Here is a 72089-nt window from a genome sequence, read left to right on the forward strand (position 1 = left end):
AAACATTTCTTTGCATAACTTGACATATATTTTGTTGATTTGAAAAATTCAAAAAGCTGTGAATAGAGGAATCATTCGTCAACCCTCCCAAAGTTGTTTCAGGCACCCATGCAACCATCATTTAGTGCAAAACAAAGATTTGTTGGAGTTAATTTTGGCGTAACTTAGATTTTCTTTGAAGTTTTTAATCAGCAGTTGTTTCAAAATGATAAAATCACTAGGAAGGAGAAATGAGCTATCCAGGCATAAATGTGACCAAACGGGTGAACATTTACCTGTATTGGGTCAGTTGAAGATAGAGGTGTACACTCTTGATGTGGCCACAAGAGATTGGCTGCATGCAGTTAATTGGCTGGATGCTGATTTCAGACCTCCAATCTTTGTTGGTCATTTCTTCTTTGTCATGTACGCCTTTATTCAAGAGAGCCGTTGCTATAGATCTCTTCTAGCTAACGAAAGAAATAAGCATCACACTACACACCTTATTTCTACTCCTATAGTGATTTTACCATTTTTGAAACACCGACTGAAAACCCCATTCATGTCAAAATTCATGTCAATGAATCATTGTTTTATACTGAAAGATGATTGCATGGGTGACCAAGTAATCAGATACATAAAATTTAAGAAAATTATCTAACAATTAAATCAATCAAACCATTGATCATATTGATATCGAGAACATGTATATGATTTTGAAAAGTGCAACTTTTTCTGAAGCATCATTTTTGGAAAATGTGATAATTTTTGACCAACAAAAATGATTTTCAAAAAGAGGAAAATTGGGAGGGTAGCAAAAGATTCCTCTATTCACAGGTTTTTATTTTTTTAAATCAACCTAATCAAGTTATGCAAAGAAATGTTTTGTAATTTTAGGGGGGGGGGTATTTCTTTTGAACCCTGTATTATTATATTTGTTTTAAAAAAATCAATCAAACAAACAAACAAAGCGTTTGTCTTATATTATTATAAATTACATATTTCAAAGTAAACTTCATTACAAATGAGATTAAGTCATATGAATTGTAAAGCAAATAATTGCATGCAATTTAGCAACGCATGGCGCTTGGCTGTTTTTTACATTCTATATTCCCATTATCTTGTGTGTGTTATTTATTATGTTGTTAGATGACACTTTCCAACGCTTTCAGCCCCAGGATACGCCTAAGGTATATGTTTACAATCATCATGTAGATTGTTTTAATTAACTTTTTAAATACATTAATTTGTCGTAGATTATGTCTGCCGGCAAACCTGAAACGAATATGGAAAATGTAATTGACCCAGTTTAAATGTTTTATGAAATATAGCACAGTTCCTTTCTTGATATCAATATTGACCGCATTTTCTTTGGCCGTTAATTATAGCTATCGGTATACAAGCTAAACAAGCTACCAGTGATAGTGCATCTTTTATTTGTTTCATCACATTAGAGAAGAAAGCATTTCCCAATAGATTGCATTAAATAATTCAAGTATATAGGGACTGATTCATCAAGTCAAATGTGTCGACTTCGCCTTCCCGGGCGATAGGTTTGATTACGAGCAATTAGTTTCACATCACAAAGTAAATTGGTGTGACGACTACTGACGACAGAGGCCGGCCGAGTGTTGTTTTCATCATCTTCTACTTCTTCAACACTGGTTCAAAATAACGCCTTGACTCGAAGCGTTCTCAACTGTTTGCATAATTAAAACTCTTCTCACGATCACACTTTAGGAACGTGTCTTAGTCCAAGAATATGACGCACATACAGACATGTTCAGTGAGAAATACATGACTTTTCTAAGTTTTGCATCACGCTTCATGCTTGGAATCGTGAGGAGTCTGTAGGGTTTAGTTGTATGAATTGATTTACATTTTAATAACCCACTTCAGGCTAATTTTTCAGCGTGCTTTTTTTTTTTTTTAGATCGTATTTTTTTACGTTTTTTTTATTTGTTTGTACTAGTCATTAGTCATTGTATTATTCAATTTAACTTTGTGCTTTCTTTAATTTGTTAGGAGTCTTCTGTATGTGGTATACCACATTTTGTGTGCAAACAAACTGGAATATTCGAGAAATGAATGATGAAATCAAATATCTTATGATTTGATTTTCATTATTGCAGTTGTTTTTGTGACTAACATGGCTCAGAACGATCAACCCTGTAAACGTTTGGACTTTGTCTGGTAATAACCCTTGGAATATGTTATAAAAATTGAAAATTAATTAAGTGACATTAGATAGAAAATAGATGTGCTAATAATATTCCGCTTCTCGGCCCAACCATTTTGGACACTTAATGTATTTAATACATAAATCATGGGCACATGCATTATTCCATCTATAACGATTTGTGGTGATCAAAATGTCAGACCTTTTTGGCGCCTTTTTTCTTAACATCATAATCTCTAACAATTTGCTGGACGGAGCGTGCTATATTTTAATGAAAAATTGATATGCGATCTGATTGACCTATTTTGAAGAAATAGTGACCGTCCTTACTATATGAACACATAAGTGTTTATCAAATATATGATTATATCAGGATGGCGCTGACCAGTATTCAAATTTCACTTAATTTATTTTCAATTTTATATGATATTCCTGGTGTCCTTACCAGACAATGGCCAAACGTTTACATTGATTTTCTGTTTGATCAGTTTGAGCAATGTCAGTCAGAAAAGCTACTGCAATAATGACACTCAAAGCATAGGATATTTCATTTCATTATTCATTTCCCGAACATTTCAATTTGTTTGCATACAAAATGTGGCATCACACTAACAGAATACCCCTATCAAATTAAAGGAAATCACAGAATTAAATTGAATAGACTAATATAAGCAAATAAGAAAACCGTAACAAATCCGATCTCAATAGAAAAAAAAAGTATGCTGGAAAATTAGCCTGAAGTGCGTTATTAAAATGTTAATCAATACATATAACTAAACCCTACAGACTCCTCGCGATTCCAAGCACTACGTGACGCAAAACTAAGGAAAGTCATGTATTTCTCACTGAACATGTCTGTATGTGCGTCATATTCTTGGACTATAAAGACACGTTTCTAAAGTGTGTTCGTGAGAAGAGTTTTTAAATTTGCAAACAGTTGAGAACGCTTCGAGCCACGTCGTTATTTTGAATCAGTGTTGAAGAAGTAGAAGATGATGACAACAACACTCAGCTGGCCTCTGTCGTCAGTGGTCGTCACACCAATTTAATTTGTAATGTGAAACTAATTGCTCGTAATCAAACCGTATCGCCCTGGAAGGCGAAGTCGACACATTTGACTTGATGAATCAGTCCCAATATACATGAATTATTTAATGCAATCCATGGGGAATGCTTTCTTCTCTAATCTTATGAAACAAATAAAAGATGCACTATCACTGGTAGCTTGTTTAGCTTGTTTGCCGATAACTATAATTAACGGCCAAAGAAAATGCGGTTAATATTGATATCAAGAAAGATCTGTGCTATATTTGCTAAAGCATTGAAGCTATTAAGCCAATTACATTTTAACTATTCGTTTCAGTTTTGCCGGCAGACATAATATATGTACAAATGAATGTATTTAAAAGTTAATTAAAACAATCTACATGATGATTGTAAACATATACCTTAGACGTATCCTGAGGCTGAAATGTGGATGGCGGATACCTTCAAAATACGCCTAAGATAATACGCCTAACCTTGGACGTCGACGATGCAATCTTGGACGTCTAAGACTGAGGTGTTGAACGCGACATATCCTGCGGATAAAACGAATGCATTTTATGCTGCTGTTCAGGAAGCCATTGATCTTCACTTCCCCTCTAAGGTTATCAAACTACATTCCGAGGATAAACCTTGGATCACTCTTGAGATTAAGAACCTAATCAGGAAACGTCAGGTAGCTTTTGCAGAGAAGAAAATGTTTCTCTGGCGCTTTCTCCGCAATAAGGTTAGTCGTGCCATCGATCTAGCGAAGAAATTTTACTACAGATATCGCATTCAGAACCTCAAGTCAAGTGATCCACCAGGCTGGCATAAGGGAATCCAACTAATAACCAACAAATGCCAGAAAAGGCCAATTATCTCAGTCCCTGGTGTCCAGCAAAATGATGAAAAAGCAATTGCAAAGGCTATAAATGATAATTTTGCCTCAATCTCACAAATTAGACATCCAATCAACCCACAGGCGCTGCCTGCCTTCCTACCTGCAAGATTGCCACCTCAGATCCAGGTATGGGATATGTACAATGCTCTGAAAAAAACTGAATGTTAAAAAAGCAGCAGGACCTGACGGTCTTCCTGGGTGGTTGATTAGAGAGTTTGCCTGTGAGTTTAGCATCCCAGTAACAGATATACTCAATTGCCCCAATTCCAAAGGAAACCCCTGCTACAATTTCAAAACTAAGCCCAATCTCATTGACTTCACTTTTGGCAAAAGTATGTGAGGGGTTTGTTGCAAATTGGGTGCTTGATGATATTTCTAGTGCAATTGACCGCAACCAATATGGTAGTATCAAAGGGTCGTCTACTTCTCATTGTCTAATTGAAATTCTTGATGGTTTTTTTTCAAAGGTACAGACAAAGGAGGAACTGTAGGAACCCTAGTTGTGACGGGCTTCTCCGAGGCATTTGATTGCATCGACCATACTTTAGCTATCCAGAGACTCTACGAGCTTGGTGTCAGAAGCGATCTACTGCCGTGGATTATAAACTTCCCCACAGCTCGTCGTCAACGGGTGCAGTACCACTCTGCCCTGTCAGAATGGGAAACTCTCTCATGTGGTGTCCCACAGGGCACTAAACTGGGCCCCATCACATTTCTTGGTGTAATCAACAATGCTTCTGAGGAGTCTCTGACTAAAAGCTTTAAGTATGTCGATGATCTCACCCTTGGAGAGGTTCGTCCTCCTAAACAAGTCAGCCAGATTGGATCTGATGTTCAGGACTTGGATGCTTGGGCAAAAATTAAATTCGTCGGTCGCAACACATAGTGGCGTACGTGAAGGACAAAATACGTCTCCGAGCAAAACGTTTTTGAAGGATATGCTACTAGTAAGTGCGTCGATACTCGTCCATTATTATCTCTTAGTGGTCATATTCCATATGAAATTGAAGTTTAAGGTTCAAACTATTACACTGTATATTTAATATTAAATATAAATAACTATTATAAGATAATAGCTAGCTCTAAACCTGTACGCCACTATGTGAAACGGAAATTTTGAAAAATCACTCTACGCCACTATGTGTTGCGACCGACGAATTCTTTAGTGCATCTGTGGTGTGTGTGTGGGGTGTGTATGGAGGGCTGATAGTTTGGGTGTGGGTGTATGTAAGGTGTGTGTGGAGATGTAGGTGGTTGGGAGCTGTATGAGTGTGAGTGTGAGATTTTGCCTCAACAAGTGCAATTAAATTGGAATTAAATGTTACGGTAATCATGCGGGTAAGTCTAACTGGGTTTTTAATTTCATTTTCCCAATGAAAATGTGCATATTTAAGCGTTTCCGTACGGTTTTTCTAAGCCTTTTTAGAGCGTTTTATTTAAAAGGGGTCCCAAAAATGTGTGCCAAACTGCCAAAAATCACTTTCGGCTCGCCAAAAAAATATCTTGCCCCCCCCCCCATTTTACCCTCCCCCCAGGGCTCGAATTATTGCACAGCCCCTAATACGAGCTGCTAGTAGTCATCCAAGGTGCTTTGTGAGCTAGGCGAGCTATCACATTGGTGATACCGTCCGTCACTACAATATCAATCGTAGACGTGTAAGAAATCTTAGGCGTCTAAGATTTCATTGGTCAATAACTGAATACGCTTAAGATGATTGGCTGTTTGGGATTTCTGGTCCTGTGATTGCTTGATTTAAGTCTACCGCAAAATTCTTAGACGCCTAAGAATGCATCTCAGACGTCTAAGGTTAGGCGTATTATCGTAGGCGAAGGTATCCGCCATCTATACTGAAAGCGTAAGGACGTGTAATCTAACAACATAATAAATAACACACACACAAAATAATGGTAATATGAAATGTAGAAAAACAGCCATGCGCCATACCTCTGCATGTTGCCAAATTGCATGCAATTATTTGTTTTACAATTCATATGATTTAATCTCATTTGTAATGAAGTTAACATTGAACCATCTCATTTATAATGATAGAAGGCATTTTGGTTGTTTTTTGTGTGTTTGTTTTGTTTATTGCGTTTTCTGTCACCCACAGTTCGCATAAATGAGGAATTAAATGTTATGGTAATCATGCGGGTAAGTCTAACTGGGTTTTTAAAAGTTAACGTTTTTGCAGTTTGTTCATTAGTATCACTTATTTTAAAGGTTTTTGTTGTTTTTTTACTCGAAGATTTTAAATCTTCTTTTGGAATTGATAATGAATTGACTTCAAAGGAATTTATTTAAATGTCCACTCCTCTCTATAACCTTTGTAATTTTTCATTCTTACTGATAATACTGATGCATATATTTGGACAAGTTCATTAGGAATGTTGATTTCAACTGTGAATTTTGTTTGTTATGAAAAATTCAAACTAAAAACTAATGTGATTTACTCACTATTACTAGAGTTCTCTTAACAAATCCAGGTACTCACAATTAGTATAGTGACGTTTCGCAACTTTACTGGCTGGTTGCTTCTTCTTGACTGAGCTGTATCCAATACTAGCACTTGCTGTCTTAGCTGTAGTGTTGCCAGTTGATTTTTCTTGGATATGCTGATTGTATGCATGACTGAGAAAATAACCTGCGCCCCCTCATTGTTCATATCATAGCTTGCTCGTTGCGCCTCCTGATCCAGATTGACTCTCTTATCCATCTTGGGAACTTTTTACTATTTTGCCTCCTCCCAGTCTATGATGTGACTGTGCTCTGCGACGTGATCTGAAATGGCAGACTTGTGTTGTTCTGAAACCGATGATAACCGATCTGCTCTGTCCAAGAGGGTTCTGATGACTCCTAGCTTGTGATGAAGTGGGTGATGGGATTGTAAATTGAGATATTGATCGGTGTGTGTTTTCTTTCTGTACACCAACAGTTTGACCGATCAATCTGCTTTTCTTAAGATGAGATTATCTAAAAATGGAATCTTCCCCTCTTCCTCTGTTTCATAAGTGAACTTAATATTCCCTGTGCTATCGACCTGATTTAGATGGTCATGTTGGTATAATACCATCAGAAGCACCAGTATGCAATAAATTACATGTACATTAACATCTACCAGGATACTCAGTATATTTGACAAAAGGTAATATCTGACTGAGAATACAATACTGACGCCAGTTATGATCAGACACAGATCAAAACCTTGATTTGTTAGCTTTGAGGGTTACGTTCTTTATGTGTTCATTTGAGGATGTTGGTTAATTAAATACCAAGATATGGCTGATGTTTGACGATGACATTTTCCATTTTGTAATCATGAATTCGTCGGCCGTATCACATACTGACGTATTCGACACTTTTAACATTTTTGAGAAAATTAGTATATTAGTCTGTTATGTTCTACTCTATATATTCACCAAAAACCATGCCTCAAAGTGGCTTAATTAGTAAGATATTAATTAATCTAATTATGTCGTATTTACCTTGAAATGTCTGCATCACATAACGATTTGCCAATCACCTATACTGCGCAAGCCCAGTGTATCGTATTTGCAATTGGAAGAATTTGCCGTTTCACATACTGACGTATTTGCGCTACGTATTTGCGCGACTCTGTCATTGCACGGCAAAATTGCTGTTTTGTCTTTTTCACATACTGACGTATTTGCGCAACAGTTTCACATACTGACGTATTTGCGCGACGTATTTGTTATTTGAACGGCGAAATTTACATTATTCCTTTTCACATAGTGACATATTTTATTTAATATTTAATTTTTTGCAGAATAAGTTATGCTCTGATAGTGATAAGTGAATTATATTCAAAATATGGTATATTTGCATTACTGTTAACCTAGTTTTAATCGACAATAATATTTTAATCAAGATTATGCTGCAAATGAAAATCGCTAGATTTTCAAGTTCGATTTTCTCTAAATGCGTATTTTGCAAATACGTCAGTATGTGATACGACCGACGAATTATAGGGTTGCTTTTTTGTGGTGCCGCGGAGAATGTTGCATGTAGCCATGTTAGTGGACATTTGCCAAGTGGCAGCCCAGTCAGTGAGAGAGGTAAGATCTTTTTGCAGATGCAGCCTTGGTGTTAAAAATCGGTGAATTTTCGTTATCACTCATAAACCGTTTTACATTTTTGTTAATGAACAAAAATAATTTAACTCATTTATTACGTCAAAATTAGACGTAAACAAATTACCAAACTTGTGTTTGTCATTAACAATCGTCCGTTCAATTAATATTTTTAACTTGATTATCACAAGATAAATTACTTTTAAACTTAGTTAAGTTAAATGCAATATAGATGCAGGTTTGTAATTAATTTCAATTATTAGCACTTGAGGAATCCTACCAACAAACCGAGGTGTCAATGTGATCAATTATAGAGTAATGCGCAGGAAAGCTCAACTGGTAGAACATTTGTAGAAGAAAAGAGTTTGGCAGATGGAGAAAGAAGTGAAAAAATTTAATCATCGTCTAGCCGAGGAAGGCTTTGTAATAAATAAAGAAGGTAGTTGACCCCCTCTGGATTTTCCCTATACATGTTCGATGTCTGTGGTGTTGGTATCAATGGATATAAATTGCTCTCAAAGACAAGTACAAACATAATGACGTTATAATTGGCAAACAATTTGCCAACAATTACTAGAAATGAAATGAAACCACTGTTATAATATTTATGTTTTTTTTGCCCATAACGTTAAAATATTTTAACAATTTGAACAATGAATTTACTTGGGCCTCAACCCCATCCCTTCTTTGGTCAAAGTTAGACGATCTATCGTACCCCGTGTAAGATAGAGTACATTTTCAGATAGATGTCTTTTTACGGTGACAGAAAAAAAATCAGGAAAGGTGTAATTGACGCAATGGGAGTAAGATAAATTATACGAACAGGAAATATACCATTTTCGTAATTTGTTTGTCTACAAACCATTATAAAACACAGTACGTAAGGTTATCACTATCTGATCCATAAATTGCACGTAATTTTCAGCAACACTTGCTGCCTTTATCAACATTTTTACTGAGGAAGAACAGATGATTAATTGTGTCTTCAACCGATTAAATGTCCCATTTTAAAGAACAGCTTTACAACCGCTTTGGAACTCCTTCTAGCGTCGATTTGCCAATAGCAGTCATTACCCATCAAGTGTTGATAAAGTCAACAGGTGTTGCTAAAACGTACACAAGTAAGTGCATTTCTGGATCAGATACTAAGACCCTTGTCTACTGAGTTTACTAAACCATGTATACCGATGCTGATGAATCTCTGCAATCACATTAGCAAACTGTTCCTAATATTACAGAGTTCCAGAACTGTGTCTCCAACTTCTTTTATATTTGAAAAAGCTTCATCTATAGATAAAACGGTTTGAAAACTTTGGTATTTGTATTTGGAGAAGCTCTACTAAATACTGTAACGAACACATTCTCCGTGTTATATTAGTATTTATTTTATTGAAATAATAAAATGATTTCATGTACTAGTGAGCATGTTGCATATGGAAGGTCCATTTCAAACTTTATAGTGAAAACAGTTATGAAACTTCACCTTATTCTTCAATTAAAATAATCAAGCAAAATCAACCAATCAATCAAACAATCAATCAATCAATCAATCAATCAATCAATCAATCAATCAATCAATCAGTCAATCAATCAATCAATCAATCAATCAATCAATCACATAACCCTAACTCCTCCGCGATGGTTTGGTTGCGATTTCCCCGTCCCGTATATGGGTTTGTGATGGGTATGCTATGTCTGGTGTCACTATATTACATATTCTACATATAATTAAATTATGCCTGTGTGATCAACCATCGTGTAATTAAATAGGAAAGAAGGCTACATCGGCCTCCTGTATAAGAATATTTAACAAAAAAGCTTACTGAACGGTTTTTTTTTTAATTTTAGACGTCCGAGTGATACAATCTGCATTTTAATTCTAACATTACGCTTAGCAAGGTCTTTAAACTGTGTCAGAAGTCTGAGATTATTTAATATTTGATAGCGACTGATACGTTCGGGAAAACGCCTTCAAAACTTTATTTGTCAACTTATGTTTCATCATTTCCCATGATGAAAGTTTTACATCGGGGTGTAAGTTTCGATTTGATGAACGTTTCCTTTTGTTATAGACGACAGAGTGCTAAAATCCACACTATATTTATATTTAACATTACAACTTGATAAGGTTAACTGTGTCAGAAGACTGAGATTATTTGATATTTTATAGTGACTGATACTTTCGGGAAAACTTCGTGTTCACAACATGTGGAGCATTTAACACTTTATCAACCAAGTGTCATTTTGTTTGTACGCTTTATCTAAACACTTCTTTAATACGATATATGGGCCATATGTGGATTTTTACGTATTGCTGATATTACTTCAAGGAATTATACAATTTACTTGTTTAAACAGGATTTTTTAATCAATCAAATTCTCATTGTGTTCGATTCGTCGCCTTAAATACCCCTTGCTACTAAAGACTGCAGAGTAATTATAAACATTTAGATAAGTGAGCAGAGCAGGGCAAATGTATAAATAGAATCTGACATCTAACTTGTATGACCTAGTTCCCGCAGATTGTGTGTCATGTGTATCCTTACCAGGAAACTGCTGAAGCTATAATGTATTAAAAGGAATATACGAGGGTCATTCAATAAGTTCTTCCCCCTCTCTTAGAAAACCATATTATTCCAGGTTGGCCAGTAGGGCTACAAAGAAACAATAAACGCTCAGAAGCAAAAGCGACAAATAACGACACATTTTCTTCAGCTGTATTCCATAGTGGCGTATAGTGGGGCACAGCAAATAAACAACTTCTCGAGAAAATCGGGTTTGAAGAAATGCCAATTTAAAATCGAGTTGTGTAAATAAGACATTCAGTATATTTTGTAAATGATGTGAAATTTTTGTAGTAAACTAAATAGATTTTATTTATATATATTTTTCAAAAGTAATAAAGATATGATTTTGTTGGCAAAATGAAAACAAAAAGGACATAACTATACGTCACTATGGAAAACATGCAAAACGCAATGCCCGAACCCAACGTTAACCTTGCGCCACCTCGATCGCCGCGTAATCCCTATGGCGTTGCTTTTCGTCAGTTTCATTCCATAGTGGCGTATAGGTCCGAAGCGTCACTAATGAATGTAGCAAGGTGTACGCCACTATGACATGCAATGTTTTTTTTTTTTCGATATTTCTTAATAATAGAATGTGTATAAAAAGTAGCGTATGGTCGATATACTAATATGGGAAGCACAACATTTCACTTTGTAACGATACGATTGGCTAATGCGACTGAAAGAGAACATTATTAAAAACATAATTATATATGTGCCAATTTAAAAAAAAGTAGCGAAGATACAGACAATCAGATAATAGATGTGCTAATAATATACCACCTCTCGGCCCCTTTGGACACTAAATGTATTACATAAATCATGGGCACGTGCATTATTCCATCTATAAAGATTTGTGGTGATCAAGACGACAGTTATTACAGACGTCTTATAGAAAATGTCGGACGTATTTTGGCGCCTTTTTTCTTAACATCATATCTCTAACAATTTGCTGGACAGAGCGTGCTAGATTTTTAATGAAAAATTGATATGCGATCTGATTGACCTATTTTGAAGAAATGGTGACCGTCCTTACTATATGAACACATAAGTGTTTATCAAATATATGATTATATCAGGATGGCGCTGACCAGTATTCACCTTCTAATTTCACTTAATTTATTTTCAATTTTATATTATATTCCTGGGGTCCTTACCAGACAATGGCCAAACGTTTACAGTGGTTTTCTGTTTGATCAGTTTGAGCAATGTCAGTCAGAAAAACAACTGCAATAATGACACTCAAATCATATTTCGTTTCATTATTCATTTCACGAACATTTCAATTTGTGGCATCACACTAACAAATTAAAGGAAATCACATAATTAAATTGGATAGACTAATACAAGCAAATAAGAAAACCGTAAAAATACGATCTCAATAGAAAGAAAGCATGCTGGAAAATTAGCCTGAAGTGAGTTATTAAAAATGTAAATCAATACATATAACTCAACCCTACAGAGTCCTCACGATTCCAAGCACTACGTGATGCAAAACGTAGGAAAGTCATGCATTTCTCACTGAACATGTCTGTATGTGCGTCATATTCTTGGACTAAGACACGTTCCTAAAGTGTGTTCGTGAGAAGAGTTTTTAAATTTGCAAACAGTTGAGAACGCTTCGAGCCACGTCGTTATTTTGAATCAGTGTTGAAGAAGTAGAAGATGATGACAACAACACTCAGCCGGCCTCTGTCGTCAGTGGTCGTCACACCAATTTAATTTGTGATGTGAAACTAATTGCTCGTAATCAAACCGTATCGCCCTGGAAGGCGAAGTCGACACATTTGACTTGATGAATCAGTCCCAATATACTTGAATTATTTAATGCAGTCTATAGGGAAATCTTTCTTCTCTAATCTGATGAAAAAAAAAAAGATGCACTATCACCGGTAGCTTGTTTAGCTTGGATACCCATACCTATAATTAACGGCCAAAGACAATGCGGTTAATATTGATATCAAGAAAAGGAAATGTGTCGTATTTGTTAAAGTATTTGATTCGAGCCAATTACATTTTACATATTCGTTTCAGGTTTGCCGGCAGACATAATATACCTTCAAATGAATGTATTTAAAAAAGTTAATTAAAACAAACTTCATTTCGCAATGATGATTGTAAACAGTATACATTAGACGTTTCCTGGGGCTGAAAGCGTGTCATCTAACAATTGACGTATATTTAACACACAGAAAATAATGGGAATATAGAATGTAAAAAAAATCATCCGTGTGTCAGTCTGCATGCTACCAAATGCGTGTAATTATTTATTTTATGATCCATAAGATTTAATTTAATTTTTAATGGAGTTAACATCGAAACATCTCATTTATAGATAATTAAAATCAAATTGTAATAATAAACTGAGCTCAAAAAGAAACTTAACATTTTTCATAACTTGTGAATCACAAGGTCATATCTTAAAATCCTGTCCATCTACATGAAGCATAATATTATTACACACAGGATTACTTCAATAATCTACTCAAAACACATGTCAGTAAACCTAGCAGTTGTCCAACTGATACAACAGCAAAAAGCACTGACACGGTACAGCTTCCTGGACAACTTTTACAGCCCAATATTTGACACCCAGCACAACACATTTGTGAGAATGCATACAAGATCCTTGCACAATTGATAAAACGGTGCTGTTTTCTTCTTTTCATGCACTTTGTTCTGGAAACAGGTCTTGTTCCACACTATTCTACTTACTCTTTGGGAATTATCATGGGTGCAATGATCTTGTATTCATTGTCACAGATTTCTTGTGCTGGGTGCCAATGAATGGGCTGTGAATGTGGTCCAGGAAGCTGTTCCATGTCAGCGAATTTTGCCGTTGTGTCAGTTGGGTAACTGCTTGGTTATGACATGTTTTTACAGTAGAATATTGAAGTAAACATGTGCGTAATGTTGGCTCATTTTGATGTACAGGATGTTAAGATATGACCCTGTGAAAAATCATAAGTTTCTTTTTAAGCTCAGTTTAGAAGACAAAGACATCGGGTTTTTTTTTGGTGATCTAACAACCAAATACAATTAGCGCAAGTGTGAAATTAAATGTTATGGTAATCTGGGGTGTTTGAAAGTTGACGTTTTTGTTCATTGTTCATTTGGACCACTTTCCTGTTTTTGCTTGTTTTGCTGTTGTTGTTTTTGTAATGACTGAGGTCAAAATGTCATGCAGTATCAAAATCGAAGCCAGCGCCTGGATTTCGTAGCACCTGAGTCACAACACTTTTATAATTGTTGTTCATGTCTTTCGTTTTGGTGTATTCAAATATTTCATTGGTCATTTATGCTGCTGTCTGAGATTATTATTGGATATTCCCGATATTTAAATTTCAATTCCTCTCTATAACCTTTGCCATTTTTCATTCTTGCTGATATTGCCGATATAATTAACACCGAAATCGCTCCGGTGCGTGTAACAAATTTACTAGCGTTGAAGTTTATTTTTTGCTTAATTCTATCTTTTATGATATTAAAAACATCCGAATCCCAGACTCAAATCGTTGTCTGTTACTGGGTTTGTATGTTTTCGGTGTTTGTTCAGCTGCTACTGTTTGTTGTTTTGTTTTGTTTTTATTCATATAACCGTTGATAAATTACGAGAGGTAGTGAACATGTAAGTACCCCAGCACACACCAGACGTTTTTAAAACGTTTAAACGGGATATACTTTGGGTTTTTGGTTTGTCAATAACGTTTAATAATATTAAATGTAGGGCTATTTATAACGGTCGTTAAAACGTTTAATATGAAAACCCAATACAGCATTATTTCTAAATTGTTGTAAAATTGTTACTGTAATTTTTTTTGCCTGGTTTGCCATATATTTGGCAGCACTTAAATAACAATATGTTAGAATATTTAACAGTAAGTGTTTAAAAATGTTTTTTTATTTTATGAAAACTGTTATGCCCTTTATATAACCCGACATCTAATCATGTTCTAACATTTTGCAAATAATGTCAAGAATGTTTTGTGTTCGAACTTGATCAGTTCCCTCGGATTGTGATGTCCAACTGGTCCGCGACCACGTTAGTGCGAGTAAAGGCGCGTAGCGCCGATACCGAAGCGTGCAGCGCCGAGGTGAGAAGAGGCGCGCATTGCCCATCGAGTCCGAAGGCCTTTGTGCCTCAGTTTGTGGACATGGTAGTAGCACACCTCATAATATTTGCTTGTGTATTATGGGTAGTGGCAGAGGTTCCATACTAGAGCTTCTTTTGTGTTTGCCAGGACATTAGTATCATTACAGATAATTACAAAAGTCATTACCAAGTGCGATATCAAAATCGGAAAAAACAAACATTAATAATACATAATACCTTTGTGCTGTAAGTTAATTACAAACACAGACAACAAACTAATTGTCAAGCTAATCACGTAAGTAGAAGATCATTGAGCATCATTAAACTGTTATAAAAGTAATTAGGGCTTTATAAACTGCAATTATACGGTAACCGATATCATTTTATTTTGTTTGGTTAGATTAAACACCGCAATTAGTATAAAGATTTTTCATGGTTTGTTCATGTTTCATTGAAGGCTTCATATTATCTGTTTTATATGAAACTTTGATAAGCTTTTGTCTAGCTATGACATTGACATTTTGCAGTTGCTGTTGCTGTTTTTGCTTGTTTTGCTGTTGTTGTTTTTGTAATGACTGAGGTCAAAATGTCATGCAGTATCAAAATCGAAGCCAGCGCCTGGATTTCGTAGCACCTGAGTCACAACACTTTTATAATTGTTGTCCATGTCTTTCGTTTTGGTGTATTCAAATATTTCATTGGTCATTTATGCTGCTGTCTGAGATTATTATTGGATATTCCCGATATTTAAATTTCAATTCCTCTCTATAACCTTTGCCATTTTTTATTCTTGCTGATATTGCCGATATAATTAACACCGAAATCGCTCCGATGCGTGTAACAAATTTACTAGCGTTGAAGTTTATTTTTTGCTTAATTCTATCTTTTATGATATTAAAAACATCCGAATCCCAGACTCAAATCGTTGTCTGTTACTGGGTTTGTATGTTTTCGGTGTTTGTTCAGCTGCTACTGTTTGTTGTTTTGTTTTTGTTTTTATTCATATAACCGTTGATAAATTACGAGAGGTAGTGAACATGTAAGTACCCCAGCACACACCAGACGTTTTTAAAACGTTTAAACGGGATATACTTTGGGTTTTTGGTTTGTCAATAACGTTTAATAATATTAAATGTAGGGTTATTTATAACGGTCGTTAAAACGTTTAATATGAAAACCCAATACAGCATTATTTCTAAATTGTTGTAAAATTGTTACTGTAATTTTTTTTGCCTGGTTTGCCATATATTTGGCAGCACTTAAATAACAATATGTTAGAATATTTAACAGTAAGTGTTTAAAAATGTTTTTGAATGTTATGAAAACTGTTATGCCCTTTATATAACCCGACATCTAATCATGTTCTAACATTTTGCAAATAATGTCAAGAATGTTTTGTGTTCGAACTTGATCAGTTCCCTCGGATTGTGATGTCCAACTGGTCCGCGACCACGTTAGTGCGAGTAAAGGCGCGTAGCGCCGATACCGAAGCGTGCAGCGCCGAGGTGAGAAGAGGCGCGCAGTGCCCATCGAGTCCGAAGGCCTTTGTGCCTCAGTTTGTGGACATGGTAGTAGCACACCTCATAATATTTGCTTGTGTATTATGGGTAGTGGCAGAGGTTCCATACTAGAGCTTCTTTTGTGTTTGCCAGGACATTAGTATCATTACAGATAATTACAAAAGTCATTACCAAGTGCGATATCAAAATCGGAAAAAACAAACATTAATAATACATAATACCTTTGTGCTGTAAGTTAATTACAAACACAGACAACAAACTAATTGTCAAGCTAATCACGTAAGTAGAAGATCATTGAGCATCATTAAACTGTTATAAAAGTAATTAGGGCTTTATAAACTGCAATTATACGGTAACCGATATCATTTTATTTTGTTTGGTTAGATTAAACACCGCAATTAGTATAAAGATTTTTCATGGTTTGTTCATGTTTCATTGAAGGCTTCATATTATCTGTTTTATATGAAACTTTGATAAGCTTTTGTCTAGCTATGACATTGACATTTTGCAGTTGCTGTTGCACTCCTCCCCCTCAGAAAGGAAAATGTATTAGAGTGCCACATATCATTTAAGCTTTGTCTCTCCCTACTTCACTAGTCACCCGCACTCTCACTGACCCTGAACAATGGATATCACATACAAAGAAGTAAGATCAACTTGATGTTTATCGTCACGATCGTGTGGAAAATAAAAATCACTTTAATCGCAATTACATTGGGTACGCAAAGGTACGCTAAGACCACTCATTTGTGACCGTACAGCACGAATGAGCCGTAAATCAATCCTCAATTGTATTCTGAGTTACAGTGTAAAATGGGCATGAAGGTCATATTCATAGGTATTTCAATTTGGTGCTACGTGTATCTCATTAAATGAGGTACACGTAGCACCCAATTGAGGTACCTATGAATACGACCTTCATGCCCATTTTACACTGTAACTCAGAATACAATTGAGGACATTTACGGCTCATTCGTGCTGTACGGTCACATTTAAGAATTGAGAATTGACCATTAATGTTCGAATACGGTTGTCGGTAGGCAAGGTCAAGGTTCGGTCATATAGGTCGCGAAATATGACGATCTCAAGATCGAGAATTGGATACTTTGCCTATAGTTTGATTATCACAAGATGAATTACTTTTAAACTGAGTAAAGTTAAATGCAGTATAGGTGCAGGTTGGCAATCCATTCATTCTAATTGTTTACCGACATCCCATCGCTGTGCTTTGCATTCCCTTACTCCAACTCATTGCTAGGGAGAGCTACTGATAAACTAAGGTGTAAAATGAGATAAATTATAGAGTAATACGCAGGAAAGAAATCAACTAGTAGATGATTTGTAAAAGAAAAGAGTTTGGCAGATTGAGAAAGAAGAGGGAAAATGTAGTAATCGTCGTCTATTTGAGGCACGTTTTGTAACACGTCTAAACAAAGGGGCCAGTTGACCCCCTATGGATTTTCGACTGTGATGATAGTATCAGTGGATATAAATTATATTGGTCTCGTCTTTCTTTATATTGATACCAAGACAGATACAAACAATCCCATAATGTGGTCATAATCGGTCAAAATTGTGCCAACATTATTACTGGAAATGATACGAAACCATTATAACATACACAAGAATTGCCATGCCCAAAATCTTTTCTCAAGATGACACTTTCAACCGTCGGGTGTATTTTTCGATTTGTTTGAACTTTTTAGTTGTTGTTGCAGACGACGGGGTGCTAAAATCCACTTATAAATATAAACTTATTATATTTGACTTTAAGCTTAATGAGTTCTTTGAACTGTGTTATAGGTCTGAGATTGTCTGATAGTGAATGATACAGGAAATGTGGAGCATTCAAAACATTCACACAACTATGTGACATTAGGTTTATTCATTTCCCAGGATGACAGTTTTCGATTTAATGATCGTTCTCGTTACGTTTGTTACAGACGTCAGAGTGTTAAAATCCACACGGCATTTATATTAAAATTGCAACTTAATAATGTTAACTGTATCAAAAGAGTAAGATTGTTTAATATTTGACAGTGACTGATACTTTCGGGAACACTTCATAAAATGTGGAGCATTCTTCATTTGGTTAACCACGTTATCGTTTTGTTTTGACGCTTTATTTATCTAAACACATGTTCAATACGATATATGGGCTATTATATAGTGTGGTTCTGCGTGTTGCTGATCACACAATGTACGTGTCAAAAACAGGATTTTTGACTCTTTAAAAGTCTCATTTTTTGTTTAAGTCGTCACCTGAAAGATATATATACTAAAGACTGTTAACTAATTCTGAAGATTTAGATAAGTAATCAGAGTGCGGCAAATTTATAAATAGAATCTGACTTCTAACTAGTATGACCTAGTTCTCGCAGATAGTGTGTCATTCATTTCCTTGCCATCAAACTACGGATGCGTTTAGTGCATTAAAGGAATATTAAAAAAATATTCAGGATAATTTTAGATTATACTATTTTATTAATTTTTATTTAGTGCAGATAGAGATTCTAACCTTAAATTATATTGTATGTGACACGATCTGGTCCGTGGGGGCCAAAGAAGGCATTTTCGAAAATTGTGTTACTGTAATAATTACATTACACTTACAATATAGGCTACCATTTACTGAAAACACCAAAGGTCTAGAATACTTTATGACGTTTTTTGATGTCTATTTTCTTATGTTTTTTACTGTTTTTTACTCCATATTTTTACCTTTATCTCAGTTTCAAATTTGCCGCCTTTGGCCCCATAGACCAGATCATTTCACATATTATTATTAAAATATACATACTGCTATCAAGTAAAATGGTTGTCTGGGGCTAATAATGGAAATTTTGAGCTAAAATTGGGATTTTTTTGTCAAAAATGTTATTGTTTACTTAATATACACAAGTTTTTTTTTATATCAACTAATATTATTCATCCGAAGTTACAGGTTGGTCAGTTACCATATCAACCACATTTCTAGCCATTGTCAGTCGATTTTGATGATAAACCTGCCAAAAAAAACCTTTTATGTTCGCCTTCGTCAAAAACCTTTCGCTTCTGGGAGTTGCCATTATTAACTTTTTTGATGTACACATTTATATCAATGCATTGGTATAATATTTATTTCAAATAATTTGAATCTCTTTTTAAAATTCCATTTTTCATCATGTATTTTTTTTGGGGGGAGGGGTTCAAAACTGAACCAAATCATCAAAATAATGCATTTCACCCAAAAAAGTGCATTCTTCACAAAAAATATATTTGATAATAGTTGATATTTTTGGTGAAAAAGGGGGACATTTTTCAACCCAAATATTTCAGCTTTTTTCTGAAATGCCAGTCCGGTTAAACATTCAAAATCATATTTGCCACAAAATGTAAAATGTCTTTCAATTTTTAAAAATAATTGGATTTAGTATAGTCCAGAATAAAAGTCCACAGTGTTTGTCATGAAAACTAAGGTCTGACGCAGAGTCTGATGATAATACAACTAACATTGCACTCATAAATAAGAACTGTCTTTAAAAAAGACAACGTCATAGATGAAGATAATACATAATTGAATAAATTAATAAATAATATAATAAAATAATTCGATCTATTTATTTATTTATCAGGTCAAATAAGTTACATTGTTCAATACTCTACATGTATAAATTATGCCCGTAACATAGCACGGCCCTGCAAGGTGCTAACGCTTCAAAGGGTTCACAGTTCTGGTCGCTATGGTTCAAATCCCCGCACAGGCATGGAATCCTACGTAATATGTATCATGTTCGCTTCCATCTAGCGATCAATAACCTGAATAACCATTGTGTAATTCAATTCAATGCACACGCTCATACACATGTGGTTCTTTGATGTCAATCGCACACAATATAACCCGTGATCAATAATGAACGTTGGTCAAAAGACGAGCTTACTGAAGTGAAAAATTATGTAACCATCACAAGAAGTAATGCGTACGCAATTTAATGCAAATGAGGGAAATACGTATTGCCAACTTGGTAATATTGTACACTCATAGCCCAAATTAATCACATCTTAGTGCCCAGTTTGGGTTTGTGGTCTTCATTAATATCGCAATTAAAAATATTTCTTTAAGAAAAAACCCAATTGTAGTAGAAACAATCTTTGAATTTATAAAGCTATACCGGTGTGGGCGAATTTTCCATGGAAAAGATTACACCCAAGATACAGTGCACCAAATTAAGTGCATATTGTACCGCTAAAGTGGAAACAAAATTTTTTATACATCTCCTTGAATAAGTTCATCAGGATGTTAGATATCAAATAATGGTAAATTGTGCTTTGGAATTTGGAATTGTAAAGCACAATATACCAATATTTGTTATATATCCAAATGAGTCGAGTTATGTATTGGGCTATTCCAGTTAAAATCCATACACCCCCTACATAAATGGAAAACATGACCTTTATCTCCCACACGGGGAGTGTAGATTTCAAACGGAGTTACCCATTCAGATAATCCCATTTGAAATTGTGCAATATTAAGGTCATAGGGGGTGTATGGATACAACTGGAATAGCCCATTGTTTGTGATTTGAATGCGTGGCTGACTGTGCATTTCATATGCCTAAACTTGTTGGTTGAATTGCCTTGACCTTCAACCCAAATTTATATTATTATTACTCACTCAAGTATGTCTCTTCAAGCAATACACTTCACCTGCCACCGAATAAGCGAATGCCACAAGTACATGTAACTATTTGTATATTGTGCCGCCATTTTCTTAAGGGAATAGTTTACATTATACTTATACTTCATCATAGTATACTTCAGCATCTATTCTGTCAAGTAAGTATTGTAGTGTGATTTGCATGATCTCCTCTTGGTATTCTAAATATTTATGATAAATACAGTATAAAACTTTACTTGATTTAATTAATTGCGCGTACCAATTTGAAATATATCAACGCAATGAATTTCATTCACATTTATAATCCTATTTATAGATATAGGGTATATCCCTTGTCAACGATATTCCCAAACTATGATGCTCGAGCAAGAGCCCTATACAAATTATTTGCTCAAAATATGGAGTAAGGTGGGCAGAAAATAATGTGCACGCTAAGAAAATGTGAGAAGGGTGATGGCAGGTCGGGATGTGAGGGCGGAAACATGGGGGAACATTACATTATTGCTGTATGAAAAGGCGCAGGAAAAACATCATTTGATTTTTTTTTGATTTGCAAATCTGAGATTTCCACATTTTTTGATATGTATAAAGGGGGTGAAGAGGGTGGTTGTTGAAATACCGTTAAAACTCTATAATTAGCATATGTATGTGCTTACTATCGAGCGCTTTGAAAACATAAAACTGTACCAAAGTCCGGCGCTTTACCAACTGAGCTAATGGGGTTAAGACATATATTTGCAGGTTTACTTGTTCGTAAACAGTTCAACGAAAAAAAGCCCCCCTAAGAAATGTTGGTATAATCCAAAAACGGCTTGATCAATTCTGTTGTTTTAAAGTTAGGAACATAGGCTGATTAGTTATGCATCATCGGGGGTTTGTTGTTATCTTTTTTCATCTTCACTAAGAAATACAGCCATTTATAAAATTGTTGGCCGAAAAAAAAGTTGCACTTTCCTCCATAGGCCTTTTATGCATGACTTTTGGTTTCAGACCTCTTTCACCTGAAGAACATTAATCAAAAAGGAATGTTTATTTTTTATGTATTTTTTTATTAAAATTGTTGAAAAAAAGTTGCGATGTTCATGAATTAATTTTGACACATTTCAAACATGTTTTATGGTTCAGTGACTAATCATAAGCCATTTATGAAATTTTATTCATCAAACAAATTGCCCTTTTCTAAATTGGATTTTTGTATGCATTAAAATGCGTACATTTAATAAGTTTTTCATTCTCTTTAAATTTATTAGGAAGGAACAACTTTAACCAATGGACCAACAGATTCATTCTGGTTAGATCTTTTATGCTGGATACACTTGTTTCATTAGTCATTCCTTGAATGGTTCAAAAACATTTATATGGGTGGCCATTATCAAGACTCAACTTGTTACAAGCGGACAAGTGAGGGACAACACCACCTTAAAGGGCTCTGCAGCAAATCCTGTAGCATGCAGGAAACCAACTTGACCAACAGCAGAGAAGAACGATGCTAGGAAGCCACACATGAAGGAAGGCCTATTCATTATTGAAAGACATGATTAAGCTTCAGCATTCATTTTAATTTATTCACTGAACCATAAAAAATACTCATTTAAAGGGAAAAACATGTCAAACACAAATTGAAGCATAAAAACCTATGTAGCAAATGCAACTTTATTTTGGTCGAAAATTTCATAAATGGTTGCATTTTGCAATGAAGATGATAATAAAAATTCCTTTCAAAGGAATAGGGCGAGCAAATGAATTGTCAAGATAAAGGTGTTGTTCCATATTGACAATGCAGTATTACTTCGATTTTCACTTGTCATCATTAACAGAGGAGTGAAATTTTGATTGAAAGAATAAAAGGTTGGTGTTGGAATTTATCTAAATGACGAAGAGACCAAGGAGAGCAATCACAATAGGACAACAAAATAAAAAATAAAAATCCCTACACCATAGGACTGTACGGTAAAACATGTACCAGGCTACTTTTTAGTCACCCCACCTTTGTATGACTACACAACAAAAAAGCCCTCCACCATAGGACTTTACGGTAAAATATTTAGAGTAGTAGGCCAATTAAACATTGAATAACCACTCATGACTTGAGGTCAAAACCATTATGTAAATATGACAATAGCCACTAAAATGGGCTCACAGACATGAGTTCATTATTATGTAAATGAGATGTTCAATGATTGCATGCGATCTCAAAAAAGGACATGTTGACATAAATTAATTGACTATGAGGTTGAAAAATAAATCCGGTGTGTGAATAGTTGATTCGGTGACCGACTATCAGTGAGCACGGTTAATTAAAGTTGTAAAAGAGGTTGTAAAGTGATGTAATGGGATTTCCCCTCAGGAAGTGATGTAATGGGATTTCCCCTCAGGAAGTGATGTAATGAGAAAGGTTAATGTTATAATTAAGGCTTGGGAATTCCCAAGCTCTCATCATGTGTATTAATACTTGGGATTTCCCAGGGCCTGATATATAGGAAAAGGTAAACATATTTCTTCACAGTTGATAGTGTTGATCTGGGCTAGCTAGCTAATATGCTAACAGTCCAATTCCTTCAAAGAAAGGAAATTGCAAACCAGAAATATTTTATGTAGTCAAAGTACTACTATTTGCCAGTGTTGTCGGAGAAGATCTAGAATACGTCCAAGAACGTACTTCTTCCAAGAAAGGAATATATATTCTTCTGCCGATTTGCTGAAGTCTGGTTAAAGGAGCAACACAACGGTCAAAATAAGTGGGGACAACTGCATCGCAGTCCTGCTTCCTGAAGATAGTGTGTGAAAGGTGGAAAGAGCACCAAGTTTGGAGAAAGCAGCGCAAGGAGTTAAATTTGGAGAACTGCGCAAGGAGTTTAGTGTTGGAGAACGGCGCAAGGAGTTTAGTATAGGAGAACTGCGCAAGGAGTTATAAACGTGTTTGGAGAACACCATTTTCGTATAAGGATTTTATACGCAAGGATTTATAAATGCAAGTGCACAATGGACGTCGCTGATTTTCGCAGGACAAGTGAATAAGGATATATTACATCAGTCGTCCAGAACATTGCAAGAACTTTATGATCACCAAGAAGAAGAATGCTGGCTAAGTACTAAATAAGCAAAGTGTGATTATATTTGATTATTGTGTATGTGCATTGTTGTCGTATATATTGTACCAATAATAACGTGCTTTCAATTAAAGACTTAGGTTTTGTTAGCTTAATCAAACAGTGTATTTGTGGTGTGCATTCGTGTGAGTTCGGGTAAAAGGCGATTTTGGCCTTGAGTCAAGTACGACTCGTAACAAGATATCAAGATGAAATAATTACAAATTTTCAGAACGTTTCTCGCCCAAAAACGCAGAGCGTTTCTCGCCCAAAAAGTAGCAACAAAAATCCGCTCCCTTGATGCATAACTAATCAGTTTATGTTCAAAATATTCAAACAAGATAATTGATCAAGCCGTTTTTGGATTATACTAAAATGTCTAGGGGGGAGACTTTTTTAAAACCGTTTATATACCTATGTATATGAGTTATCAACCAATCAGAAATACTGCTAGTAGTGTCCAGGGGGCTAACACTTCCCGGCTTTATGATTTTATATCTCACAAATTATTGAAAATATCAATGTCGTTTTAATCCAGGTTAACACGGGCTACTTGATCCACGTTCCGAGTTCGAATCGGTCCTGGCTGTTCTCGTCAATCATTCCCTTTCGGCCCCTGTTTCCTGTTCAACCGGGACAGGTTTCTTCTCAATCACACTGGGCTTTAATTCTTGCACCCCCCGGAATGACATGCAAGCTTGTAAATTTAAACGCTTGTTTATTCGTGTAAATTCCTGTTACTCCTATCCTACATCATTGAAAAAATGGCGCTAATATGCGTTCCTTTTGTTAAAATGCTATGGCAATTCGTTGTCGTTATTATATGACATCTTCCTTTTGCAGGAATGGGCAGTACCTTATTGAAAAACATATCACAAGTGAAGGAGGATGAGGGACCTATTAATATGCTTAATATTGACACATTATTGGTTATATTCAACTACTTGTATCTACACGACAAATTAGTGGCAATGAGGTAAGAAGTAATTATTAAAAGTATTTTCAAATGACAATAAGAAACAATGCAAGTTTGTAAAATAAATGTTCACTATATTACCATCGGAAGAAAACATCATCCGTGTGATTATAATGAAATTACATCATTATTATGTAAATGTATCCCTTCAGTAATCAGAAATTTTGATTTAATTGTGATTATGATTTTTAGGGTAAACAAGGAATGGCACCATATTATCCAAAACCATACCTGGACTGTAATCGACTTCAGAGACAAAAGTCCCGACAAACAGGTTGGAGATTTAGAGCTGTATACAAGACGATATAGGCGGTTTGTATCAAAAAAGGCCGACAATTTTTTGAGTACCGAGACTGTGGCAAAGCAAGGCGATTTCCAGTGTACAAAGGGTTGAAGTTCTTGGGCCTTTATGCCGGTACAAGTTTGAAAGCGATTTATTTAACTCTAGGCCAACTCAGCGAAGAGATTGTGAGCCTTCTACGCGTTAACTGTCCTAATATAGAGACATTGGGATTAATACGTTCATATGAACGTTATCCCAAAACACTGTATTTCCCACCGAAACTGCAACGGTTGGACCTGACAGACATTGTTTACTATGGTCACCCTGACCGTATTATACCATGGTTAGAAAAGTGTCCTCATTTGGACAAAATAACCCTTCGTTGTACGAGACAAATATCTTCCGCAGATATGAACAGATTGTCAGAAATGACAAGATTGCGTCAGATAGAATTAATATCATGTAATTTTATAGATGATATTGATACCCTTTTCCGATCCATGGCTCTCTGGACACATCTAAAAGTATTGACATTGCGAGATATGGCATATAATATTAATTCCCTTTTACGATCAATGGCTCACTGGACTCATCTAAAAGTTTTGACATTGCGAGGCGTGATATTCACCGACGAAGCATTCGAAGTGGCGATACCTGGAATATTGAATCTAGAAATACTTGAATTAGGAGGAACATCCGTGACGTCATTAGTGGTTATTCTTATTGGAATTCATCTTAGGAAACTAAAATCATTGACATTGACATCATCACCTAGATTGATCAACTCACGTCCATGGCCACGGTATTCATGTGATAGTTTACGAGCATTATCATACCATCACGAGCTTGAATACTTGGAGATACATCAACCAAACAATACTATAGAAGAAGAGAAAGATGAGAGAGAACGTTGGGTTAGGCAAATATATGACGTTTTAGTCACACTTCCTAAGATAACTAACGTAAAAATGCTAGGAGTCGAGATCCATTTTTGTTTTAGGAAAGAAACATATCCTGTCATCAAATATGTGGACATTGAAGTGGTCGATCTGAAGAAATACTACCCAGATCTTGTCGACATCGACATTGAATCAGAATGGAGAATAGGACAAGAGGAAAAACCTAGAAATGAATCGTCGAAGATTTTTAACAGATTCTTCAAAACGACATAAAAAAACGTTTAAATGACTTTAGATATCCGGCTATTAAAACATTAGACTTGGGGTCATTTTTTGACATGGAAAAAGCTAGCTTCTCATTTGATGTTTACTGAGGTATGGAGAGTGTGGCCTTCAACACGTAAAATTTGGAAGACTTTTTAGCATAACAAAGGGCTAGTTTCCGATACACGGTGCAGCAAGGAAAGTGGTTATTTGCATAGTAAATACACCATTAAATCACGGCGAGGTGTAAATTGGGTGATGCATTAGAGTTTGTCACTCGGTCTATTGCAACTGGTTGTAATGAGATGTTGGTAAACACAATACAAAACGCCAGCTATTAAGAACTAGACACCTGTTAATGAACTAAACATCTATAGTGTTTAAAGATAGGCACTATATATATATATCTAGATCATAAAAAAGCGTGTTTCATCTGAAAAGCAAAAGTGTTTCATTTTGTGTTTTAGGGGAATGTCATTTTCTTCATGTTTATGACCCTCCCCCTACACAGACTTAAGACAAATTATTCATTGTCGGAACAAAGGCGAGGAGCACAGCAAAATTTTATAACAGAGAGAGTGCGCGGGGTGCGTTAACATTTTGATTGTGTGTAAAAGAACGCGCTCCGCGCGCAAAAAATTTGCATTACATAACGAAAGATTGTGCGCACATTTTGATTGTTAGATTAAAAGAATGTGCACGCAGGGTGCGAAAATGTTGAATCACCAGCCCTTAATAATTCTATTACCCCCCTATTTTGGATGTTAAAAATCATAACCCCCTTATATTTGGTCTAAAAAATTCTATGACCCCCGCCAGTACATTCATGACAACGCCCCCTTCCGAAGAAAATGACAGTCCCCTTAATGCATATACCTTAACTGTGTTAACACTACACTCTGATGTCGTACTATTCATTGCTTTAAAAAGAATCTCTACTCATTTATTTTGATCCCGTAAATATTCGTTTTTGGCTGGGTTCCAATTATTCGCCTATGAATGTGATCCCGGAAGCTGTTCCGTGTCATTGCATTTTACTGTTGTGTCAGTTGGACAACTGCTTGGTTACTGACATGTGTTTAGAGTAGAGTATTGACGTAATCCTGTGTGTAATTTTTGTTCATGTACAGGCGAATAATTGGAACCCAGCCAAAGAAATCTGTTGCGCTGTGAATGTGGTCCAGGAAGGTGTTGCATGTCAGTGCATTTTGCTGTTGTGTCAGTTGGACAACTGTTTAGTTACTGACCAGTGTTTAGAGTAGAGTATTGAAGTAATCCTGTGTGCAATTTTTGTTCATTTTTATGGAGAGGTTGTAATAAAAACAAACGTCGATTAAATGAATGTCAATCAATATGAAAAACAGTAATTAATATTAGAACAAAAAAAAAATTGAAATGAAATGAAAGTGACTAGCTTCATTCGTCATGCGAAATATTGCAAGTAACTAAATGTGTAAAAAGAAGAGTGTAAAATAAGAACGACTATGTGGCAAATACTTGATTTCTTCATATTGAACACACACACACACTCGATCTGCCATATAATACAGTCATGTTCAAACAAAATCCAGACTAGATACAAAATCACAATACCGATAGACATAAACTTTATACTGTGACGCGCGTAATATAATATTAATGTTTGTCTGTTCATTTATTTCTTTATCTATTCATTTATAAAGAATAGTTACTACTGATTTTGCTATTACTATCTTAATATTTATTTATACAACACAATCATCTCTCTTTTTGGGAGTTTTGGTGGCTCTGAAAAGAGCCGTTTGTTTATGGGGAAATGACAGAAGTCTATTTCGCCTTGGTGGTCTTCTTGGGTAGAAGTACAGCCTGGATGTTCGGGAGGACACCACCTTGTGCGATGGTGACACCGCTGAGTAGCTTGTTCAACTCTTCGTCGTTGCGGATGGCAAGTTGTAAGTGACGCGGGTTGATTCTTGTCTTCTTGTTGTCTCGCACAGCATTACCGGCCAACTCCAGGATCTCAGCAGCCAGATACTCCATCACGGCAGCCAAATAAACTGGGGCACCAGCTCCCACACGCTCAGCATAGTTGCCTTTGCGCAAGAAACGGTGTACACGACCGACTGGAAACTGCAGTCCGGCCCTTGAAGATCGGCTCTTGGCCTTAGATCTTGATTTTCCTCCTTTACCACGTCCAGACATGTTTAACAGATTTGTGTAGCTTGCTAGGTCAGATCAAACTGAATGGCGAAACACATCCGCCGATCTGCTTATATACCACTTCGGGCGGATCCTGCCACATTGCACTCGCCCGGAAATCGACCATTCAGCTTGCGCCGTGCATTCGGCGCAGTGTTGTGTCCGCAAATTTCAACACTTGGGGTTTTTGTCTTTATGTGCCTGCATTCTCAAATCCTTCGATTAAACCTTGCAAACACCAATTGAAGACCGTAGTGGATAATGTACTCAAGAGCCATTTTGGCGAAAATGAGTTATTGACTGTTTTGAAGTCTTTGGGGTTTAGCAATTTTTTTCTCAAAATGTTGACCAATATGACCCCTCAGAAATAGGGGTCACGTGAGGGGTCAACTGGGGTCAAATTTTCAAATTGGTCTGATCACTATCAAATTAGTGTCAAATTGCTCGTTGGGTCACAAGGATTACAAAAATATATGGTTTGTCATATCTACAACATTTAGTTAAGGAGTTATAAGCTCAAGATCAACCAAAGGTCAAACGAGGTCAAATTTTAAGCAATATCCGGTTTACACAAATGATACATCAAATTGTTCCTCTCTATATGGGCATTCCAAAAATATATACTTCTAACTTATATTGCCATTCAATTTTGAGAAAAATCCATTTGTTTACAGCTAACCACTGATTGTAGTGGAAAAAAGACTCAAGTGCAAGATATCGATTATTGATTATAGAAAATCAATAAGTAACAAAGTATTAATTTATAGCTGTAAAAGAATAATAGTGAATATAAAATTACTCCTGCAAGTTTTAGTACAAAATAATAAAGTTTGTGATCAGCAGATAAATTTCAAAACTTTAGACCCCATTTTCTCAGAACTAGTATTTTGGCACGTGAGCACTTCTTCCACTACAGTCTTCAATTTATGTAAACGCCATTACTTCGCATCCTTGATCTTTGCTCCTACGTCCTTGATCTTTGCTCCTACGTCCTTGATCCTTGATTTTTGACTTCAAATCTACAGTCAATTCACACCAAATCACTCTTTTTCACTATGGGAACTACAACGGGTTTAAAATAAAAGAGAGAGAAAACATATCTCTTTTCTTTCTTTTTTTTATTGCAGCAACTTTGTTAATACATTTGCATGCATTCAGTTTTCTTCTTTTCTTTTCTTGTTTGATCTTCTTCAAAATAGATTCGTGTTATATTAATTCAATGATAATGATAACTTGGGAAATGTTTGAAAGCGTTCTATATAAATCAGCCCCACACAGGCAAGCAGGCGGGAAATTAACAGCCCGCCCTTTACGCAGGATCCGTTTTTGGATCCCTAATTTGCATACGAGTCGACATAAATACGACCGCGCGGCAACTTCCGCAATCACTCTAGTGCGTAAACATGTCTCCCAAAGCAAGTGGTAAAGGTGCGAAGAAAGCAGGAAAGGCTCGGGGTCGCCCAGCCGGGGTTGCTGGTAAAAGACGTAGGCGCAGAAAGGAAAGCTACGGTATCTACATCTACAAGGTGTTGAAGCAGGTTCATCCAGACACTGGTATATCAAGCCGTGCCATGAGCATCATGAACAGTTTCGTCAACGACATCTTCGATCGCATCGCCGGGGAAGCTTCTCGCCTAGCTAATTACAACAAGAAGTCCACGATCAGCAGCCGAGAGGTACAGACTGCTGTCCGTCTTCTTCTACCTGGAGAGCTGGCCAAACACGCTGTCAGCGAAGGCACAAAGGCTGTCACCAAATATACAACGTCCTAGTAAATGTGCTTTGCATAAAAACAAACGGCTCTTTTCAGAGCCACCACAAGTTCCAAAAAGAGATATGATTATTGTGTTGTAAATTTGTTAAGAATTTCATTGCTTCAAATTCAATAAAACTATATAAAATATTAAATAAAACTATATAAAATCAGTAGACCAATACGAATATATTAATGTTATAGATATTGTATAACGTTTAATCACTGGAAGATGAATAGAGTGAACTATATGAAAGAATTAAGTGCACATCGACACAAAATCTGACATTAAGATGGGTATGAAACACATCAGTTTGGGTAGGTGCTGTTTTTTTACCAATTGTTATTATCTCTTCAGTTCGCGATAATTACTAGTCGTGTTAGTAAGTGTTAATATCATTCAATGTAGAGCATTTAAAAGTGCGTACTATTATAAGACGCAAGTAAGTCCAACAACAAGCCAAACCAAATGTCATAATTTAATTTATCTGCGACGATTGTTATCATTAGCATTACTTGTATTACTGTTAGTATTATTTCTCGTTTCGTTAATAATTCAGTGGACATTTTACGAAGACACACTTGACAACGGAAGTTCATTCTGTTCTTGATCAGCAAACAAGCACAAACAACCGATAACAATGTCTGGCCGTGGTAAAGGAGGAAAGAGACTTGGAAAAGGTGGCGCCAAACGTCATCGCAAGGTCTTGCGTGATAACATCCAGGGTATCACCAAACCAGCTATCCGCCGTCTGGCCCGTCGTGGTGGTTTGAAACGTATCTCCGGTCTTATCTATGAAGAGACCCGTGGTGTGTTGAAGGTCTTCCTCGAGAATGTCATCCGTGATGCAGTTACATATTGCGAGCATGCCAAGAGAAAGACGGTCACAGCAATGGACGTCGTCTACGCTCTGAAACGCCAAGGGCGTACCTTGTACGGATTCGGCGGTTAAAATACTGCAGCTTCTTTTTTTGGCTTAGTGTATTTAGAAGGGCAACGATTTGATGAATCCAACTGTATGTAACATCAAGTTTATGAGAATATATTCATTATTAGGACCCACATTTATTTGGACAACAAAATATTTTTGCTGAACCATATAAAATGGTATCAGCATATTATAAGTGTATCTTTCTTACTTTTTACTTATTATAACTAAATTCTTTCATTTTGGATGTAATTATATCCACTTTTTTGTGTGGCAAATAATGATTTTGAATTTCCAAATCATTATCCAAATAGATACAATGTTTTAGGACAGACTTGTTGCAGTCTAAAATGTTTTTTTATTGTTATTATCAGTATTATAACATGGTAGACTTGGAACACATCTTTAATTAGCATACGGGCGTATCACACCAAACTAAATTAATTTTTATCTCAGAAAAAAAAAAAAAAAAAACTTGGATGGCTTAAAGTAAGCATTAAAATGAGCAGAAATTTGCATAATTTTGGCTAAATTTGAATTGGTTATGATAAGTAATAGTAAATCCTGCAAGTACATCACTGATGGGAGATCGAGATTGTTTTAATGATTTTAAGCAGCATTTTCTATAGAAAAACACTGGCATCACTTTCAAGCCGATTTGGTGATCTGCGCCCTTATAGTGCCAATTATAGTTTTCAGCAGAGGACCTCAGCGGTCTGCCAATTCGGCGCAGTTTATGGCGTATACGCAAGTGTGCTTCTGAATGGCTAATTGAAACACGTCATCATCACATCTGCACCTCATTCGCTGGTCAAGCTGTAGATCTATGATACATCGGTATGCATAATTTGCATAAAAGCAATGACATTGAAAAAATTTGTCCTTGTACTATACAGACCACATTCTTCATCACAGACTTAAGGTCCGTTCATACTACCACCGCATTTGCGATGCATTGCTTTGCGATGCGGTGCGTTGTCGCACTACATCGTAAACTACTGCATTGCGATATCGCAATTAAGTTAAATACATTTTAACTTGGAAATGCGACGAGTTGCGTTGAGTTGCGGCAAAAAGTACTCGATAAATCGGTATCGCAAAGCAACGCATCGCATCGCATATGCGGTGGTAGTATGAACGGATCTTTATATTCACATAGCCATATTAACAGGTACAGGTACCTGTACAGAGACTCCGACCCCGGGCCCCGGGCCCCGGCCCCAACACACCCCCACTCCCACCCACACACACAATGACAACAATGTTCTTCAAAAAACAACTGTATTTTATCAAGGTAATTAAAGACCCCAGTCCTCCCATACGGTAACCTATAACCCTAAACCCTAGTATAGTGTGTAAAAAAGGTCATGTGGTAGGGCTAACATAGGAAGGGAGTTGCTTCGTCGGGATTTTAATATGAAGACCTGAGTTTAAAAAAACCGTAAGTCAACTTGGCTCCTCAACATGTATACACTAAAGTTGTTTCGTATAGTTTGGTAATGTTTTATACATGTTCAGGGGTCAAAACAAACCTTTCACAACCTTCACAATGTATTAAACATTATAAAACCCTAAGAAATTATACGTAACTTTAGTGTATACATGTTGAGGGCCAGATGGACTTACGGTCTACTTGTGCTCAGGTCTTCTTATGTTTCGATGATTCGCGACGTACGGTGTTTCGCATTGAACGTTTATCCGATTTAAATTTTATCTTTAAATGTCAAGGCTAGAAACATTGCACTTCTCACCTCCCACCCCACCTAGGACACTAATTCAACCCATAACAATTTTCTAGGATTATTACACACGTCTTATAGAAAATGTCATACCCTTTTCAGTGCCTTTTTCTTAATATCTTATCTCTAACAATTCGCTATGGGGACAGAGCGTGCACAATGTTTAATGAAAAATTGATATGCGATCAGTTTGACCTATTTTCAGAAATAGCGACCGTTATCAGTACGGCTAGGTGTTTGTCAGTGCAGATTATATCGGAAACTTGCTGACCAGTATGTACCTTCTAAATGTCCACATAATCATTTTCAGTGAATCATATGAAGTGTTCTAGGGCTAGAGGGTCTTTACCAAACTTAAAGCCAAACGTTTCCACTTTACATAAATTTGTTTAATGATTGTTCGCAGCCATTTTTGTCACGTAAACAACTACAAAAAAATAAACAAACAAAAACAAAACCAAAACAAGAACAATCGCTGCTAATTCTTAATCAATCTTAATCATTCCGACTTGTTTGCAAGCAGATGTGGTATCAGATTGCAGCTTAAAATGATTTCATTGTCTTTACTTTCAATTAATTTAGTTCAAAGCAAGAACAACTCAAACTAGTATTAAGGACTTCTATTATGTCGGTTTTTATAAGGACAATATCAGAATTTCATAAAGGCGCTGGAACTGACAATAGCGATATTAACACAGAATAGCAACACTGACTGCTAATATGCAATTATCAATGTGAGGCTTTGAAATTAGCGCAATTATGATAAGAATTTGTTGAAATTAGCGCAATTATCAACCATCTTTTGAAATTAGCGCAATTATGAATTAAACGTTGCAATTATGAAACTTTCAAAATGCTCCATGAAAATAGCGCAATTATGATAATAACTTTTCCAAATTAGCGCAATTATCAACCCCATTTTGAAATTAGCGCAATTTTGAACTAAACATTGCAATTATGAATCTTTCACAATGCTCAATGAAAATAGCGCAATTATGACAATAACTTGTTGAAATTAGCGCAATTATCAACTGCATTTTGAAATTAGCGCAATTATGAACTCAACGTTGCAATTATGATGAAAATAGTGCAATTATGATAATAACTTGTTCAAATTAGCGCAATTATCAACCCCATTTTGAAATTAGCGCAATTATGAAGTCAACATTGCAATTATGAAACTTTCACAAAATGCAAGTGATAATTGCGCTATTCCGCTATTTTCATCAAAATTGCGCAATTTTGCGCTAAATTGCGCAATTTTCAGATTTTCACTTTACCTCTTCATTGAAGTGATAATTGCGCTATTCCGCTATTTTCAACCAAATTACGCAATTGTGCGCTAAATTGCGCAATTTTCAGATGTTCACTCGCAATTTTGAACTAAACATTGCAATTATGAATCTTTCACAATGCTCAATGAAAATAGCGCAATTATGACAATAACTTGTTGAAATTAGCGCAATTATTTGCGCAAAATTTTGCGCTAAATTGCGCAATTAAATTGCGCAATTTTCAGATTTTCACTTTACCTCTTCATTGAAGTGATAATTGCGCTATTCCGCTATTTTCAACAAAATTGCGCAATTTTGCGCTAAATTGCGCAATTTTCAAATTTCCAGATGTTCACTTTACCTCTTCATTCAAGTGATAATTGCGCTATTCCGCTATTTTCAAAAAATTGCGCAATTTTGCGCTAAATTGCGCAATTTTCAAATTTTCACTTTACCTCTTTATTGAAGTGATAATTGCGCTATTCCGCTATTTTCAAAAAATTGCGCAATTTTGCGCTAAATGACACAATTTTCAGATTTTCACTTTACCTCCTCATTCAAGTGATAATTGCGCTATTCCGCTATTTCCACAAAATGGCGCAATTTTGCCCTACATTTTGCAATTTCCAGATTCTAATTTCCTTAATAACATACACCCAGCAGCCCAAACGTTTCGGGAACATGCTCCAAGTGGGACCAGAACGGAAGGGCCCGCAGAGCAAGAAATAAACTGTGAACTGCTAATTTTTTCATAACATACACGCAGCAGCCCAAACGTTTCGAGAACATGCTCCAAGTGGGACCAGAACGGAAGAACCCCGCAGGGCAAGAAAGAAACTGTGAACTGCTAATTTTTTAATAACATGCACGCAGCAGCCCAAACGTTTCGAGAACATGCTCCCAGTGGGACCACAACGGAAGAGCCCCGCAGGGCAAGTAAGGAAGTGTGAACTGTTAGGTCTGATGTGTTAGGTCTTTCTTAAGAAATTGATGTTTATGCAGTTTAAGTGCGAACTGTTATTGAGAAATTTTGAGAATTTCACTTTACCTCTTCATTCTACTGTTCAACGTTTACGCATACACGCAGCAGCCCAAACGTTTCGAGAACATACTCCCAGTGGGACCAGAACGGAAGAGCCCCGCAGGGTAAGAAAGAAACTGAACTGCTCATTTCTTTAATAACATACACGCAGCAGCGGAAACGTTTCGAGAACGTGCTCGAAGTGGGACCAAAACGGAAGAGCCCCGCAGGGCAAGTAAGAAAGTGTGAAGTCTTAGGTCTGACGTGTTAGGTCTGATGGTTACGCATTTCCTTCACATCTGGGGATTTACGGCCAAAATGTGTTTCTATTTTTCTTAATAACATACATGCAGCAGCCGAACGGGTTTTTCCATCTATTGCATTTACCCATCTCTTTGTAACACTTTTCCACTTCCGAGAAATAAAATTCTTATGATGCAATAACTGTAACGATGTCGTTTCCTTTCTGTATCTTTCAACTACTTTAACTTCTCATTGACGACTCTTCTTATTCATGTAACACGATCTGCTCCATGGAAGCCAAAGTCGAGTCGACAGATTTGCATTGTAAATCATAATAAAAATTTGGAGTACGGCAAAAAAAATTCCGGGGGGGGGGCACTCAACTTTATAAGTGACGGGTATGTGCCGGCGCGGCGTCGCAAGTAGGAGCCTATCGGGTAGAAAGCGTCATTTTAAAAAAGGGGTCATTGGCTACAAACAAAATGAATAGCGAAATAGCGCTATTATCACTTGAGTGGTGGGGTAAAGTGAAAATTGCAAAATTGCGCAATTTTGTCTAAAGGCCATTTTGAAAATAGCGAAATAGCGCTATTATCACTTGAGTGGTGGGGTAAAGTGAAAATTGAATAATTGCGCAATTTTGTCTAAAGGCCATTTTGAAAATAGCGAAATAGCGCTATTATCACTTGAGTGGTGGGGTAAAGTGAAAATTGCATAATTGCGCAATTTTGTTTTTAAGGCCATTTTGAAAATAGCGAAATAGCGCTATTATCACTTGAGTGGTGGGGTAAAGTGAAAATTGCAAAATTGCGCAATTTTGTCTAAAGGCCATTTTGGAAAATAGCGAAATAGCGCTATTATCACTTGAGTGGTGGGGTAAAGTGAAAATTGCAAAATTGCGCAATTTTGTCTAAAGGCCATTTTGAAAATAGCGAAATAGCGCTATTATCACTTGAGTGGTGGGGTAAAGTGAAAATTGCATAATTGCGCAATTTTGTCTAAAGGCCATTTTTGAAAATAGCGAAATAGCGCTATTATCACTGGAGTGGTGGGGTAAAGTGAAAATTGCAAAATTGCGCAATTTTGTCTAAAGGCCATTTTGAAAATAGCGAAATAGCGCTATTATCACTTGAGTGGTGGGGTAAAGTGAAAATTGCAAAATTGCGCAATTTTGTCTAAAGGCCATTTTGAAAATAGCGAAATAGCGCTATTATCACTTGAGTGGTGGGGTAAAGTGAAAATTGCATAATTGCGCAATTTTGTCTAAAGGCCATTTTGAAAATAGCGAAATAGCGCTATTATCACTTGAGTGGTGGGGTAAAGTGAAAATTGCAAAATTGCGCAATTTTGTCTAAAGGCCATTTTTGAAAATAGCGAAATAGCGCTATTATCACTTGAGTGGTGGGGTAAAGTGAAAATTGCAAAATTGCGCAATTTTGTCTAAAGGCCATTTTTGAAAATAGCGAAATAGCGCTATTATCACTTGAGTGGTGGGGTAAAGTGAAAATTGCATAATTGCGCAATTTTGTCTAAAGGCCATTTTTGACAATAGCGAAATAGCGCTATTATCACTGGAGTGGTGGGGTAAAGTGAAAATTGCAAAATTGCGCAATTTTGTCTAAAGGCCATTTTTGAAAATAGCGAAATAGCGCTATTATCACTTGAGTGGTGGGGTAAAGTGAAAATTGCAAAATTGCGCAATTTTGTCTAAAGGCCATTTTGAAAATAGCGAAATAGCGCTATTATCACTTGAGTGGTGGGGTAAAGTGAAAATTGCATAATTGCGCAATTTTGTCTAAAGGCCATTTTGAAAATAGCGAAATAGCGCTATTATCACTTGAGTGGTGGGGTAAAGTGAAAATTGCAAAATTGCGCAATTTTGTCTAAAGGCCATTTTTGAAAATAGCGAAATAGCGCTATTATCACTTGAGTGGTGGGGTAAAGTGAAAATTGCAAAATTGCGCAATTTTGTCTAAAGGCCATTTTGAAAATAGCGAAATAGCGCTATTATCACTTGAGTGGTGGGGTAAAGTGAAAATTGCATAATTGCGCAATTTTGTTTAAAGGCCATTTTGAAAATAGCGAAATAGCGCTATTATCACTTGAGTGGTGGGGTAAAGTGAAAATTGCAAAATTGCCAATTTTGTCTAAAGGCCATTTTGGAAAATAGCGAAATAGCGCTATTATCACTTGAGTGGTGGGGTAAAGTGAAAATTGCAAAATTGCGCAATTTTGTCTAAAGGCCATTTTGAAAATAGCGAAATAGCGCTATTATCACTTGAGTGGTGGGGTAAAGTGAAAATTTCATAATTGCGCAATTTTGTCTAAAGGCCATTTTTGAAAATAGCGAAATAGCGCTATTATCACTGGAGTGGTGGGGTAAAGTGAAAATTGCAAAATTGCGCAATTTTGTCTAAAGGCCATTTTGAAAATAGCGAAATAGCGCTATTATCACTTGAGTGGTGGGGTAAAGTGAAAATTGCAAAATTGCGCAATTTTGTCTAAAGGCCAGTTTTGAAAATAGCGAAATAGCGCTATTATCACTTGAGTGGTGGGGTAAAGTGAAAATTGCAAAATTGCGCAATTTTGTCTAAAGGCCATTTTGAAAATAGCGAAATAGCGCTATTATCACTTGAGTGGTGGGGTAAAGTGAAAATTGCATAATTGCGCAATTTTGTCTAAGAGCCATTTTCACCAAACTGATTTTCTTCTAAGTCTAAAAAGTACACTGATAATAGCGAAATTAGCACTTTTTGATAATAGCAGTGCTATTATCGCAATTATGTGTAGAAACGAATGACAAAATAGCGCAATTGCGTCTAGTATAAAAAAGAGCGCTAATTTCGCTATTATCAGTTATAGCGCCTTTCTCCAGAATTTTGACAAATGGGATAATCCTTAATGATAAGGGGATGAACTTCGCAGTGTATGTGACGGTAATCCATGTATTAGTAAAGCGTTGGTTTGATGAATATTTTTGTAAACACAGCGTTATCATAGCGTGTCAAAGGGCAAATTTAATAACAAAAGTGAAAATTCTCGAGTGAAAATTACAAATTTAGTCAATGGAATGATTTATATCCAAAATATTATCTTTATTTTTCATTGATGTGACCCCATGTGGTGACCCCTTAATAACCTTCGAACATAATGTCAATGCGTGTGTTCACGTGGCATCACTCTGCCATGGTATACACGTGCATCGTTTTTGATTTGCAACGTTTGAAAATCCACCAACATTCATATACTGGTATCAATCTTTGTCAAATTAGAGTGTTTGGTAGCAAATTTGGTATCGAATTGGAGCTAACAAGATTTTCCACACGACCTTATCAAACAAATTGTCATAATTGACACCACTGCGGGCTTTCTTTATTTGAGCAGTTTATTTGGTTAACAGTTAAAAACATCAACGTTCAGATAAACAATATGCATTGATTATTTTATTCCATTCTACTTCTTTATATCTTGTGCTAATGTCATAACGCAGCAGAACATTAATACCCCGTAAATATATTGCAGTTTTCTGAATGTAAAACATTGATCACGCACTACAAATAGATATTTATGTTTGCATTATGTTTTATGCCCCATGTTTTCCTCCAATTAATAATAAGATGAACTGTTTGTAATACGATTTATTAAAGTTATCATTGCACTTATAAGGTTTCTTATATGCTGAGAAGTATCTGAATTGTTTCCCAATTAAAAGTTGATTGAAATTTGGGGGAAATCTTGTCGTACAAAATCCACTTTATGTTACTATTTTTGTTATTATTTAAGTCCGTTAAATGACCAAATGAAATAAAATGCTTCAACGCTTGTTTGCGGTATAGGTATAGTCCAACAAAAGTGAACCCAACAACAAGAACAATGTAGTCAATATAGCTTGTATGAGCAGTTTTCATGCTTTAATTAGATGCCCTGAATAAACAGCAACGGAAATTACACAGGAAAAATACAGATAATCAGTGTTAACAATATCCTTGAAACATGAGTGTAGATAAGGAAAAGAAAAATCTCCCTCATGCCAATTCAAAGCTTAAACTCGATTAAAATTCCTAGGATAAGTTCCAATTCATAAATACTTATGTTTTACGCGCATATATCGTTAAGGCACCAGTAACGTAATTGATGTCAAAGCGGCTTTTGGTGAAATGTTTTTTGTTATGTTCTTGTAAAAGCTGTAAATGCTATTAACATACACTTTGGAAATGTTCCTTGAATTTCTTAACCAATTGCATTTTTAAACATTGAGGATAAGCTATTTCGTGCATTCTCTGTGCCATATATCATTGTAAAGGAAATAAAAATTACCTTCAAGCGGATGACTCACGACAATTTTTAGAGGAACATTCACAATAAGAGTCAAAAGGTCATAATTTATAAGGTCATTAAAGGTCATTTTGGAAACAACAAGGGATTCATTAACTATTGAAATAGTCAATATTTCTAATTGCATTGCATATGCGCACTGTCACGTATAACTACACTTAGGAATAGAAAGTGAACTAAACCTATCTTAGGATGATATTGATATATGCAATGTTTAATTAAATTGTTTGACTCAAGAGCAATCACGATTTTGCATTGATACATATTTTTGATTAAATTTCGTGAAAATGCGAGTTCCATCTAGTTCACGCATATACTACCCTCCCATTGCAAAATGGCCTAGCGAATTTTTGTTTTACTACTACGCGACTCTTATCTGCAATATTTTTAAAGATCTTTTGTCCCATTGAAATAATAGGTTATCAATGAATTTCGATGTAACCTCTCAAGGAACTGTGGAATTTACATTAACTCAATAACGAGTGCTTTTTTAGCTTTTACTACATTCATGTTTGAGAGTGCACAGCTACCGTAAGTTGTTTGGGGGTAAACACCCTTAGGTGTAATCCCTCCTCCGTTGTACTAGGACCTTTCTTTAGTCCATTCCAACACTAATATGGTGTGACACAGTGAACCCCATATGGTATGTTAAGGTATAGGAGGACATACAGTCGAGTTGGAATAAACTGTCTCAGCAGTGTATTTCTACTTAGACTGGTCCTGGAACATCATTTACCGTCTATTATAAACTTTTGCGACTATCATTATTGAAATGTAGTACCAAATAACCTAAAAATATCAAGCATTAGTGAATAGATGGAAGAATGAACCACTTAATAGTATATTTTGATGACTCTACATATAGTAGTAATTGCAAATCACGGTAGGGTACTGCGAGATACTTCAATTTGTAAAATAGTATCGGCCTCACAGTTCCTAAAGTGCAAAACTCTGTCTGAATGCTTCCCTTTTATATATAATTAGTCGATACTAACGGCAAGCACGAGTTGTGTGGTTTAACGACCGTGCCACATACTATACCCCGTGTCATTTCTGGTGATGCTCATTTATTGAAGAAAGCACGTTGCAGGTTATCATAAAGTTGTGTTTATTATGGGGCGTTTCGTCACTTGTAAGCCATGTATTGATATAATACAGTATGACACTAGGTGCTTGAGCACCCATACTGACTGCGTACTGGTGGGTAATACTACTTTAATTTTCCCTCGCAGTAGTGAACCACTTTTGTAGCACTAACTAGTGTCAATACCTACTATTGCCGTCATTTTAGTTCAACGGTAAAGAAACATTTTCAAAGCATTTTGTCATTCTTTGAAGGTGGAGATGAGATAAAAGGTAAATATAAGATATGAGAGTGTCAACTTAGCGCGGGTCTCGCGTAATGAGTTCAATCACGTTACAATTAGGAGAAATACCAACGAACCAGTATCAGAAAATATTTGGTGTAATTTTCAAACAAAACTAGTGTCAAAATGCTTCCTTAGGTGGGCACGCACATAAAGGTGTCAAACATAAGTTTATATTAAAACTAGTGTATATTAAACAAGATATGATTAGATATTTTTGTAGTAAAATCATTGTAAATCACGTTCATCATCATCAGCTATTGTCGGTCCACTGCTAACGCCGGGTCGCTCTGCCTCTAACCTTGCTGAACCAGTACTGGTCTATCTCATCCCTCCATCACGTGTTATCTTCCCTTCTACGGTTCCTGTTACCTATATACCATTGTTCTTTTAACTATTAGAGTAATTATACTAGTCGAGCAAACTGGTCGATCATGACTGACTAGGGAAAAGCTAGACGAGCCCAGATGGACTAGCTTTTACCCAGTCATAAAATAGTCAAGCGACTAGTACAAACTAGTCGAGCTGGATTGAATGGCCAGCCGAGAAAAACAAATCAGGCAAGACCGGCCAGAGAAATGTCGAGTGACTAGGCTTAACTAGTCGATCGACTCGCTTGACTGGGTAAAATCTAGTCAAAATAGGCACAACATTGACTAAGTTTTACCTAGTTAAACTTCCCAGTTTTTAGGTTTTTAGTGCATAGACAAGATTCCGTTTGATTATGGGAAAATTGTCTTTAGTATGTGTTTGGTTTCTTCACCAAAAGAGTCATGTCATACTATCACTGAAACTTACTGCTTGTGAGTATATCCTAAATAAACAAAAACATTTAGTTCTGATTTAAGACCTTATTTGTTGAAATTGGTTGAGAATTAAATCCTAGTAAGCGATGATCTAAAAACGAAGGAAGTAACGAAATCAAAAGTTTTACTTTTATGTTCTAATAGGCGCTTGTTTTTATGTTCTAATCAATGGAAGCACGTCGCTAGTTCTCTTGTTCAAACACGCTTTGTGCATGCTGTATGCAAATTTATAGGGCGTGTAATGAAGCACACTGCACACCGCCTGGTTAATAATTACTTGGTACAGCAGAGACACTAAAATCAATACCCGGGATAGATACACGTGAATGTGCTATGCACGATTTGATATTCAGACTATAAATGTTTGGATACCGGGGTAGAAAATGATGAATATCTCCCGTAATTTTTTTATTCTAGAGAAGCCATATTTTTTGCTTGCACTTGAATATATGTGTTGAAAGGATATGATTTTTAGCGTGCGTATTGAGCTCAAAAACTGACAAAAAATTTATATATGCCGAACTATAGCGCATGAGGCCACTCGTGGAGGCAGTCTAAAAGCAGATCTAAACGCGCCTCAAAACTATTAAACAGGTCGGAACAAAATGGCCATGCGTTGCGGTGGATTCAACCTACCATGGCGATTTCTGTCATGAAGATATCGGGGCCATGACACTGTGCACTGCAACCTTTAAATTTGCATCCTCCATTTGTTTTTGGATCGTCTTGAACGATTTTAATAAATGAGGTCTTAAATGCGAGGTAAAGGAAACAGCTATTGGCTGCTGGTTCTAATTTTGACATATCTGTCTTTATTTGGGATAAACGGCGACTTAGTCCGAAGGTTCACAAGTCCGAACACGTAATTTACCATTCGCTAGTCCGAATTCTGAAACAAGTTCTCTAGTCCGAATATAAGGTTCTCTAGTCCGAGGGTTTGGTAGTCCAAATAATAAATAAGGTTCTCTAGTCCGAATATAGAATAAGGCTCAAACCCTAACCCTATACCCTAACCCTAACCCTAAACCCTAACCCTAAACCCTAACCCTTATTCTATATTAGGACTAGAGAACCTTCGAATTAGCGAACTTAATTTGGTTTTCGGACTAGCGACCCTTTGGACTAGAGAACCTTCGGACTAGCGACCCTTCGGAATAGAGAGAAGTCACGGGATGAACAGGGGTAAAAGTAACTTCATTGTTTTGTGGCCTGTAGTTGACTGTCTCCTGATGGACAATTTCTCTAAACCAATAGTCACATTACCTAATCATGAAGAATTACTTACATTTTTGGTTGTATTTATAATATACAACCTGTATTTAGCATTTATTACTCTTTAAAAATCATTTATATAACAGGTTGAATGTTTATTAAGATTTGATTTAAATCTGGTCAACCAGATATACCCATTTGTGACGGACGAATCAACGTTGAGACTGAAACCTTCAGTTTTCAGCAATACTGTGATACAAATGACCTTGAGTACCGTTACACATGACAATCGTCGAGGAACGTCCTTTATGATTCTGTCCCAGCCGTGAGAAAGGTTTGCCCGCGCGGTTGAGGGATCAGCCCTCGTCAATCATTTTTCTGCTCACACAGTGTACTTAAAAGTACATTGTGTGCGCAGATTCTTTACATAGCAGACGCCTAGCTCAAGTGTAATTTATGGACACATTTTACAGTAATGCTGCTTTAACTCTCTCCGGTAATTTTATTTTAAACTTAACACTTTCAGAGTTGTAAATTATGTGACCATAAATGGAATCCGCATGAAAACATGCATTGCGATGAGTACAAACAAGCGTATTATTGGTTCAGTGGTTTTTAATAAATCACTTGATATTATAAGAAAATATATGTTTTATGTTGAAGCCTATATGGCTAGTACGCAGAGCATGTACCTCTAGTGACAAGAGGAAAAAGGTGTAATGTTTAGTATATGCAATATGATTTTTTAAAAATCAATGTCACACACTAATCACATTCTAATTCTTATTCTAATTCTACTAGTTTTGACAACAAAGAAATACCACCACGGGCTCTGCAAGTCCTATTTATTAGTGTTATTTCCTCGAGTTTAAAAGGCTACAATAAGAACGAACTTTACAAAACAATCTATATAAGGTTCATTCATCCATCAGAAAGGATGCTCATTTGTCCTATTTTTTAGCAAACACATCGTATAATTTGAAAACTTATAAGTTATAACACAAGTTTTATTAAAGTAAGAGTGCCCAGATTATACAATATCTTCAATCGCCACACTTTTCCAAGCTTGTCATCTCGTATTTAGCTCTAAATAAAGCAGAAATGAAGATTCACGTCTTATTATATGTAATGCATATTTTCCCAGTCAGAATGGGCCCTAAGCGGCCCTGCACAAAGGCAGTACATTGGCTTGGCATGTAGTTACATGATAAAACAAATGTTACGTTAAATGATGCATGATTATAATGACTTCATATATACTTGTCAATGAGTTTTAGCAAGTGCAAGATATTGACTATAACGCCATCTCTTATGCAAATAAAATAATCGCTTGTTGGATAATTTTATTGTATCTTGATACCTCGTTTGGCACGAATCGACTAAAAAAACTCTATTTTCTTTATTAACTTATATAATGTTAATAAAAATAATAAATCATTTTAAATACTGACAAAGAAATACCAAAATTATGAGGAGAGCGAGCGAGGGTATATCTGTCATGTCATGATGCGCCCGTTACCAACACATGTGGGAATCGCCCTGAAGGAAGAAATACCTCAAATGTATTACTTTTGATATGCTCTTTTTGAGCATTTACGCCGTGAATTGGTATAATACGCAAAAGAGAAGCATCCCTCTATTGATCACTTTAGTTGGTAATTTAGGTTAAGTGATCTTAATCCGTGGTCTTAAATCTAGAATTATGGACATTTTTGAGCCTCATAACTGCTCAATTGTTGGTCTAAAGTACGAGGGGGTATCAAAAAGTTTTAGAAATCGCCCAGAAGTGAAAGAGCTATATCAATGAAATTTTGTCAGTGTAATTACTAATCCTTATGTATACTATGGTGCAAAAATGGTCTCATAAATATGTTTACTTTTTTACAGTTGAAGGGTTGCAGTGCCTAGAAAATCGATGATGAATTGAAAGTTACCTTGGGTGGTGATTGTGATTATTTTTTGAATTTTGATCAACTTCACCAAGACTATTTGAAATTTGGGCATAAATATCATGCTTTTTTATGATTTTTGAGCACATTTTAGCGTTTTTGAAATATTTTTTTAAGTTATCATTCAACTATCATCACTCAATACCAATGATATCGTTGTTGTCAAGCTTATTATTCTTCCAATGATATATGGCTTACTAAGTTTAATGATCAAGGTTTCTAAAGGATACCTTAATAACATAAGCATTAGGGAACTTAGCGAAAAATCAACCAGAGCATAAGAAGAAAATGAAACATAAATAAACTCCTGGTGTTATGAGAAAACACAATATCGATATATAATTACTTTCAGAATCAGGTATAAACCCATAGGATCTTTCTTTATTATCCTTGTCTACGCACCAGACGCTTTGCTACCATGCATCGAAATATCAGCTGGCAAAGTCACATAAATGAACCCAAAACCTGTTTATATAGAGTGCTTTGACCATTATTACTTCATAATTTCAGAAGTATATATTAAAGCAAGATCTATTTACTTTTGATTTAACCTAGGCAACAACGCTTTTGTTGGCAAAATAGTTTGATGATTGCCTACCAGCAATTCCATTTGATTACTTATGCACTTCAGCAGAAACTATATGTGAAACGATGTGATGCCTGTAGCTAATATGAAGACCTGAGCACAAGAATAAGTCCATATTTGGCATTTTGAGATATGATCGTCAAAACATTTTAAAATAAGATAATTTGGAAACCAAAAAAAAAAACCCATAATATTGATACTTCTCAGGTATAGGGGAATAGGTAAGAAGCATCATTTTGTATATCAACCAAGTGAATATCTGTAATATTGATCGATATTGATCGATTTAACATTTTTGGACTTTGGACGGTTTTCTTGTGCTCGGTTTGAAACAAAAGCTTAGAACTCAAAACTGAATGCAGATGTTTGAAATATTTAACCATATTGGTAATCTATGTGCAAAGCCGAGCAATGTGACACCTTGTTTTAAAATTTGATCTCAGTTGACCTTTAATTGAAAGTGTTCCCTCTAACCCATTAACCGAGCTCAAAATGTATGATAAATTATATAATTTCGTATTCGTTGTGATGAGACGATTAATTTTACATGTCTCTTGATGACATTGGTTAATTTTTAATTTTGACCCCTCTTGACCCCTCTTGACCCCTCACGTGACCCATCGGGGTCAAATGTAAAACAAAATCAAAATTATTGTCTTCATCCAATAACTTCAAAACCACCTGTAACCCAATTTCGTCAAAAGTGGACTTACATTCTTTTTGCGCTCAAGTCTTCATATATACATGTAGAACAATATATGTGATGCGATCAAGCAAAATCAGTCGGAACTCGGAAATATTAAATTTTTAGTTTCTTATAGGATAGTCAAAACATTTACGCTGCATTTTGCAGAAATCCCCATTAGAATTAAACAACCAGTTCCAAAGATATGAGCAATTAAAGAATTTCCAAAACAAAAGGAAACAAAAGGAAATATTTCCTTTGTTTGGCTATATCTCAAGATCAATATTTCCAAGTTCCGACTGATTTTGCTTGATCGCATCACATATATGTTTTATAATCTGTGTTTTCAGTGGTCAATGTGGTGCCTCCCTTCCTTAATTTCTCTCTCACTCTCCCTGTTTCTAATTCTATTTTTCTCCTCCTTATTAATTAGAGATTACAGATAAGGTGAGTATTATATTCCAACAGCTGCCTTTAAAAATCTATTTTATTTTGTAGATAGAGAACGACGTGATGCCTGTGGCTAATATATAGAACAATATATATGTTTTATAGAACAATATATATATTTTATAATCTGTGTTTTCAGTGGTCAATGTAGCACAGGTGTTGGCCCTGATCATTTGTTCGCATATCCGCCATTTTGGATTTTTGTCTTTTGGGCATTTTGAAACCAAAGACCAATTTTTTTTTCATTTTTTAAAGTCCCCAATTAATCTGTATGCAATTACCTATCATGTGAGACATGTTAATGGCTTGGCTTCGATTTAGTTTTCTTCTTCTGACAATTTTCACTTTACGGCCGCCATCTTGGATTTTGAGCTGAATTTTCATACATTTTCAAGTTTTTCCGGATTTTTAAGCCGAAGGCCAATTTTTTCTTCAAATTTTGAAGTCGTCAAGTAATCCTTGTACAATTATCTTTCATATAGTACATGCAAATTGGTTGGCTTCGACTTAGTTATCTTTTTTTGAACTTTTTTGAACAAGTGATCGAGCGGTCTATGTACATCAACCCCTGTGGTAGAGCCTCCATCTCCCTGTTCTAATTCTATTTTCTACTCCGTATTAATTAAAGATTACAGATTAGGTGAGCATTATATTCGAGCAGCTGCCTTTAAAAATCTATTTTTTGTAGATGGATTACAAGGTGATGCCTATAATAGCACATATATAGAACAATTATATGTTTTATAGAACAATATAGATGTTTTATAATCTGTGTTTTCAGTGGTCAATGTGGTATCTCCCTCTACCTGTTCTAATTTAATTTAATTTTTCTCCTCCGTATTGATTAGAGATTACTGATAAGGTGAGCATTGTATTTGAACAGCTGCCTTTAAAAATCTATTTTATTTTGTAGATGAAGAACGATGAGAGAGAATGCACTAACGGGGACAATCAACTCATTTATCATGCAATAATTAGACGTAAACAAATTAACAATTTGGTTTTGTCATTACCAATCACCCGCTCAATATATCCATTTTAATTTTATTAAAACCAGATTAATTACTTTTCAATTGAGTAAAGCTTAATATTAGAGCAGAGCAGGTTGATAACGCATTAAACCAAATTGATTGCACCGACATCGCTTTTTGTCTCCAACTAGAGTTATTGTGATCGATTAAACACAGGTGGGACTAAATCTAGAGATGACGAAAGCAGAGAAATGTGTATCAACAGAGGAAATAAAAACCACAAAATGAATACAAATAAAAATTCCTTTAAAAAAGGAATGGGGCGCCCAAATTATGTGAGCTTGGACGTGATATGGTGAATTCCATGGCATGGTGTTTAGATTTGGTCCCGGGATTTGGTATCATAATGATTTTTTCTAGGGAAGAGTAGAAGATGATCAAATGCAAGACAAATGTGTTTGATTGGGGAAGGTGTATCACAGGACCGTTTTGGATGAAATTAATTGAATTGGAATGAAGCTGTCGTGTCAATTTGCGATTATGTGGGGTGGGGGAGTTCAATTTTGGGGCATATTGTAGTGATGATATTGCTTTGGATATTGAATATTGTTGAATTTCGTTATGCAGGGGGTATATGATGGATAGTATAGAAGAGGATCTACCCTATGTTGACCAAAAGAAAAGTTTTTATGAATGTATAACGTCTGTGATCCATATACATCATAACGTCTGTGATACATATACATCATCTACTTGCTAATACACTGAAAATCTAATAGAGATGAAGGATAAAAGACAATTACAGAACATTCATTCTTCAAAAGTAGCTATATGGGTATACAATGTTTACAAGATAAGAACGTTAATGTTTTAATACTTTCAAAATTTTCGAGGACATGACTGGTGAATGCGGAGCAAATTTAATTAAAAACAAATGTACTTTTGTTCCTAAGTTAGATACATAATTAAAATTATGTTTAGCAACGTTATCACAAACTTTCAACGCTTTTTGGTTATTATTATGTTTGGAAAACTTCATCTATAAACGTTAGTATAAATATTTTATATTGAGTGAAAGTTAAATACCGTCCAAATAAATACCGGATGAGTTACATGTATTTTATTCGGATTTACTACGTCAGTTCATGAAATCTTTTGCTGGTGTCATAACACTACAGTACACTGGTACGCCTTTATATCTAGCCTTTCTCTGTAAATATAACATTTGATCACACACTATAAGCAGATAATTGAGTTTGCATTTTGTTTCATACCCCATGTTTTTCTTCAATTAATGATAAGGTGGCAATGTCTCAGGTGTTGAAGTTCAAGAATATCGTAGTATCTGGAATATGATACAAAAGTTTTATTGCGCTTATTCCTTAAATTCCAGTTATCAATAAATGGTTGTGGCTGAGCATTTTAAAAGAGTATATAATTTAAAATCAACGCAGAATGAAAAAAGTGTTGAATTCTTAAAAGCAATAAGTACGAGTATCATCTATAGCTAGCTAAATTGCCAATTGTTGTATAAACTATTTGCTTTTAAGCATTTTTCAATTGTACATGTATAACTGCTCAAAAAAAAAATGTTTCGTTACACTTTAAAAAAATTCAATGTGATTAAAAAACCCAAAAGGGTATTAAGCAAATTAACAAACATTTTATACTGCAACTATGGACGCCTCATTTGTTGTACTGCGATCTTGTTGAGAAAAGTTATATGTATTTCAATGGTAAAGGGTCGGATTTCAAAAGTTGCAGTAGCCCCTACCAGGTGCATATCCAGGAATTCGTAGACCGGGGGGGGCGCAAATTAGGTTTTTTTTGTGAGATACAATGTGGCTGCGAAGCAAGGGGGTGTTTGAGAGGAAATGAAAACCTTATTGAAGCCATTTGGTGGACCATTTTGGAACTATTATTGTGTACAACTTTTAGTTTGAAAATGTTTGAAATGGCGGCCCAATTGAAGCAATTCGTGGACAAGTTTTCACTGTTATTGTAATAAACACGCTAAAAATTGACGACAGAACTATGTTTACTACCAACAGAGATGAACTTCCATTCTAATTTTTGTCTTATTGAACCTGAAATGTGACGCTTGGTCATTGAAATTCTTGTAACTTTTTTAAAAAGACGATAGAGCAACAAATGGGGTCTTCTGCTTTTGATCCGTGTGTCGTATTTTATACTACACATGATGAAGCAAATTGTTTGTTTCAATGTGTTCCATAATAATTAAATTATGTTCTCACCATCGTATGGTTTTGTAAGATTTTGTGATATACTCTGGCCTCGTGTACACATAATATTCAACCAAAGAACTTACTAGAATTTCAGGCATTTAGCGTTCAAACCTCATACGTTCATTTGCAGAGTTTACTGCAGGGAGGGCAGGGAGGGGTATGACTTAGCGGTGCTTGCATCAATTCCTGAGACAGCTAGAGCTGAATACGAAGAAGACATATTGTGGGTTATTTAGGGGAGATCCAGAGCCTTTATATAAGGTGTGATATTTACGCCCCATGTACATGATTTTCACCTCGGGAGGCGATATGCCCAAAACGTTCGTGTTGATATGTTATTGTCTTACCTCAAGCACCGCAAAACCAATGACCCTGACTTGTTTCCTATAAGATCGATGTTTAAAACTGGAAAAACCATGGTTCTCCATGGTCCCATTCGCCAATACATTGTATTTTAAGAAACGATATTAGATAAGACCATAAGTTACATAGTATCCAATGCATACCGGTGCAACTTATTTTGTAGTATTTAATATTTTAACAAAAGGTTAATTCATTTGCCAGTTTCACGTTTTTGAATGATTTCTTTTGTTACACAATGACAAAATGACCCACACTGTATTTATATACAAACATTCGAAAATCTACACCGGACACAATTAAAATCGAGGGAGGGAAGGGCCAAGTACTTATTGTGGATGTAACACAGGTTATGAAGGGGATTGTAACCCCATCCTAATTTTCAACGCCATATACCGTTACATTTGGTACCAATGTATATGGGTCTCCTCAATCCAGCGATACCAAAATAAGTACACGCATTCCCCACATACCATAATGGAAGACCATTAATCGAAATTAAGGATGTTAATATTTTTCTTCAACATAACGCCATGTTATGCATTGACATGTTGACATATTGGTCCATCCCATAACTAAATCGGGTCAGCACATGGCCTGGCACCGGCGCGCCGTGGCGCACTATCATGGGCCAGCACTATGATGGTAAACTTATCACACGGTGAGGTCCAAAGTAGAACTATATCAATGTCAGTCAACCAAAGAACTGTCTAGAATGTATGTATAAATGATATAAATAAACCACCAAGACTTGTCCTGGGACGCCTTTCATCATCTATGATCAACTCTCACTTCCCAAATGAGCTAGAAATAAGCGTTAATGTGTAAGATGGTAGAGTAAAACTGATAATTTAATTATTATTGCAAATCACGGTAGGGTAGCACAAAATACTTCATTTTGTAAAATACTATCGGCCTCACAGTTCAAAATTATATCTAAATGCCTCCCTTATAAATATAATTAGTCGATACTAACACAAGGCACGCGTCATGTAGTTGCACGAGAGTGCCTGGGACAAGACTCGGTTGCATTCCTACCGATGTGCTTTTATTGATGAAAGCACGTGGCATTTTAACATGTAATTGTGTTTATTATGATCCACATGTAAGTCTGGTATTGATATAATACAGTCTGACGCTACATATTGTAACATAAACTACGAATAGGGTGTAGGAAAAATGTGTCTATGGGAAATCCGTGGCCAGTTGAAAATTCCGTGAAAATATGTGTGGATCACAGATTTTTCGAGGATTTTTCACGCAATCACGGAGTGTTGTCTTCAAGTGGTTGCAAACATCTAATTTTCTATTTTAAACGGTATATAACATCATAATTCGGTGAAAATCATATATTCCATGTGTACAGATTGTTTGCAGATTTATCACGCGATCACGAATTTTTGTCTTCTAGTGGTTGCAAACCTATAATTTTCTATATTAACTGATATATATATATAACATCGGTGAAATTTATATATTCCATGACGTGATCTTAGATCATCGGATGAGCATCTTGTCACTGTTCGTCGGACTTCTTCTTCTTCTTTTGGCGACCGGGCTTTTTATGTTTGGGCACCTATACTTTCACACGGTGAGGCTCAAAGTAGAAATATTCTCAATGGCAATCAACCAATGAACTGTCTAGAATTTATGTATGAGTGATATAAATAAACCATCAAGACTTGTCATGGGACAACAACTGCCATTGTTCAAATAACTTCCCAAATGAGCTAGAAATTTAATAGCGTTAATGTGATGGTAGAGTGAACCGCTTTTTAGTATATTTGATATCTCTATATTATTGCAAGTCACGGTAAAGGTAGCAAAAAATACTTCATTTTGTAAAATACCATCGGCCTCGCAGTTCAGAACGTGCAAAACTCTATCTGAATGCTTCCCTTACAATAATTATAATTACTCAATACTAACTAAAGGCATGCGTCATGTAGTTACCCGACCGTGCCATGGACAAGACTAGGTTGCATTCCTACCGATGTGCACGTGGTATTTTAACATATAATTGTGTTTATTATGAGCCACGGGTAAGTCTAGTATTGATATAATACATTCTAACGCTAATTGCATAAGCAGCCATCTTATATGCCTACTGGTGGGCAATTAACCCTCGTCAAACTAAGCTACATATTGTAACACAAACTACGAAGTAGGTGTAGGAGACATTTGTCTGTGAAAATCCGTGACCAGTTTAAACTTCGCTGACAATCTGTGTGGATTTTTCACGCGATCACGGATTGTTGTCTTCAAGTGGTTGCAAACATCTAATTTTCATCATAAATCGACGAAATCCATCTATTCTATCACCGGATAAGCATCTTGTTACTGTTCCTCGGACTTCTTCTTCATTTGGCGACCGGGCCTTCTATGCTTGTGCACATACACTTTGGAACTATCTTCCTTGATATCTGCGATTTTGTGATTCACTCGATGTTTTTTGTTTAATACTATTCCATGTAGCCACATATTTATGTGGGACCTATCTATATCAGAGCTATTTAGAGTGCAAATACAGTTCTTGTGTAATGCTATCTAAAAGTAGTGGCTAGCTGCCAAGACAGACCCACAGGAAGATCCACAGAAAGGGTCTTGTGAGCAGTATATTACTTCAATTTGTAAAATATTATCGGCCTCACAGTTCCTACAGTATAAACCCCACCCCCATGACCACTTCCGTCTGAATGCTAGTTTCCCTTTTGAATGTAATTAGTCGAGACTAAAACGAAGCACGCGTCATGTGGTTACATGACCGTGCCATTCCGAGGATTCCGAGGATTCCGTTTTCATTATGTGACAGGTTTTTTTTTTTTGGCATTTCTTCACTGAGAAGTCATATAATGACACATATTGCTTGCATATCTATATATCTAACTGCCTGCTGTTCCTGAACACCAATTTCCTCAAATCTAATTATAATCACATTACTTAATGCTGTAGAATTACGTGATTCGTCATTTTTGCTGTATTGATATAAATAAACCGTAATACCATAATACTAGTACTTCCAAATTTACAGAGCGCTTATCACTCTTGGGAAATCATTTACGATGGGAATAAAGGGTAGGCGTATAATGAGAGATAAGACTGTCAACGTGGCGCAGGTTTCAATTGATGAGTTCATTCACCTTGCTCATAAACTTATATTACAGTCTGGCTAGGTATTAGATAATTCAGCTTTTATTATGTAGCTGGTACCAGATTTAACACATTAAAGCAGACCCTAGTAAGGATATCGAATGTTTGTGTTTTGGTGCAAAAGAAATTAACTTTTGTTATTGTCATTCTTCAAGAACAAAAAAGGCGTGTTTCAAGCCCGGCGGGTCACTCGCTTACCAAAGTGGTACGCATGCTCGTCCCCAAAAACGTCGAAAAGGGATCGATTTTTGGCCTTGTGGCGGCGTCGACGTTTTAAGAAAAAAGGGCACTTTTCAGGTAAAGTTTCGACGTTTAGGGTATCTTTTTTTAATTTCCATGGGTTTGTTTTAGAGTTTACGCCATTTAGGGGTTCATGTTAGTTTCTTACACCGAATTACGCCATATTTTAGGGGTAAGATGTTCAGAGAAATTTTTCTACACTGATTACGCCATTTAGGATCCATTTTTGAGGTGCTGGGACGAACATGCATACCACTTTGGTAAGCGAGTGATCCCCCGGGGTTTCAAGGTTTTTACAGACCAAAACGGACGTTATTTTTACATAAATATTTTTTTCGGATTGTGTTTGCTAGCCTTGTTGGAAATTTGCGGATGTTTTATCATATTTTCCTTCGGACTGATTTTTCACTGACATTTTATTTATTGAATTGTGTTTGCAAGCCTTGTCTAAATCTGCAAATCTGATCAACAAAGATCCATAATTTTGAAACAAAAAGTCATCAGGTTTGGTAATTAACGAATCCAGAGAGTTTTTCTTTTGTAAAAACCAATTCGAAGAAAACTTACTAGTTTTTCTTGCTGACAGTTTCGTCAGTGAGCCACCGACTTTTCAAAGCTTGGATCTATATTATTTATACAAAATCTACGTTTCGCATCCTTTGTCGACAGGATTTCCTAAAAAGTGAGTGAGTAAACAGTGTATCATTCAATTATACTACATGTACATCACTTAGTTACAACATCTTTTTTGGTCCTATAGCGATATCGGTACCCGAAGAGGTACAGATGGGCACTTTTTACCGTACCCTGAACATTTGTACAGTGCATTCGGGTTTTTTTATTTAAATGAAAAACAATAACACCATGCAACTGTTATTATGTCTGAGCAGCCTACCAAACATTCAAGTAAATTTTGCATTTTGTGCATTTAAAGCTATATACCATTTTGACATCATTGTTTATCAACAAAGGCAAGAAACTGGTCTATCGATATGCTTGAACGAACCGCTACACTGTTTAATGGATTTCTTGTACTATTTTCTGTCGAAGTGACGTAATAAATCGGATTAAATACCATAGCAATAGATGAATACAATACCGTTCTTTTCAAAGATACCTATCTTACAGGAGCGAGTGATCAGAATGACATGGTTCAATGCATAGGTACTGCGTAAACGTTGTAGTGCAGGCCGATATTGTCAAAAATTGTATTCATCTATTGCTATGGTAGATAATCCCATTATTACATCACTTCGACAGTGAATATATATGAAACGTGGTGGGCAATCTAAAATGCACGTGCACTGAGCAAACTACGATGCGTACGCACATTGCAGGGCAGAGAACAATGGAAATTGCCATAATTCACTCGCATACTGCCGGGAAATGACGTCACATGTCAAGAGGTCTATACTGGACGAAGGAGTGACATACATTGTAACATTAACGAAGCTGCTGCAGTTTTTACCAATAGCCAATATAAAAACAACCAGCTGATTTTTATTTTTATTTACACACGCGTAGCTCAAGTGCAATTTAAAGACATAATTTGCAGCTCAGATTTCGTCAAACATAGATCCTGATAGCAAAAGGAAAGAAAGGTAATAACTAGTATGTGCAATATGATTCAAAAATCAATGCCATCCACTAATCACATTATGATTCAATACTAGGTAAAAGCTTTTGGTTTTATCAACAAAGAGACATCTCTACAAGCCTAGTGTCTCAATATATCTACGTGGTTGTTAGGGATAAGTGTTATTTCCACAAGTTTAAAATTTCACACAGAGCTTCAAAAAAACAAACTTCAAAGTTGTGCACGTCTCTCTCAAGTTAATTAGACAAAGATGCCTATAGTTTTATAGCAATTCTATTAGGGAGCTATAAAAGAACTATTTTAAAAGCTCTAACACAAGTTTTAGTCTAGCAACAGTGCCCACAATCGTCACACTTGTTCAGGCTCTTCATGGCTGGTATTTATAGGTCAGAGAGAGCACTATGGACCACAATGGCCTCATCACAAAGGCATAGTTCAACAACCTCAATTAAACAATTATAGTGTAACATTTGACCTCAGGTTGCAGAGTATGAGTTTTTGTTCCCAAATTTCTAAGGTCATTCAATCATGTGCAAATGTATTGTATTGAAACATAATTACATTATATTTCTGTCAGAATTGGCACAAGCGATCCCCCACAAATATAGTTAATTAACTGGACGTGTAGTTGTGTGCTTAAAGTTACCTATATGATGTACACTACGCCAAAAAAGTTTCTTTATGGTTAGGACATTTACCCACTATTAAAATCTAGCGACCAATTGTGTGCGTTTGCTAAAAAATCGCACGCGGGAGATTGTCCTGCGCATTTTGACACCTCAATCACTACCCTGGATATGAATGTTTAAGTAACACGAGGTCGAAAAATGAAAATTGCAAAGAAGCCTATTGAATGGTTTTAGAGCTGATTCACTGATCCAAGACGGGTTCATTATTCCCGCCTTTTCAATTTTAATTAAAAGCATTTTAATTGATGCATGTTGGATAATCCTTTGCATATTGTGCAGATGAATGATCAAAGACAAAGGTGAGTGGGTACTAATAAGACATTTACGTTTTGAGAGATGGATTTGGAAAAGGGATTCAAAAGAGGTCATGATTACAGCTGCATTCCTGGAAGCAGAAGGAATTGAGACACTTGAGTGGCCCTTCAGAAGCCCTGATCTTAACCCCATGGAGAACCTTTGGGATCAGCACAAGAGACGAGTCAACAAGAAGATAAAGGCAGATACAACTATGGTGGGATTGCGTCGCATTGTTATCAACGAGTGGAACGGGGTTGAGCAAGGTAACATTCGACGCCTCATTAGGAGCATGAGACGCCGCGTGGCTGCTGTTAAGGGAAGCCAACGGTTGACACACAAAGTATTGAAAGACTGGTAAAGAAAGAGATTAATCTCAAGTGAAGTTGGAAGCGGCAGTATGATGCCTGAAATGTGCTCAGCAATTGAATTTAAATAGTAGTATAGCTTTAAATAGTAGTATAGCTTCATTTGATCATGTTGAAGAAAACTAATACCACTTATATCTCTTTATTTAAAAAAATCCATTAAAACATTATGAATATTCCCACCTTATTTTTAGGTTCTAAAAAGTATTTTAATTAGAAATTTTTCATATTTATAAAGATTCCGCTCAAAAAGTTCCAAATTATTTTTCAACTCAACCAATTAAACATTTCACTGTCCTTTATATAAACATTGTCTGCATTAGCATACTTTAGGTAGGCCTATACTGCTGATGCTTGATTGTTGTATCATTTAATTAGCTATTAAAAATTCAAGAAATAATTTCAGACGGTAAAATAAGGGATCATTTCTGTGAATCAATAAAAATGATATATGTAGACTAGTCCAGTAACGATCGATGTAATCGGTGACCAAACTAATTGACCACTTGAGAAAGCACTTGAAATTCGCCACCGCAAATTGCTGTTTCAATACACGATCGATCGCGAGGTCATGCTTCTTCAATTATTCGCTCGTCCAGGTCTTTGAATGTCATCGGGTAGCTCACCTCGTCTCTTGATCTTGATTTATCTTGTCTTGTCTTGATCTTGATTTAGTACTGGCCAACACTCCTCCTGGAGTCAGACGGTCAGGGAATGTGCGTGCGGTGTGCTTGGTTAGTCTTGATGCTTCTCTTTGATATGGTTGGCTACAGCCTCTTTAAACTGTGGTATGTCTTCTATTTGGGTTATTTGTTCAGGTAAATTGTTCCAGTTAATAATTGTTCGGGGAAAAAATGAAAATTTCAAGCAGTCTTTGCTGGTAGTGATTGTTGTGTAGGCGTTGCAGTGAAGGTGCCGCGATTGACGTTGGACGGGCTGTAGTAGTGTTCCAGTTGGCAGGGATAAGTGGCCTAGGCGAGATTGCTGCAGGATGGTTAATCTGCGAGAGGTTCTTCTGTTCTCCAGCAGAGTCCCATTCAAGGGTTTTCAACATATTTGTAACTGTTCCTGGGGTGCGAGATGTGTAGTCGTTGAAGACAAAGCGAGCAGCTCTTTTCTGTATCATTTCAATCTGGTTTATAGAATCTTTGGTATGGGGATCCCATGCAGCCGATGAATATTCTAGAAGTGGTCTAACGAGGGATCTGTAAGCAGCTTCCTTGGTGGATTTAGGACATGAATAAAACTTTCTCTTGATGAAACCCAATGTCCGGTTTGCCTTTGCAGATATCTGTTGAATATGGTTTTTCCAATTGAGCTTACTGGTAATGAAGACACCTAAATAGGGGTGGCCATCCGTTTCATTTAAAACAGAGTCACCCAGTTTGTATTCAAAGTGCTTCGGGTTTCTGGAGTGTGTGAGTCTCATTATGAAACACTTTGAGGGATTGAAACATAATTGCCACTTTTTCTCCCATTCGACCAATGTATTAAGGTCTTCTTGAAGCTCCTTAGCATCAAAATCATTTTGTATTTCATGGTATAAAACACAATCGTCTGCGAACAGACGGACAGACGAGTTTAATTTTTCAGGCAAATCATTTATGTAAACGAGGAATAACAACGGCCCCAGCACCGTGCCTTGAGGACGCCCGAAACAACGTCAGCCCAGGTCGAGTGCTCACCACCGACGACGACCCTCTGGACACGGTGCGTGAGGAAGTTGTTAATCCAAGTGTGAGTTTTGTTATGAATACCATACAATTGAAGTTTAGATAAAAGACGGTTGTGGGGGACGCTGTCGAAAGCTTTAGAGAAATCCATTATGGCAAGGTCAATTTGAGATTTTTTATTGAGGCCAAGGGCAAGGTCATTAATGGTGAGAATTAACTGACTTTCACAGGAGTGTTTACTCCTAAACCCATGCTGTTTATCAGTTAATATTGAAAATTTGTCAAAGTGAGACATGATACTGGAATGAACAATATGCTCAAGAATTTTTGAACAAATACAAGTAAGCGACACAGGCCGATAATTGGCGGCGCATGTGCGCTCCCCTTTTTTAAAAAGAGGGGTAATATTTGCACGGAGCCATGACAGAGGAATCTCTCCAGAGTCCAAAGATCTTTGAAAAATTAAGCTTAAGGCAGGGGCAATTTCCACCGCAGCAATTTTGAGGACTCTGGCGGGGACATTATCAGGCCCTGAAGCCTTACTGGGATTGAGCTCCTGCAGTAATTTGGTAACACCGGCAACTGATACCTCGATATCAGGCATGATAGGGATGTTCAAATCAGGCAAGTCAGGAATGTCAGGATTTTCACGCGTGAAAACTGAGCTGAATTGTTCATTCAATATCTCTGCTTTATGCTTATTCTCCGACTCAAGGTTCCCATCTTTTTTCAAAGTAGGGATACCTATATTGTCGACTCTTAAACTTTTCACATAAGACCAGAATTTCTTTGGCGACTCAGTACATGTATTGTTAATGTAACTCCTGTATGCATTTCTTGTTTCTTTGAAAGTTTCTTTCCGTTGTTTACAGAAATTATCATAACTTTGATCATTTTTGTCCTTTTTATACTGGTTATACGCCCTTTGTTTACGCTTATGTAAACGCTTAAAGGGACCATTGAAAGAAAAACATATTTGGTATCAAAATAAAGCTAATAACATATAGAATCCATTTCTAAAATGATAAACGCAATTTTCCTTTATTTTACCCCCCAAATCAGCAAATAAAGACAAAGCGCCCAATGTCGCGTCGTTCCGCCCAATTCACATGTGCAGAGACACGTGGCAACCCCTGTGACGTCAAAGTGGTTATCCTTTCCGCTGCATGGCAACACTGCATAGTCCAGACTTGGTCCTAAACCAACGCATGAACGTGTTTACAGCAATGAACTTTTATGTGCCTTTTAAGCTCTTTTAGGCCTAACAAGTATATTAAAAAGGATATTATAATATAAATTACAAAGCTACAATGACTTCTATGATAGGCCTATATATAAATTCTAGCTAGGCCTACAAAACTGGCCAACAACGGGGAAACATAAGTAAGTTAGGCCTAGGCCTTCATATTGACAAAGTCAAAGCTGTCAGTGCTAGCTGCTCGGCGTTTGCAAGAGAGTATCATTTGTTTTGACTGAGGCATTCTGATATAGCAACTCGATCTTTATTTCTATTTCCTCTGAAATATCTGGTGAGGATAGGAAAGAGAAGACAATGATGTTTCGGGCTAGCCCATGACATGCGACTTAATTTCTTTAGGCCTAATTAGCCTACCTCCCGGGCGTGCGGCCTAGGTTAGGCCGTATAAAATTAATATGTTGGTTCTCGTCCAGAGGCTTTTCATGAATTGATGAGGGAGGGAGGTGTTTTTTTTTCAGTGTAAAATCAGCATTGTCTGCAGTTTTCGGTCTTTTCCAACAGTGCTCGCGGAAACGATGACGCACTTTTTTTTTTCAAATGTGAGATTCTGAGGGCCCCCTAGAGTAGGCCCTACCACAAAAAGACTTGGAAGTGGTCCTTGTTCTCTAATAAACTTATTTATAAATAGGCCTATGTATGAAAAATTCATAAATCATTCCAAAGTCTAAAATAATTGAAAAATCTATTTAAAAAAAATCTGACAAATCCCAGAAATTGAGGAGGGAGGGGACGAGAACCAAAACATTAATTGTATACGGCCTTAACCGCCAAGCCTAAAACGCAAGCCGACTGACTCCGAAGTTTGGAAGCTGAATTGCGAGTGATTAAAGTGTGTTGCTTGTTTCTAAAGGGTCGCTCCGTGTAGAGACACACAGGTTCAAAACAAAAGTCAGGCTCGGGAGAGCGAGTTGGCGCGGTTGTTTCCTCGCCTTTTTTGCACCACTACTGAGGTCCCGGGTTCAACTTCAAGCCCCTGGCGCGCGGCCCAAAGACTCCTGTGAACTTGGTTTATCTCGATCCCGCAGGTTTTCTTCGGGATCTCCAGTTTCCTCCTGCTTCTCAAAAATGGGTGATTAGTTGTTTGGTTATCAAAAACTTCCTTCACCCAATGAAATTTGGGGAGCTGAAAAGATAATTGGTGGATGTTACAATCCAAGTGCGGCTAGATTTGCGACAGGTTCGGCAGCATCCAGCCAAGATGATGCGATCTGATTGTGATAAGTACCATGGCAGCGAAATTATAGCGCTTTGAACCCTCCAAGACCTGGGAAAAGGCGTTATTATATAAAAGCCGAAATTTATTTTTATTTATTTTTAAAAGCCTATGAAAAATGAGAAACAAATTTGAAGATAAAGAACCACGAGAGGAACATATAAAGGCCACTCCAAGCAATCATATGAACAATATTTACTGTCAGCCTTTAGTTTGCGTTATGGAAATGCTTATAGGCCTAATCCAATCTCAACTCCCACTGATACTTGAAAGTGCAAAGTGTCCGAGCGTTTTATCAAAGGTAGGCCTACAGTTACAAAGTTTATGTTGATTGGGTAAATCTTGTAAAATACAGCGCGCCTGGCTGGATATTTCGTTATTAGAAATGACTGACATCAATTTCGCATAGCCTAGGCCTGCCCCGGTCCTAACCATCCATGGATTAAAATAAGTGTAGGCCTATAATATTTCCCATTTGATGTTTGTAGCATATAGGCTTTTTGAAGGCCTATGTATGTTTATAGGCGCTCCTCGTAATTTATTTCAAGAACAGCTTGCATGTCATGTTCTTCTGAACCAACTCCTTCATCTGCCGTTCAGCTACTGCCCCAAATATTGGCAAGTCTCCCGTATAACACATGGTATAGGCCTATAGGGGAATAAATTTGCAAAATAAAAGGGCCTAGGCCTACTTTGCATAATTTGTTTGGGGTATGAAAATAAGCACTTTTGCAAGTTAACTTATGGAAGACAAAGCTTTTTTATACCAATTGTCAGGTTTTGGAAAAAATAATCATCTCTTGAATATTTTTTAAGGTAGGCCTATAATAATACCCATGGGAGGTGCTCGCGCCGGCACATCATCTGCAATTTATGTGTTGCGACAAATCTTGGCGATATTCCCCTCAACATCGTCACTATAGGCCTATCATAAGCCTATAGGCATACTCATAATTAGTTTTATATATGCCATGTAGGGTCTATACATAAAGTCATCGGAATCATGGTCATGTTGACCGGGGGGTTGAATTTATGAATAAGTAAAATAGGAAGCTGCATGCTTGATGATGATAAAAAAAACCCCAATTGATCGTCCCCGCCCGCTTCCTTTCGCATGGCATTGCAATTGAGGGAGTCTGAAATGTTTAATGCTATTTTCTTTATTATATTAAAGGGGAAACTTCTTTTTTTAAATGTTTCAAAAGTTAATAATATTGTCAATAGTTTAGATTTGCTTCTGTCCAATAAGCATTTCAATTTAGAGGCTTTGTTTTAATCATCCTCTCAGAGAACCATCAAATAACAAGAGCCTCGATCCTATCATCCTCCTCTACAAATTACACAACTAGTAATAATGTCCGGGAATAATACATAGGCCTAAATGATCCATTTGCATTGTAAAAATAACTAATAAATGATAAATAAAAAGGCCCTCCACTTCCTCTTTTTGATAACATGTGGACAATCAACTGGAATTTTGTTTTTACTTGACCTTTAAATAATTATAAGTGGTTGTAGGGGCCTATTACCATGATTATTGCATCTGATATTTAGATCGCGATCGCTGTTGTCAAATTATCCCGGCAAAAATGTCAACGCAAGACCGTACGCGTAACCACAATGACGTCATCAGGAAAGCGCCCAATTTTCTACTTTTGATAAATGACGCGCGATGTAGCGTCGGAAGGGGGTACATCGAGTAAGTTGTTTTCATTATATTTTTATTTCTAAAATAGTTAGTTCTTCAATTGTTTTAGATATTGATTCTATATTTTATGGGCTTTATTTTGATACCAAATCATATTTTCTTTCAATGGTCCCTTTAACTCTGCGGTTGATCCACGGAGTCTGATTGCGTTTACTAATGATCTTGGACGGGATATGAGTATCCATGGCAGACTGAAGCGTATTATTAAATTCATCATAAAGGTCATTCACACTTAACCCAGACAAATCTCTAGAGCAAAATCATTACTCCACTTGTCCAAGTCCTCTAACAGATCACTAGTGTTAGCTTTATGGTATAAATACACTTTACGGGGTCGCTGTTTGATGACCCTAGGTTTTGAGCTGACAATAACAATAGGCACGCCATCATGGTCACTAAGGCCAGGTGTAACCATGGATCGCTCCACCAGGGTCGGATTAGATGTAAAAAACAGGTCCAGAATATTTTTACCTCTGGTGGGTTCATGGACTACTTGTTCGAGTCCGAAATCATTTGCGATCTCAATCATTTGTTTAGAGAGACCAGCATACATGCCACCTGGTTTGAGTGACATGGTGTCCCAGTTAACATCAGGGAGGTTGAAGTCGCCTGCTAACCAGATTTGACCGTTTTTGGATTTTTTAATTTTGTTCAAGGATTCCCTCAACTCGTTCATATATGAGGGGGAACTACCAAAAAGCTGCGACCTGTAGAAGGCGCCAACAGTGATGTCTTTGGATCCTTGTATTTTGATCGTAACCCAGACTATCTCGCAGTCAGTATCCAAATCAATCCTGTGGGTGCCCACCAGGTCGTTTCTGATGGCGATAAGGACACCACCCCTAGAAACACTAGAAATCCGATCTTTGCGGAACACAGAAAAATCAGGCGGGAATAGCTCACTGCTGTTAATGGAACTATTCAAATGAGTTTCAGTTCCAATAATCACATCAGGGTTGTAATTGTTAATGGTAACAGCCAAATCAGCAACCCTCTTTCTCACACTACAGAAGTTAATAACCATGGCCTTTAAAGATTGTCTTTTAAAGGTTCTTACACTAGGTTTCTTACCCTTATTGAGGGGACTACTGTCATGCATGCTTGATGATTTACCATGCATGGCACTGGCATTCTGAGCAGTAAAACTATGCTTCGGGGATGAAGTCGCCGCAGGAGGGCTGAGCAAGTTAAAACTTTCAGAGTCAGAGACTGTGGATAAGGTGGTCAAACTGGCAAAGCTATTTGAAGTTGCAATTGAAAAATCAGAGAATAATGAACTAGCAAAATTGGGAAAACCGCATTGGCAGCAGATCCAAGACATGTCGCTAGCTTGAAGGGCTTCATAAACATGCGAACCAATATCCATGCAGTCAGTGTGATACCAAAGATCACATTTATCACAACAGGTGGCACGTTGGCCCCATTTGACCGCTTTTCCACAGACTCCACAAGGGAATTTGGGTTGATATGGACCAGGATTAGGGTGGAGGTCACCTGATTGCATAAGCATTATAAATAGGTATGCCATAGAGAATTTGCATGGCTGCTCAATTTGTTGTAAGTATGATGTGTATTTGAAACTTTGCAACTTCATAGCAGCAAAGGTGTTGCTTACCGCTGGGAAGAATTTATAAGCAAAATTTGGAGCCATTGTAAGAACTGGTTGGGAGGTGGCAATTTCAAAACCCATATCATCTGAAGTAATATTATCAAACAAGTCATAAAATGTATAATTGTCATTGCACCTGTATGCATACTTGTTGATTGAGTTGGGATGGCCACGCCCATAACTGGGGCCCGCGAAATCGTCGCCGGTACCTCTACATCCAAATATCAAAATGTGCATGAACATCCAATTCAAACAAAGCAGAGTACTTACAGTTATCTTGAAATTCATGTTGAAAATATATAATCACTGGAGAAAAACAATATGACGACAATACATAGCCACTTCTACCGTGCCGCCTGTACTAGCGTACTACAGCTGCCCGCGGTCGCTCACGGCACTGGGGAATTAGCACATCATTGTTGACAACTCCATCTTGGATTGAAGAACCCGTATGCACGCCGTATGTGGGCGAATAGATAATTCACGAGTACAACCACTACGACACGTGTACACCAAAGTTTTGTCGTACAAAGTATGCGAAAATTAATCAAAGTTCGCCAACCAAAAGTGCCCACTGATGTTCCTGAATGTTATTAGAACATTCTGGTGGGTCAAGACTAACAAAATTGAGCTAATAAAAGGTGGAATTCATAGCTCAAAAATAAAAGATGGAAGAGCACATCGGAGACACGTCCGCTCAGTCCGACGACGCACGCACAAATCTAGTCTAGTACAGGCTCGTCTCGGGCAGCTCTCTTGGGTCTAAAACGCAACTGTCCCTAAACAAAAAATGTTATCTGCACATTTTCATTTTTCGACCTCGTGTTACTTAAACATTCACATCTTTTCTCAGAAGTGTCGTAGAGTAGTAATTGAGGTGTCAAAATACGCAGGATAATCACCCGTATGCGATTATTTAGTAAACGTACAAAATTAGTCGCTAGATTTTAATAGTGGGTAAATTTCCTAACCATAAAGAAACTTTTTTTGCGTAGTTTATAAGTATAACGACTTTATCGCGTTGATACATGTTAAGGCATTTGTTGCAAGTGTCAACGCAACCTTTTCCAGACACCGGATTCCAGGTCAGTGCAAAATATGACACGTGCAGATACTGACTAGATAAAACTAAACTGATTTTCGAAATAAATATACGAAGTCCATAAAAATGTGTTTGCTGGCCTCGTCCGACCAATCTTAATTTTGTTTATTCCTGAAAAATAACCTTTTACTCTTAAAAGCCGACTACGAAAATTCAATGTAATGTATCTTCTTGCCTCGCTCGATTGACCATATATTCCTGAAAAACTATTTTCAAACAATTCATTGACCTTTCTAAACTGTTTTAACTGTTTCGAATTAAAGTATTTCCCGTCTTGCTCCCATTTCATTTAAATTCCTTGATCTACCTTTTCAGTAATGAGCCCGTTACAAAACCAGGTATTTAAAATATTGGTATAATTTGAGGGACTTAAGTATCGCGTCGTGTCATGAATACGCAGAACAAAATTCGACTTCTATTGATTATTTTATTTGAGAACATAGGTTTAGTGTATTTTAATATTGCGTTTGTTTCAAGTGTACGGATTTGTTTCGCGTGCAGTACAAATGCAGTGCTTGTTTTACTTTTAACAAGCAAATATCGCATCTTTTTGCATCAGAAATCTTCAGCAATTGACGGAATATGTTTCAGGCATCTATTCGACGTTAGTGATATAGTAGCTTAAACAACTTCAGAGTGCTCATAGTTTTAATGCATGGTCTGAATATTCACTGAGAGTTTGACATAAGATCTGTTATCGGGATTTTAAATATTGCTCACGGGATATCATTCAATCATATTGTATATGACGTTATGATTTATTCATTTCAGATTATTGGCATGGTCTGGTTTTTGTCGTCAGGGAGACTCTGACCAGACAGTCAGGTGAAATACAATAAACAAAACATAGCACATTATGAATGTTAACGTTCATTGTAATGTACTGGGAAAATGACATTCGATTTTTAAGATATAGTTCGATCGTACCTTCCTTGTCCTTACATTGAGCCTACGTCATTGATAAAATACTTAATTTAAATTTTCTGTTAAATGATGTATAACCGACATAGCTTCATGAGTCTTCAGTCTCAATGAGTCCTTTAACGACTTTTAGCAAGTAAATTCACATTTTTAGTGTATTCTTACGAACTGCCAAGTACAAAAAAAGAAAAAGAAAACAATTATTTTGAAATCAAATCTAATACTGGAACTAAAATTGTGCAACTCATTTTGCTACGTTGTATAGGAAGAGTTGTTGAAAACAAAAATGATGCACACCTTGCACTATATTCAGTATGTATTTATCAATTTAGCCAGTATGCCAAAATGATCTCCAAATACATTAGCTGCAAAAAGCAACATGAAACCTGTTTTGAGGCGTAGCGTTACAACTAAAACTTGCCAAAATAGTTTGCAGCTGTTTACTGGGGCTTGATTATTATCATTCACGTACATCCTGTCTTTAATTAATTGAAGTTTACGACACCTCGATATATTTTAAAATTTATATTAATATTTTGATATCATTTCAAATTATAAGCATCATTAGATGTATTTAGCATGTCTGATTATGTATAAAAGTATGTCAGTAAATCTAACAGCAGGCTTGATTAGATTAGCGAATAAAAATAATATAGAGATGGCACCGTCAACACCAACGGTGCCATTTTTGACACACACAAAAGAACACAATGAAGGCGTTGGTACATTTGTTAAAGACAAGCAATTTTCCACAGGCACCAAAGCTAGTATTTTAAGTATCATGTAAGGGCAGCTGCAACACCCACATCAATTTATCCTGTCGGCGTTATAGGTAAAAAGGCATATTAGGAAAATTAAAAGAGAACTAATTAGCCCAATCAACTCACACGCGGTAATTGATGAGCCATTCTTTGGAAACTAATGTTATAAAATAACCCGGGGTTTGTATGTATATCGAGGGTTGAGAGCCAAAAAGCCCCAACTCACAATCACCTGCTTCCACAAAATGAGCATAAAGTCGCCAGGGCACTATAGAAGATACAGTCCATAAATCATGACAAAATTTAATAGAAAACAAACAAAATTGTGGAGGAAACAATTGATTATTGAAGGCCAAAGCAAGGAGCCAACTTTAAATAGTGAGTTACGACTTTCTGGTTCTGAACCCTCGATATATCTACTTAAGAAGTTGAAGGTATATTTTCTACATCCAAGATTTTCGTAACGTTCTCTTTCTCTCTTTGTGCTTTACACACAACCAGGTCGTTGACCGCTAATTCCAAACAGTATTAAGTAATTAATGTTTTCATTGGTATTCCCCCTTACTCCCTAAAGTGTACGATATGAAATGTCAAGACTTACTCTATTATATAAATCTTACAAGTTGATTAAGTAATATCTATGTGTACATACTCCTGTGTAGTTAGCAGATTAATAGGTTTTATAAGATGTCGCTTCGATGGCATTGTAGGTTTTTTTCTCGTGGGAAATCAGTATTCAACGCTGCCAAAAGTCTATATTCGGATGGTCATTACCCATTGATTTTAAAATATTTATTTTAGACCAAAGGTATACAGTAGAACATCGTGAACATGGTGAAAGCGTTTCACATTAAAAAACAATACGAAGATAAAAATAGTACTTTACTCCTGGCTTGTAGACATGATTTGTCGAGATGCATTTACGTCGTGGAAGGAACTAATAAAAAGGACCGATAGAATAAAATGGCATGGTAAATTCTTTAAAGCATTTATTGGGCGGTAATATGTTAAAGTCGATGTTAAGTGACGGCATTTTTTTTGGTTCTATTCTCTGATTTATTCGAAAGACGTCAAACGTATCTTCCTTGACACTATTTTAAAGTGTTGCGATTTGGTAGTTCACATCATCATGCAAATGGTAGCCAGCTTTGGCAAAAATCGCATTGCTCATTTCATAGCGAGTGTGTAGATCCTGTGGTTCTTGAGTTATGTTGTAGGAGGGCTGAAACACCTGCAACACTTACATAAACGTACATAACTCATTAACAACGATAAATCAAGCAAGGTTTGAAAGTATATGGTTTGTAGAATGAACTTTTGCAAAACATCAAAGTGTTATGTTTCAATAATATATTTATTTACATAATGAAAATCGTTATTTTTTGGCTGCCTCGACCAACAGTGCCTTGTCTTCCCGTAACGAGTAATAGGATGTCATGATCGTATTTAGGTACAAATATTGTGTGCATTAATATTTGAAACCAAAAACGTGTATCATAAGATTCCAATTACACTGCCGTAATGTATCAATATCAGTATTTTTGTAAAATGTCTACGGAATGGGGAGTGGCTACAACCAATATCTGAAATTGTATACTATAATCATGATAATATGCAATGTGATTGTATAGCTTTTGTTAAAGGTACAATATTAAATAGGCTAGAAATTAGTTTATAACATAAGATCGTTTGCCACGGCTATATCAGGCTTCACCAAATTATACTTAATGTATTTTCCTGATCTGAATAAAATTTCCAAACAAAGGTTCCTATGCTCACGATGATTAAACTTTTGATATCAAATTTGGTATCAACCTTCGCAGGAAAGTGTATAGAAAATTATTATATGAATTATTTTGCTTTTAACTCATCAGACTCTGATTAAATGGGGATGGAACTAGTGGAGACTTTTTTTAATTGGCTGTGTTTTTCACTCATACGTCTTCTGTTATATCACTGATATCTGGATTATCATTTATGGGTACCGGTGGGGAACACATGGAGCGGACCGAGGCGATGGAAGTATGAAGTCGCCACTAGATCATCATAAACAAGATCTGTTTCGTGATCAAGTGTGTGCTTTGATGCTCAAGGTGAATAAGAGACTGATCCTGATGAAAATAGTATTCTTAACACAGTATGTAGGGTGCTGTGTAGTTGGTGGAAATGTAGCTGTACATGTGGAGGGATTCATATTTATGTTGGGTGAGGTGATGCACTTGTACCGTACGTCCAAATTTTCAATCTGTAGCTCTCTTATTATTTACATAATTATATAGGCAGTTTGCTGGTTTGTACCGTTCAAGACCTAGATTTGCTTTTTTATCTCACGCTGAATTTCGAAATCCACTGGAAAAATATTATAATTTTGATAAACTGGTGCACACACATTATCCTCTTAGTAATAGGATAATGGTTTCAAATTGAAAAGGTTATGTTAGGTATATTTCATATTATTAACAGGGTCTCTATGGACTCATTCACATACGCTTATAGATTTTTGAAAGCTTTTATGAATCAACAGTAGTGTATCTAAGACAAATGGGAAGCAAACTCACCTCTTTAAAACGATATACGAGGAAGAGCAGAACACAAGTACCACACCCATTATGCACTCAAATTACAGAACTACAGATTTACAGATATACACAATGTGCGAAATGAAAAGTAGGTTGAAGAGTATTATTTTCAAAAAGGGATTCAAATCCAATTTGTACTGATATGATATAATATCATATCGTATGCTGTGTGTTTCTTTATTTGCGGATACTAGTGGATTAATTTGAAATTTAATTTAGAATTATAATATGTTGTCACTTTTACGTTTCTTGATTTCCAGATTTCCACCATTTTGGCTTAACAATAGTCGATACTATTCAAATATACGAACACTTTAGTAAATACCGAGGGCCATAACTTTGGACCCAACATACTGCCGACGTAGAACAACAGTTGCATTGGTTATTGTGTAACTCTTTTTCACATTGTACTTATATAATACACATATCCTAATTCCGACAAAAAATGGAGTTAGTCCCTTATGGAAACATACTTGTTATGTCACATTAAATCATTCGGATCTTCTTTGTTTGAGTGCAAACAATAAGCTCATCCAGTGACCTCATCAGTATGAAAGTAATAGCACGGTGTACTTGTGAAATAATAGTTGAACCAAATTTATACACTAAAAACAACTAGGGTGAAAAAAATAGTTTAACATATTGAAAAGTTACTTTATTTTCTGTAACAATATTGTTTAAGAAACACTTTAATACGAAATTTGTGGGGCCACACAATATAGTTTGTCTTATCAGGATTTTGTCTTATCCATCACATATTACATAGGGATTCAGTGCCAGGGACCTGAAAATCAAGCTTGTCTTATCAGGTTTTTTGTATTATTAGAGCTTGCATTAAAGTGGGTAATCAGTGGTAATGGTGAATCCAACGGATGAGGACCCAAAACACATCAATCAATAAATGATACAAGATGATACATTGAATATGAACAACAGGAAAGAGAAAGAGCAAGGTACACCATCTTGATGTGGGGAAATAAGTAAAATACAGACTAGACTGTATGCAGAGGGGACAAAAACAGCAAATGTAGGCATAAGAAGTAGGCAAAGTTCGATAGCCAAACATTACCAGTTCCAAGGCCCACAGAAGTGCTAAACCTGCAAAAACAACAAGGATCAATGGGAATACACTATGGGAGTGCACTAGAACGAGTGATTAAAATCACTGTGCATATACACAGACACGATAAACCAAACAATCAGTGTAGGCACAAAAACAGGCAAAGTTCGCTGGCCAAAAATGGCCAATTCCAGAGCCAACAAAAGTGTCTGAAATACAGTACAAATGTACACGGGAAGTGGTGAAAATCACTATGCACATAGCAGACAAACAAAACAACTTAACGCGATACTACGTTAACAATTATTGTTCAATACGTTTCACTGGACATGCATGATTGCCCTTTCTTAATCCCCAGAGACTCTGTGACCGCATTATTCATCATGAAAATTTATTATTTCAGTCCGTGCACCTTGAAGAATGACCTCTTGTTTTGTATAGACCAAAGTGCCATTTTTCACAGATGCATTTGGAATTTGAATAAAGAAGTAACTTCATAATTTATAGATTGGGTTCTGGTTATTTGTCCACTCTAGGGATATGTCAGATACGCGCATCTCATTAACCTGGAAATAGGTTGTTCAAATTTATTTGCAATTGGCGCGGAAAGAGTATACTGCATACTGTATAAAATATTTATACCTCTATTATTTGTATCTTTGAGGTCAGCGACCCATTTGACAACCTCATTTCTATACTCTTTCTGCATTAGAAATGTTGATTTTAGCATTTGAAGTGTAACCCTTGTAATATTACGCATGAAATAGTCTCCACTCTGATGGCATAAACACGCACGTTTAAACTTTAACCCATTGTTGTTGTAGCGCTGTTATTTTGGCCATTGCGAAACCCATTGTAGTGATATAATAGAGAGTTTGTGAAATGCGTTTCAAAAGCACAAACTTCAACATCTAGAGGATTATAGAGGATTATGTACTTAAAACCACTCTGCCATTAAAGCCTCCAGAAGTCGAAGTGAACGCAAAAATCTATAGTGAGCCGTAAATTATGGTCGAAAATACGCCTCATAGACTACACAACTAGAGAGGATAGATGAAGGGAAACAGGAGGGGAAGGGTTTGCACTCTAGGTGGATGGTACAAACATCTTTCCATGGGCCTAACAAAGCGTATAGCCAAAGAATTAATAAACAGCAACAACACATGTCAGCATAATTATACTACTAGATTTGGCACCATTACATTTGGTTTGACTATAGAAGACGAATTTAATTATAAAAC

General features: G+C 36.3%; 3 protein-coding genes and 1 long non-coding RNA gene across 4 annotated transcripts; 3 read left to right on the forward strand and 1 right to left on the reverse strand.

The window, feature by feature from the left end:
* Nucleotides 1-20998: 20998 nt before the first annotated feature.
* LOC140162093 (uncharacterized) lies at nucleotides 20999-26875 on the forward strand. Its single transcript, XR_011860186.1, has 3 exons — nucleotides 20999-21169; nucleotides 24944-25076; nucleotides 25269-26875. It is a non-coding gene; the product is annotated as an uncharacterized lncRNA (long non-coding RNA).
* Nucleotides 26876-28328: 1453 nt separating this feature from the next.
* LOC140162094 (histone H2A-like) lies at nucleotides 28329-28703 on the reverse strand. The gene has a single exon (XM_072185379.1). The coding sequence runs from the start codon at nucleotides 28701-28703 to the stop codon at nucleotides 28329-28331; it is 375 nt and encodes a 124-aa protein (XP_072041480.1).
* A 1400-nt stretch (nucleotides 28704-30103) lies between these two features.
* LOC140163332 (late histone H2B.2.1-like) lies at nucleotides 30104-30472 on the forward strand. The gene has a single exon (XM_072186731.1). The coding sequence runs from the start codon at nucleotides 30104-30106 to the stop codon at nucleotides 30470-30472; it is 369 nt and encodes a 122-aa protein (XP_072042832.1).
* A 622-nt stretch (nucleotides 30473-31094) lies between these two features.
* LOC140162095 (histone H4-like) lies at nucleotides 31095-31406 on the forward strand. The gene has a single exon (XM_072185380.1). It carries the CDS (start codon nucleotides 31095-31097, stop codon nucleotides 31404-31406), a length of 312 nt encoding a protein of 103 aa, XP_072041481.1.
* The last annotated feature ends 40683 nt before the right edge of the window (nucleotides 31407-72089 follow it).

This window comes from Amphiura filiformis, chromosome 10 (assembly GCF_039555335.1).
Source record: "Amphiura filiformis chromosome 10, Afil_fr2py, whole genome shotgun sequence".
Taxonomy (NCBI): Eukaryota; Metazoa; Echinodermata; class Ophiuroidea; order Amphilepidida; family Amphiuridae; genus Amphiura; species Amphiura filiformis.

Coding starts and splice junctions, on each gene's coding strand:
- LOC140162094 (XM_072185379.1), bottom strand. CDS start 28,703: ATGTCTGGACGTGGTAAAGGAGGAAAATCAAGATCTAAGGCCAAGAGC.
- LOC140163332 (XM_072186731.1), top strand. CDS start 30,104: ATGTCTCCCAAAGCAAGTGGTAAAGGTGCGAAGAAAGCAGGAAAGGCT.
- LOC140162095 (XM_072185380.1), top strand. CDS start 31,095: ATGTCTGGCCGTGGTAAAGGAGGAAAGAGACTTGGAAAAGGTGGCGCC.